The following is a 72089-nucleotide window of genomic DNA, read 5'->3' as shown; positions in this document are numbered from 1 at the left end:
GGAAATGTTGGAAAGAAGGCTCCTACATTAGAGTGGGAAAAAGCACAAAGTAAAGAATCAAAACATATAAGTAGATGTTTAATAAGTATAATAAATATAATAAGTTTAATAAGTATAGTACATTTTTCTCCTCCTTCTAAATGTTCTAAATTATGTTTGAAAGTTGAGCCAAAATTATAATACTGTTGTTTGTGGTCCTAAATGTGTGTAAAGGATGTATGTAAATCAATTATACTACAAATCTGGGAAGGTAAAAGAACTTAAAAGGAGAAGGTTTCTATACTCAAACTGGTAAAGTGTGGACAACTGTAGGTTGTGATTAGTTATGTATATATAACTTAATACATAGAGATACCACAAAAATATCTATCCAAAATATGTGCTTAAAATACTATAGATGTAGAAAAGGGAACCTTCATGCATTGTTGGTAGGAATACAAGTTGGTACAGCCCCTATGGAAAACAGTATGAGGACTCCTCAAAAAGTTAAAAATGGAACTAAACATATGATTTGGTACTTCCACTACTATTTTCCCAAAGAAAATGAAAATGTTAATTCAAAAAGATATGTGCACTCCTATGTTTATTGCAGCATTATCTACAATAGCCAAGATATGAAAGCAACCCACATGCCCATCAATAAGTGAACAGGTAAAAAAGAAGTGATACACACACACACACATACACACACACACACACACACACACACACACAGTGGAATACTACTCAGACATTAAAAAAGAATGAAATCTTGCTATTTGTGACAGCATGGATGGACCTCGAGAACATTATGCTCAGTGAAATAAGTCAGACATGTGATTTCATATCATATAAAAAAACAAAACAAATAAACAAACAAAAACAAACAGACTCTTAAATACTGAGAACAAACTGAGTTGCCAGAGGAAAGGTGGGTGGGGGGATGGATGGGTGAAATAAGAGAAGGAGATTAAGAGGTACAAACTTCTATTTAAAAAATAAATAAATCATGGAAATGAAAAGTACAGCACAGGGAATATAGTCAATAATATTGTAATAACATTGTATGGTGACTACACATACTTACCGTGGTGAGCATTGAGTAGTGTGTAGAATTGTTGAATCAGTAATATAACATTGTATGTCTATTATAATTCAGTAATATATAATAAAAACACTATAGATAAATTAAAATTCTAAAAAAATGTTTAAATATCCCACAAGGAAAAAAATTTTAAAAAACTGACATGAAAAATAGAACAAACAGAAAACAAAAATTAAAACAATAGACTTAAACCCTAACATGTCAAAATTACATTAAATGTATATATTCTAAATTCTGCAATTAGAAGTCAGAGATTGACATAGAGGATAAAAAATAACCCAAATTTATGCTCTCAACAAGTAATTCACTTCATTATAATGGTATAGGGAGGTTGGTGTTAAAAGGATATAAAAAGATATACCATGCAGACATTAATCAAAAGAAAGAATGAGTGACTATATGGATCAGATAAAATAAACTTCAGAGTTTACTCTGGGTAAAATTAGCAGAGACAGAGAGGAACATACATAATGATAAGAGGGTTAATCCACCAAGAAGACAGACATGAATCCTAAATGTGTCCTTATCAAACAACAGAGCTGCAAAAACAGTGGGCAAAAACTGATGGAACTGAAAAAAGAAATAGACAAATCCTTAGTTTTGAAGTTGGGACTTCAACACCCATCTCTCAACAATGGATAGAACAAAAGACAAAAACAGAAAGGAATAGAACTCAATAAAACCATCAACCAAGAGAATCTAATAAAAATTTACAGAAACCTCCACCCAACAAAAACAGAATACACATTCTTTTCAAGCACCCATGCAACATACACCAAGCTAAACCATATCCTGGGCCATAAAACAAATCCCAATAAATTCCAAAGATTAAACTTCTATATTATGTGTTCTCTGACTACAATAGTACAAAAAAAAAAAAAACCAGAAATAAAAGAACATAAAGATAACAGAAAAGTCCCCAAACACTTGGAAACTAAGCAACACCTTCTAAATAAGTTATAGGTAAAATAGAAATCCTAATGGAAATTTTAAAAACACACTGAACTTAAACTAAAAATACAACATATCTAATTCGTGGGATGGAGCTAAAGAAATATATATATGGAAGTCTGCTTGGGCCACCATAACAAAAAGCCACAGACTAGGTGGCTTAAAGAACAGAAATTTATTTCTTACTGTTTTGGAGGCTAGGTCTAAGATCAAGGTGCCAGCTGATTCAGTTTCTGGTGAGAGCTTTCTTTCTGGTTTGTAGATGGCTGCCTTCTCACTGTGTGCTCACATAGCAATGGGAGGGGAGGAAGCTCTGATAACTCTTCTTAGCAGGACACTAATCCTGTCAAATCAGGGCCCCAGCCTTATGACCTCTGTAATCTTAATTACCTGTTTATAGGTACTGTCTCCAAGATAGTCACATTGAAGCCTGTATCTTCCACACATCTATTTGGTGGAGGAACACAATTCAGTTCATAGAACAGTGTTCAGAGGGAAATTATAGCACTAAGAAAAGAGAAAATGTCTCAAATCAATTATCCAAGTTCTCCACTCAAGAACTTTGAAAAGGAAGCACAATAAACACAAAGGAAGCAGAAGGAAGGAAACAATAAGGAAAGATAAGAACAAAGGTCAGTGAAGTTGAAAACATAAAACCAACCGAGGAACAAAAAGCTGGTATTATGAAAAGTTCAATAAAATTGACAAACCTCTAGCAAGAAAAAAGAAGACACAAATTACCCATATCAGGAATGGTAGGAGACATCACCAAAGACCTGGGAGACATCAAAGAGTAATAAGAGAATATTACAAATATAGAGAATATACAAATATAGAGAATATTACAACTCTCTATATATGAATTTGACAACTTGATGAAATGAGTCAATTCTTTAAAAAAAAAACTCTATGGTACAAACTACCATAACTCATGCAATATGAAATAGAGAATTGGAGAGGCTAATAACTAGTAAGGAAATTGAACTCATTGTTAAGGACTACCCCTGAAAAATCCCTAGGCCAATATAGTTTCGTTGGATAATTCTACTAAATGTTTAAAGAACACTAATTCTATACAATATTTTCTGAAAATAGGAGAGGAAACACTTCCCAATTAATTTTATGAGGTTAGTGTTACCTCAATATTAAAAGTAAAAATAAAAAAGCATAGTACAATAAAGGAAAACCACAGACTGATACATTTCCTGAATATGGACAAAAAAACTTAAAGAAGTATTAGTGAATAGAATTCAGAAATGTATGAAATAGTATATACAAGTGAAGTATATTCCAGGAATGCAAGGGTGGTTCAAATATTGAAAATCAACACCAACCATCCTATTAATAAGGTAAAGAAGAAAAATTACATTAGCATTTTAATTGGTGCAGAAAAGTCATTTGACAAAATTCAACCTCAATTCATGACAATAATTCTCAGACATCTAGGAATAGAGTAGAACTTCCTCAACTTGCTGAAGATCACCTACCAAAAAACTTACAGGGACCATTGTACTTGATTCTGAAGGACTGAGGCTTTCCCCTGAAGACTGGAAACAAAGCAAGTACAGCCCCTGTCACCACTCTTACTCAACATGGTGCTAGAAGTCCTACCCACTGAATATGCTTAGAAAGAAAAGGAACACAGGAAAAATAGGAAGGACTAAAACTGTCACTATGTATGTGTGACATTATGATCTCTGTAGAAATTCCTGAGGAATCTGCAAAACCAAAATCCTATAACTAATAAATGAGCTTAGTAAGGTCACAAGAATGAACATCAGCATATGAAAATCAGTTATATTTCTATAGTCTAACAATGAACACTTGAACAACAAAATTTTAAAATATAATACTATTTAAAATGACTCAAAAATGAAATGCTTAAGTATAAATCTAACAGAACATGTACAGATGTATTCTGAAAACTACAAAATGCTGATGAAAAAAATCATAGAAGATCTAAATAAATGGGAAGATATGCCATTTTCATATACTACAAATCTTAATACAGTGAAGATGTCAATACTCCCCCAGATTTCCATACATGTTTGTTACAATTCCTATCAAAATCCCAGCATGGTTTTTATAGATTTTTATGGTAAATTTGTATGAAAATGGAATGGAACAAGAAGAGTTAAACATTAAAAAAGAGAGAGAGAAAGAATAAAGTTAGGAGCTTTCAGTCTATCTGATTCAAACCACGCAGTAATCAAGACTGCATGGTACTGGTGGAGGAACAGACCCATAATAATGGAACAGAATAGAGAACACAGTAACAGACTGTAGTAAATGTACCCAATTGATTTTTGTGCAAAGGTGCAGAAGCAATGTAATCAAGGAACCTTTCAGTAAACAATTAGACATACATAAGCAAAACCAAGCCAAAACAAAACAAAACAACTTGACCTAAGCCTCATGCCGTGTGCAATAATTAACACAAACTGGAACAGGGATTTTAGCATGTAAATGTAAAATTATAAAACTCCCACCCAGCCCCCCCCCCAAAAAAAAGAAAATCTTTGGGATGTAGGGCTAAGCAAAGAGGTCTTAGACTTGACACCAAAAAGGAAGAAAATTAAAATTAAAAACTTTTGTTCTGAGAAAGATCCTTTTAAGGGAATAAAAAGACAAGTTATTGACTAGTACAACATATCTGCAACCAACATACCTGATAAGAACTAGTACCTAGAATAACAGTAAAAAATGAAAAAATCCATTTAGAGTATGGGCAAGGACCTGAACAGACATTTTACAAAAGAGGACATAGAGATAGCAAAGAAGCACATGAGAAGACATTCAGTGTCACCAGCCACTGGGGAAATGCAAAACAAAACCACAATGAGCTATCACTACACATCTATCAAAATGCAAAATTAAAACTAGTAACTACACCAAAAGCTCATGAGAATGTATAAAAACTGGACCAAAACATATATTATGGTAGGAAATTAATGGGATGGCAGCTCTAGAAAACAGTTTGACAATTTCTTTCAAAACTAAACATACAGTGACCAAACAAACCAACCATTGCACACTTGGACATTTATCCCAGAGAAATGAAAACTCAGGATTACATAAAAGCCTTGCATGAATGTTTTTATCAGCTTTATCCATAACAGACAAAACTTGGAAACAACCCAGGTGTTCTTCAATGGATAACCAGTTGATCAAACTGGCACATCCATACCATGGGATACTACCAAGCAGTAAATGGAAACAAACTTACTGATATGTGTACCAACTTGGATATATACACCAATCTAGAGACTTATGCTGGGTGAAAATACTCAATCCCAAAATATTACACACTGTATGAGTCTGCTGATTTAACATTCTTGAAATAACAAAACTATAGAAATGGATAGCACGGGTAGTAAGGGGTTAAGGATGGGGTTGGGGGGGTCTCAGGAGTCTCACTAGGGAAGCAGTTCTGCCCTGATCTGCACCTTCTTTCCCTGCACTGTCCCCTTCAGCATCATGGTGGGCATAGGACAGACAAGGGCTACTTTCAATACAACCAGAGCTTTCTCTGGTCAAAGAGAATCTCCAAAAATGTGTCTATAGAAGTAGAATGAAGAGAAATTTGATTCAAGCACATAAGCATTTCAATAAATTACTCATTGAAAGTGATAAATGTTAGGATTTTTTTCAAATCACCAAGTGTGTCCTGAAATGTAGATTGGTTTCAGTAGACCATGTCCACTAGGAAATTGCTAAAGTCAGATTCTTAAAAATGCATAGGTCCCTGCAAGGAACACTGAGGGAGGGGACTGCAGTGCCAGACATTGAGACAGGTACCGACTCTTTTTTGACAGGAATAGCAGTCCTATTGTGCCAGATCTATTTATCAAAAACAATGCTTAAGTTTTCTGTAAGACATATTTCTTAACTTGTGTGAGGGTTTTAAATTCTAGGACTGCTTTTGCACTCAGTTGAGCTCCTCTGGAAATCAGAAAAGCAAATCCTACCCCCTGAAAAGGAATCCATAGTCATGCCTGGAGGTGGGGTGTAGGAGCTCATCCCTGGATGGCTGTTCAGACCATGGAGCCTTAGAAATATAGGTTAGGGCAGCTTTTGAGGTCTCATAGTCCATCTTATCCACTCAGTTGATTGATGTGGAAATAGCTGTCCACCATTAAGCTGGATAGCTCCAGTCCCAAATGATGCACAAGGTTGGGACTTGGCCAGGCCCTGTAGGAGACAGAGAGGAGGAAGCAAGCCTGAGATGCTCACAGACATGGCCTCTGAGATGGAGAGCGGTTCCAAATGTGACAGAAAAAACCTATAAAGTTATCCACCTGCAGTGGAACAACCTAGAGTTGACCTCTGACTGCAGGGGCTCAGAAGAAGCAATCCAAAGGAACCTACAGTGATAGCTGCACAGGTGTGGGCAGGGTCAGCACCAGCCTTCAGCATGGGGAGGGTCAACTGACCCTTTGTGGTAAGACTGAATCCCAGCACTATTTAACAGCTAGTGATGCTGGCTATATATCACCCTCTCTTTGCCTCAGTTTCCTCATCTGTAAAATAGGGCTTATTGTGGTAAGACTCAACATGACATGACATTAACCATATCAGAACCATACAATGAGTAGAAAAGTAGACAGAGACAGAAGACCTGCCTGCCCCATGGTACCCACTCCCAGCCCCTCACAAGGCTGGCAGTTCTTAGCTTCATTCCCTAAGGGCCCTCTGGAGCCACAGGCATTTTAATTCCAATAATTGGTATCCCTTGGGAGGAGAAACAAATGTTCCAGTCATTCCCACATTTGATGAAGCCCAGAACTCCCCGAAGGCACTTCCGAAATCGAGGGTCCCTGGATAAGCCCAGCTCAGAACGTGCGGGGTTTGGTGGCCTTGCCTTCAGCAAGAGGTGAAGCATTCGTTTGCTCATTTCACCTCTCCAGCAAACACTTACTGAGAATGGGATGCAGTACCATGGAAAATTCCAGTTTTCATTGCAGTCTATGGGCTTTGAAGCAGGGGAAGCTTACCTATATTCTCATTGTTATTCTGCCACTCACTAGTTGTATGATCATTTTTCTCAATCTCTGCAAGGCTCAGTTTTTTCATCTTTAAAATGAGAAGAGAAGTCCTCACCTCCTCTCAGGTGTTGAAAGGGTTAAATGGTAGGCTTTTTGGAGTAAGGGGTCCAGCACAGGCTTCATATAGAACAGAGGCTTAGTGTTTCTTGGATATAGAATGAAGGAGAAGAAGGACAAACTGCATCCCTCCTGGCCCCAAGCCACCCCATCCTCCTTGCCATGACCTTCCTGGACCTTTGGCCCATCCAGCTCACTCCTGGGTTCCCAGTCTGGACCTTCTAAACCTCTCTTGCACATGGCTGCCTGATCTAGCCATAGCTAGCCTATGCTCAAGCTCCTTCAGTGGCTTCCAAGTGCCAGGAGACAGCACCCAGATAACTTATGCTGAACTATCAGGCCTCTGGCAGTCAGAGCCTACCAGACTAACCAGGCTTACTCTGTACCCTACTGACCTGACCTTCTACATCACTCACTCCCCAAATCTTGGGCACTCTGTGTTTCCCCAAAGACTCTCCCTTTCAGTCCACTGGAGACAGGCTCAGCTCATAGTGCCTTCTAAGGCACTTTGGCCCTTCTCACTTTGGGCTTCCACAGCAACCAGGCAAATACCTGCCTTCCTCATAACACTTAGAGTTTCTCATCCTAAGTGCACCTTTTCATGTATGTGACCCATGCAGGTGGTAAAGTTTCAGATTGAGCCATATGGCCTTAATTATGTGTATCTGTGACCTCAGCCAGAGCAGGGCTCAGCATGAAAGTGTTCAGTGCATGTTTGTAGAAGGAAGGAAGGAAGGAACAAAGGAAGGAACGAAGGAAGGAAGGAACGAAGGAAGGAACGAAGGAAGGAACGAAGGAACGAAGGAAGGAAGCAAGGAAGGAAGGAAGCAAGGGAGGAAGGAAGGAAGGAAGGAAGGAACGAAGGAAGGAACGAAGGAACGAAGGAAGGAAGGAAGAAGGGTGGGAGGGAGGGAACAGAAGGGGAAGGAGAGGAGGGAAGGGAACCAAGTGGGAGGGAGGGAGTTAGCCAGTTAGTTACTTCGTTACTTAGTTAGTTGCAAAAATGAGAAAAGAGCTATTTGACCCAGAGGAGTAGAATCAAACTTGACTTTGTGAGCCTACACTTGAGCAAATTAATCAGAGCCTGAGAAGCAAGTTCATGTTCCGGCCATGATGCCAAGAAATGAAATGGCTCCCATCCATCTTGTGCCTCTCTTTTGTTATCCAAATTATACTGTGGAAGGCAGAAGCAGCATAATGAGGCCCTATGCATTCTTGGAGGGGGAAGGGGAGCAGGGAACAAAGGCCTCCAACCTTCCAGGAAGGAGGTGCCCTCATTTTCTTGGGCAGCCCAGCTTCCTTTGAAAGCAAGAAAGTAGCACAAATCTACTGTCATGGCAACCACTCCTAAGCCATGCTGGGAAGTGGTAACTTACTGTAAGTGCTCCAGAGGCCAGGTCCCCCCAATTTCCAGGCTGCCAAGGAATAGGAGCCCTTTAAAACAAGTGGCAGATCACACCTTTCAAGCCCTGGTCCATCCACAGTGATGGATGGGGAACGCTTCCATCATCACCCACCACCTGCTCCATCACAGGGTGTAATTTCCCTGTCCTGGACTCCAGTTTGAAAGCAGCCTGTAACTATAAACCCAAAGAGCTGTAAACAAAGACTCATGCGTAAATAGACAAAAGGAGACATCACCTCCCGGCTCACATTGAACACTGAACTTGTAACTATCAGAGGGAGACACCAGAAGCAGGCACACCTGGGTTCTCCCCCCTGGAGCTGATGTTCACCTGACATTCCTGGAGCCCACCAGGGCCAGATCCAGTGTAAACATTGGGCATATGACCTTGGTTGAGGGTTCCTTGGGACCAGGCAGTGTAGTATGAACCTTATGCACATCCTCCTTTACTCATCATCGTGAGTTCCTAAATAAGCACTTGCAGCAGAACTGTCTGCAGGCCTGGAACTCAGACAGTTGTGGGAGACAAAACTGACCTCTGTCTTACCAGTGCCTTTAGCTCCTGGGGTCTACTTGCAGCAGGTGTTACAACTAGCAAGCAGCAGAGTCCAAACTTAACCACAATCCTGCCTGACTTCAAAGCCCACGGTGTATAGTGGTTATAATACCACCCAGCATCCAGTCAGATGCACAGAGCAGGAATGTAATATGGAGTGCCAGTCACAAAAGTGTTGAAAAGCTGCAGAATTAGGAGGAGAAGCTGAGGTTACCCAGACGCTAATAACCATGGGGGGTTGTTAATAGCTCTGGAGCTGGAGAAGCAAGAGAAGAAACAGTGTAGCTGTAGCCATGATCACCACACCTCTGAGGCTCAGAGCACATGCTGCCCCTGCTGTTGCTTATTGGAGCCACCATCCCCACCACTTAGCAGTGAATGAGATGCCCTCACTCTTGTGGACAGTGCATGAGCCAGAGCCCATGAGTAATGTGTGACCAAGCCTGCAGGAGCACTCGACACTCCTGCTCCTGCTGCTGGAGTTGATGGGCAGGTCAGTGGGGAGAGCAGAGGTAGACCAGGAACCTGTTACAGTTACCAGAGGCAGCATCACATAAAGGGGGGAAAAAGATGGTTTCTCTCTTCCTATGCCCTCCTGTTTCCTGCCAGGGCCTCCCATTGGGCAGGACTAACTGGAAAGCAGCCAAGAAGTCATCTAGGGAATGTAGTCGCAGGCTTCCAGCCCTGTGGCGCCGAGGAGAACATGAAGGGAAAGAGAGGGATCTGGGGGCCTACTGAAGGTCTAGTACTGAGCTGACAAATGTCCCAGGTTCCAGACCTCAGGTCTGCTTGACAGACAGTGGCTTTCGAGGATGCTGCAGGGAGAAGGTTTTTGTCCAGACCTGAGCTCAGTAGGAAACCAGGCATTAAGAGGTTAACAACATCTGGGAGGTGAGAGGGAGAGTGGTGGTGTGTGCATCTTGTATTTAGCATCTGCACTCCAGTGAGAAAGCTCCCAGTGCATGGGCCAACCCTCCAAGATGAAATCTGATAAAGACCCAGGTTTAATCAATGTCATGACACAAGCCACCACCTGAATGCCAGGCACTGCAGTGCACCCTTTAAATACACTTTCTTCATTCAGTCCTCACAACAGTCCCAGCAAGTAGACATTTGTGTCTCATTTTACAATCGAGGACACTGACATTTAGGAGGTTATGTAAGTTAGCTCATGAATGAAGAGGCAGCAGAGGTGACATTGGGCCCCAAATGTGGCTCTGTGCTCATACATGTTTCCTCGGAACACCCCATCACCAACTCCCATGGCAGCACCCCTGTCCAGGCCTTGTGTATGCTCAGGTAGACTGAGCCCTGATTTCTCTTCCTGTCTCTGAGCACGTGGCTCCCTAGGTTAGGCTCACACTTGTCCAGATGATCCTTCCGAAGTCCATCTCCTCAGGTCGCCCCTCTCTTAACACAGGTGCACACACCACCACTCAAGGCCTTCCCAGGCCCTTCATGGTTCTCCAGAGATTCCCACTCAGCTGGTCTTGGAAGCAACCTATAAATTTGTCATTCTGAAAGTTCCCAGGAGATTCTGGTTCTCTGTCCACTCTAGAAATCCCAGACATCCAAAGCCCTCAGGTCCTGCCTCAACCCACAGTCTCCTGACTCAGCCTTTCCAGGCTAGAACGTGGGACCCAGTGATCCTTGACAGCCTGTGATTCCCCCCAGGACATGCTGCTTCTCTCTGGGGTCTTTACCCTCCTCACTACTTTCCCTGCTATGGCCACCTCCTCCTCATTCTGCTGGACTCATGTCTTGTTCCTCCAGGTCCTATGCAGGACCACACTGCTCTGTGCTCCCAGAGTTCCATGCCATTGCTTCTTGCAGCAATTTCCTGATTGGGTCTCTTCACCCCACCATGCTGCAAGCTCCTCAGACGGGGATCAGTAACTGCTGGTGTGTGTCCCCAGCACCAAGCATAGCATCTGCCACCAAGAGAAGCTTTTAAAAATGTAGGAGGAGCTTAGTTTCCTTCCCACTGCACAGACTCTGCTGTTCACACCTCAAATTGGCACAGGCTTTTCAAAGCTGCCTGGAGAGGACTTGCACTTCAAGTAAACCCCACCTGGATGGTATAGGACAGAGAGGTCATGAGCATGAGTCTGAGACTCAGATAAGCCTGGGCTTGAATTCCCAGCTTTGCCATTCACTTGCTATGTGTCCTAGGGTAAATGTCTGCCATTATCCGAGCCTCACTAGGAATGAAGTAGTGTGCTCTAGGGCATAGGAAGGTGGTAAGAATTGAACGTGGTAGCCTATGTAAAGCACCAGGTACTCAGGAGCCTTACATAACTGGGAGACTTTTCACAAGCTGTGACTCTGACCCGAAAAATGGCCTAATTCCCTTCCTAGATTCTCCCCCTTCCTCTTCTGACTCCTTGCCATTTTCCCAAAGTTACACAAGACCCATAGTGGTTCTGTGCCTGAGATGGGGCAGCCCCTGTGGGCTGTGCACAGATGGGAAAGACATGGAAGAGTAGTTACCTGGCCCAGGGCCACCTCCTGATGTGACAGCTCAAGCAGGGAGAGGCCCCATTTCTCCTGACTCTGTGCCCCGTGCCACACTCCATTCACCAGGGACTTTGCAAGCTTAGCTGTGACTCACTTTTAGCCTTTACAAACCTGAGTAAACCCCATAAAGCAGAAAGACAGAGGGAGACAGACAGACAAAAGAGAGACTTTCTCTGTCCCCAGAATGTCTTGAAAAAATGTCACCACAGGCACACAGGCACTAGTGCTTTCCACATAGCTGGACACACGGCAAGGTGTGGACCAGCCTCGAGCTTCCTGTCACCATGGGCATTTAGATCCTGTGTAGTAGCAGACTCTGTGTGATGACACAAGTGTATGTATTCACCACAACAGTGACATTCTGTCCAGGCCATCCATTGTCCAGTGGGGGTCCTCCTGGCTCTGACATGGAACTGGATGAGGGAAGCTCTACTCCAGGCCCAGCCTCTTGTCCCAGTCTGCACAGGGAGTCTGTCAGTCCCTGGCCAGTATTGCAGGTGACCTGTCCACCTAGCTGGCATGGGGAATAGCTTTGCCTGTGACACAGATTCTGTCCTTGGTCAAATGGCCCAGCCCCCTCTGACCTTTCCAACTAGGCCTACTTCCTTGTTCCTCTGTGCATTGTCCAGTTTTAGCAAGAATTCTGCTAGGCCATCTAACCAGAACCCCCACCCTCAGTATCAGACCACCCTGCATAACTAATTATGTCCCTCATGCACCACAGTCTCCCAGGCTTGCCTTCAGCTAGAGTCCTGTTCGATTGGTTTAGCCAGAGCCCCTCCTCAACTCCTGAAGCTTCTTCTTATTAATTTTCCATCCACTGCCTGCCACCCCCATTCCTTGGCTGTACATTCCCACTTGCCCAGGTAAGCTGAGTCCAATCCCTGTTCCCACTACAAGACTCCATTATAGTGGTCCCTACTCTTATCAACTTCCCACACCCCTCCTTTAATAGTCTGCTTTGCCGTCTTTAGTAAATCTCAGGAATTTCCTTTTTCCTTTAACACTTGCACAGAGCAGAAGAACATGGCCATGGTATTAGGCATCTCAGCATTAGGGTCTCTGGGTCACAGAGACTCAGACCCCAAACTCTCCACCAGCTGCCTTACATTCTGCCAGAGATTTGTGAGGAACTGTGTACAGGGGTTATGGGAAAAGGGACAGGTAGCTGAGTGTGACCCATTGGCCAAATCCAATGCCAGCTGACCTGGTCCTCGGGTCTTGGGTCCCCAACCCCTAATGTTAAGCTATAATTGTAACAGCTATCCTTCAAGATCTCTGGGAAGATTACATTAGACTCCACACAATTACTGCTCTTGCTGTATGATCCAGGCCTTGACAAAACATTCCAGATGCAGTACACCATGTAAATGTCTGCACAGACCACAGGAGGAAGGGGCTACCATTACCAGCTCCTGAGAGGCTTGTGACTTGTCCAAGGTGTCCCACAAGGACAAAGGAGATCTGGCTTCTGAGCATTGTCTGAAATGTGGTGCAGGGTCTGAGGTATTGGACAAGAAGACAAAGGAACATCCTTCTCTGAGACCCTACCATCTAATTCTAAATTGTAAAGCTGCATTCCAGGGACCCTGTTATGAGCTGCCAGGCCTGGCTCATGAACTATCCATCATCCTATACACAAGAACCAATACATGGCTTTTGTTATTGTGTTATTTGCTCAACCATTTGCAAAGCTTAGCAATAGAGCACTTTGAATTGCCTCAAATCTACCATGATATGGCTGTCTTCCTCAGACCTCCCTGCTTGGGCCATGGTCCTTGTTTCTTGTCAAATTACTATTACTGATGTGTACTTGCCCAACCATCTGGAAATGCCTATCACAGCTGTGGGTTTTGAAGGAGTTGCTATTTTCCCATTATAACCAAAATTCTCACTACATAGGAAATGAAATTGTATTCATTTCTTATTGCATTTGTAACAAATTACCATAAATTTGGTGGCTTAAAACAACACAGATTTATCATCCTATAGTTGTGGAGGCCAGAAACCGGAAATGAGTCTCACTGGGCTGAAATCCAGTGTTGCCGAGACTGTGTTCCTTTCTGGAGGCTGTAGGATAAGGTCTGTGTCTTTGCCCTGTTGACTTCACAAGGTGCCTGCATTCCCTGGTCCACCATCCCCCCCTCTGTCTACAAAGCCAGCAAAGGTGGGTGGACTCTTCCTCACAGTCTGTCTAACTCTCACCTTCTGTCTCCCTCTCCCACTGTGAGGATCCCATGACTCCTTGAGCCCACCCAGGTAATCCAGGATAATATCCCTACCTTAAAGACAGCTCATTAGCAGCCTTAACTCCCCTTTTCCATTAACATATGCATTCACAGGTTGGGGGATTAAGATGTGAACCTCTTGAGGGGCTACTATTAAGCCTACCATAGAAATGAATAAATATGTTTGGTCTGGAAAGGCTTTTAGGGTTACTGGATTTAGTCAACTCAAAAACCCAAAACTCCCTCCCCAGCATTCCTAGTGAGTTCTCATGAAACTTCTGCTTAAGCACATCCATGAACAGCATACTCACTACCAGAGATCAATGATACAGTCCTCTGGATGCTCCTGAACCCAAGCCAGCCTCCTGCAACTGGATCCAACCTCTGAGCTTTTCAAGAACACAGGTATATCTGCATGTGTCACCCCTCACCTCCACTCTGCACCTGCACACAGAGAGCCTGGCCTCTTCACCTGCCACAATTCCAGTGCAACCCCAGGTACTACACCCATGGTCAATGTCCTTTCTTTAACACAGCAGCCAAAGGAAATAAAATAGTACAGATGTTCTTGATCTCTCACTATGCCCTACATGAAATCTTCAGGTGGACATTATTTTACCCCTGCTTCAGATGGGGAGACTGAGATGTAGAAAGGTGAAGTCACTCACCCACAGTCACTCAACTAGGTGACTGAGCTGGGGCTGCATGGAGATTTGCTGCCCAAGGAGGCTGTATCTATCCACTCTGCCACATTGCCCTGTCTCTAGCCCCTGCTCGCTGCTAGAAAGAACACTGAACAAGGAGGCTAGAGACCTGGGTTTCTTTCCCAGTGAACTAATTTGTAGCTGTGTGATGTAAACGCCAATTTCTTTACTTTGAATGGGACTGCCTATAAGTGCCAGGGCTGGCGGAAGATCAGATAGACCAACAGTGAGAGAGCTTAGGAACCTGTAAGGGGCCCCAGGAAGAAGACAGGTCTTCCTGGTCACATTTTTGCTGCATCCTGTGCTCCATTTGGATGAGTCCTTTGCAACCCATCTTGCTTCTAACCTCTAATGAGCTAGCTGTCCCTGAAAACTCCAAAGCTGTCAAGCTAGTGCTCGTCCATCCAGCACTTGGGAGGTCCAGAATACTTGTCACAGGAAGGTGTTCAGTGTCTAGAAATCCAGACCGACCAAGTCTCCAACCTGTCTGGCCCTTTAATGTCCTGTGTCCATCCAGTGAACATGACATGTCTGCATCACTGTGGAGGCATCAGAAACCCTGAGATGATGGAGGCCAGTACTTCTTCCAAGGAGAGAGACAGATGTGTGAGCAGATGTGTGAGCAGATGTGGAGCAGTACTCCAACAGAGTACTGATCAAGGTCCAGAGGAGAAGTTTCTGAGTCCAGCCAATAAGGATCAGAAGGCAGTCTTCCACCTGGAAGAATGACAGCAGACATGCATACCCAGCAGCAGAAAGTCTGAAGATGAGCCCTACCTGTCTGAGACCCACCAGAGGAAGCAATGTAAAGCAAAAAGTTGAACACGGGCATGAGAAGAAGGTTTTGCCTTTGATGAAGACACTTTGCCAATCAAGAAGCCTTCTTCTCGGGGTCACCATTTATTTAAGTGTCTTGTCCATTATTCATTCCTGCAGATGCTGGATTTTATTGGACATCATCTCAGAAAACCTTTGTCTCCACAATAAACTCACCTAAAAAATCAGTCTAAAACAGAATTTCCTTTTATCCCAAACCAGTTCAGTCAACAACTCAATGTACTCCTTCTCCCTAGTGTCTTTAGAAAGCTCTCCAGGTTTAGGCTTGAGTTCATGGTCAGCTGATGCTATCACTGTGGATGTTTGTCCTTCCCTCCAACACTCTGCAGCACTGCAATAGAGTCTGGGATGTGAAGCTATGACCCCACCAGGGTGGGGAGGAGCTGGAAGAGGACAGGGAAACACTGGGGTGGCAGGGGCTCTGCCTTTCCTTCACATCTAGCCACTGTGAGCAAGTCCTCATCAAAGTCTTCAAAAGAGAAGTTTGAAAGAAAAAAAGAAAAGATAGCTAACATACACCAATACCAGAAGAGTGCTCTAATTGCTGCCCCCTCCCCCACAAAGAATCAGAACTGGGTCTCAGGTCCACTGTAAAGAACTAGGGAGAGTCTGCCCTGAGAGGGGAAGAGAGTGGAAGTTGAGGAGAAAATCAACTGTACTTCTACAGACTAGCAGAAAACAACTGGAAATTAAAATATGTATTTAAAAAATCATTTATTGTGCCATTCAAAATGTCATATACTTAGGGATAAATCTAACAGAATATGTGAAAAATTTGTATGCTAAAAATTCTCAAACTGATGAGAGAAATTAAATAAGACCTAAAACAATGGAGAAATGTAATGTGTGGATTGGAAGACTCAACATTGTTCAAATGGCATTTAACCCCAGATTGATCCAAATTCAAGGCAAACTCATTAAGAACCTCTAGAATTAGCAAGCCGATTCTAAAAATTTTATTGAAAAGCAGATCTTAGAATAACCACGAACACTTTTTGAAAAAAAGAGGGCCAGAGAGAGAAGAAATTTGGAGGAATCTCACACTTGACCTAAATACTTACTCTATAGTAATCAATACCATGTGGTCTTGGCATAAGGATAGGCAACAGAGAGCAATAGATAGGATTGGGAGTGCATAAAAAGGCCCACACGTATATGATCAATTGATCTGCAACCAGCATGCCAAATAATTCAACAGGGAAAGGATAGTCTCTCCAGCAAATGATCCTGGAACAACTGGATGTCTGCGTTTTAAAATGCATCATGACTCCTGCATCATATGCACACAACAAATAACTGAAATGAAGCATAAAACAAAATGTAAAACCAAAAGCTAAAACCCAAAAGAGAAAACATAGGAGAAAAATCTCTGGGTCCTTGGATTAGTCAATAATGTTTTAAATGAGACTTAAAAATCATACACCACAAATGAAAAAAAATGATTTATTAGACTTCGTCAAAATTAAAATCTGTTTTTGAAAGATACCATTTAAAAAAAATTAAAAGTCAGGCCACAGACTGGAATACATACAGATATATATCTATATCTATACCTGTATCTATCTATCTAATCTGATAAAGAACCTTTCAGAATAAATAAAGGATATTTATAAGTCTGTAATAAGAAAACTCAATTTTTAAAGATGGGCAAACTATTTTAACAGGCACTTCACCAAAAAAAGATATATGAATGGCACACAAAAATGCACAATAGCATTCTTCATTAGGGAAATGTATTGGTTTTCTCAGACTGCCATCACAAATAACACAGACCAGGTGGCTTGAACAACAGCAATTTACATCTCACAGTTCTGGAGGATCCAAGGCCAGGATCAAGGTGCCAGCAGGGTCAGTTTTTCTGAGGCTTCTCTCTCTGGCTTGCAGACAGCCTTCTTGCATGTCCTCACCTGGCCTTTCCTCTATATGTGTGCATCCCTGGTGTCTCTTAATATGTTCAAATTTCCCCCTCTTACAGGGACACAAGTCAGATTGGATTAGGGCCACACTAACAGCCTCATTTTAACTTAATCACCCCTTTAAAGGTCCTATCACCCAACGCAGTTACACTCTGAGATACTGGAGGTTAGGACTTCAACATAAGGATTTGGTGGGGAGACACAATTCAGTCAATACAGGAAATTACGTTAAAACTACCATGAAATACCATTCATTATTAGAATGGCTACTAGAATAGCTAAAATTATAAAGAATAATCATAACAAATATCAGCAAGAACGTGGAACAACTAGAATTCTCATATCTTGCTGGTGGGAATGAAAATAGTACATCCCCTTTGGAAAACAGTTTGGCAGATACTTGTAAAGTTAAACATATACTTACAACCTAGCAATTCAACGCTGTACATTTGCTCAGAAGAAGGGAAAGCATTTGTCCTCATAAAGATCAGCTTCACTCATAACAGCCAAAAAGTGAAAGCAATCCAAATGTCCATCTACTAATGAATCCATAAATATCTATGACATATGCAAACAACAGAATATTATTTAGCAATTCAGCAATACAAAGAAATGAACTATTGATATATGCAATGGCATGGATGAATCACACAAATATTGTTGAGTGCATGAAAGGAATCAAACACAAAATGGTAATATTGTGAGTTAACATTTATCTGACATTCTGGAAAAGGCAAAATAAAGAAAAAGAAATGAGATCAGTCATTGCTAAGAGCTAGGATGGGAGGAGGGCATTGATTGCAAAACGTTGTAAAGGAACTTTTTGGGGTGATAGAAATGTTCTATACCTTGGTGATAGTAGTTACAGGACTGTATACTCATCAAAATTCAATAAAATATATACTTTAAATGAATAAATGTTACTGTTGGCAAATTCGACATCAGCAACTCAGAATTCTAAAAATCAGCAAGTTGAAGAAGGATACAGTAGGTATGTTACATTTGCATTAATAATAATCATAAAAGCTATAAATTTAATGAGTCAAATGTCCAACCAAAGAGGTTAGAAAAATAATCGCAAAATATACCCAAAAAGGAAGAAAGGAAACAAGAGCAATAACTACAGAAATAGTGCAACAGAAAATAGTGTTTTTAAAAAATCCAAAGTTGTTTCATTGAAAGAGCTAATAAAATAGACAAATTTCTGACAAGCATAATCAAAAATTAATAAAAGGAGGCATTAAAAACCTCAGGATTGATAATGGGACATAACTACAGATAACAGCAAAAGTCTAAAAATAGTAAAGCAAATAACTTACAAATTTCTAGTAAAATAATACTTAACCAAATAGGCTCAAAAAGAATAAAAAGCTTTAAAAAACCTGTATCACTAAAAGAATTAAAACATTAGATTAAAATCTTCTCTTAGATCATCAGACCCAGATGGTGAGAAAGAATCCCTAACACCAAGCCCTTGTGAAGCCCCTGTGTGGAGAGGCAAGGACACACGGTGGGGGAGCCCTCTGGACAGTGGGGGCCAGAGGTGGTGTGTGAGAGGACAGGGTTGTGTCCTCCAATGCTCCTCAAGCCTCTAAGGATTCTGGTCTTATCCCTGAGAACAACAAGACATTGGATGGTTTTAAGAATGGGGATGAGGTGCTCAGACTTGTACTTTCAAATGATGGCTCCAGTGACTTGTAGAGAACAGCTGAGCCAGACAAGAGCAAGGAGAAGGGGGAGGCCAAACAGGGGCTGCAGATCAGGTCAGAGAGAGCAGGACTTGTACTGGGGAGGTGGCCATTCAGTGGACAGAGAAGCCAATGCCCCATCCCTTTCCTGAAGTGTCTATCAGTAGTGATGCCAGTGGGTGCAGACTCATGCCACATGGAAGTCTCCAGGGCATCACTATTAGAAATGACACCTAGAAAAAGTAGGAACAAGGGATTCCCTTCTGCTTTCTGAGGATGAGGCCAATGAATTAGCTAGTTGTTCACCTGCAGAGTAGAGAACAAAGTTTAAAAGAGCTGGAACACAGGGTCAAAAGACAGGTGAAATATGAGGAAAAGTGGGCATGGCTGATGGAAAACTGGACACTGGATCTCCCAGGGGTATCTCCCAATAGAGGCATGAGGCACCAGAGGTGTTCCCTGCCTGGAGCGCACCCCCAGTAAGGGTCTGCAGCTGCCACTGCCGTGGCAGAGATGGAGGGAGATCTGTGTCCTCCCTAGTGGCAGAGCTAGGTTTAATCAATCCTGATGCTTAACACAGGACTAGAAAAAGAGAAAGCAATCTACTTTCCTTTATGCCTGCTGTGTGCTAGTCATGTATCATCATTAGCATGTTCCACTAGTGCTCATCTGAGTACCCAGTTCCTAAAACAACCCTATAAGATAGATTCCCTATTTACAGGTGAGAAAAATGCAAGCTCAGAGAGCTTAATTGACCTACCTAAGGGTCCCAAGTGCTGAATAGAGGAGCTGAAGGTCTAACTCAATCCCAAGCTGTTTCCATAATATCACACAGTGTATCAGCCAAGATTCTCCAGAGAAACAGAACCAACAGGAGAGACATTTACAATAAGGAGCTGGCTCATGTGACTATGGAGTCTACAAATCCAAAATCTGTAGAGTAGAAAATGCTGTAGAACCAAGAGCTGATGTCCCAGTTCCATGGCTATCTGGCATGAAGAATTCTGTCTTACTGGGGAGGGGATGGTCAGGCTTTTGTTCTGTTTCAAGACTTAAACTGATTGTACGAGGCCTACCCACACTATGAAGGGCAACTGCTTTCATCTCATCAAAAAACACCTCACAGAAACACCCAGAATACTGTCTGACCAAATATCTGAATGCTGTGTCCCAGCAAAACTGACACACACATATGCATTTCACCATCACATACAACCTCTCATAAACATTTTTAAGTGAATACATGAAGAATTGCTTATTTGGAAAAAGCTGCATTGCTGCTCAGATAATAGCCACATATTTCCATTGAAACTTTACTATGCAGGTTCCAAAAAATTCAGAAATCAAATAATAGTCCAGCAAAACCTAGACAGCAGCGTCCAATTGCTCAATCCATGAAGAGAGCCTCTACTCAAGAGGGAAATAATAAGACAGTTTCCAAGCCTTTTGGCAGCAGCAACAAAGAATTGCTAATTACAAACTATTCACACAGTCTTCAAATGAAGGCAGCAGGACTGTGGGTAATTGTTAGCTTTACCCACCCTGCCTGTGACCCCCCTGGGAGACAGGGTACAGGTCTCCATGGGCTGAACCTGGCACTTGCTCTGAACATCCCAGAAAACACTCTCTCCTTCAGGCTCCACACTAAACAAGGCTTACTCTCCTTCTGGGTCATCCTGTGAGCTGTGCAAGGGTCCCTGTGGTAGCTCACAAATGCTGCAAAAGAAAGAGCATGAATCCTAGAAGGGAAGAGACCTGTGTCTGTCCATGACAGTTGTAAAGATTCCTCCAGGGAGGGGAAGTGCAAAGGGGAGGCTTAGATCGTGGCCACCAAGTTGTGAAGAAGGCAAAGGGGAAGGAAGGAACCCTCAGAAAAGCTGGCAGCCCGTGGGAGGGAGGAGGGCAGAAACTGTCAGCAAGCAGAAGGCCTATCATTAGGATAATTATTATTATTTATTAAACATTTAGGAAGTGCCAGCCATGTGCTAGCTATTGTCACAATCCAATCATAGAATTAGATCCAATCCCTCTAGAAAAGTCTATCTAATGAGGTGGGATGAACAAAGACAAAGGGGCTGTGCTAAAGATGTATTGTAGGTGAGGAAAGGACACTCCATCCAGGCGGAGCTAGCCTCACGCCTCCAGAAAACCCCTCTCTTCTTCCCAGGGACTCAGAGACCCGTGTAGAGAAGTTGGTCATGTGCCTGCCTACTTCTCAGCTTTAGCCAACATCCCACCATGCCTTGGCCACACACACCAGAACCACTTTGTAATTCTTGTCTTCAGGCCACTCACATACTGATGCTTCAGCTCTGCAGCCAGCAGTACCCAGCAAGCCATGAAGCTTCCTTCAGCATGGTCAATGGGCCATTCTACTTGGCCAGACTCTTGCCAGGGGCCAGAGTTTGGGAAACAAAGGTGAATTTCTGCCTGCCAAGCCCTCACTGCTTGTGGAGAATCTTTTAGCTTGTCCCTAGGAGAGTCTATCCTTGGTCTATAGGCAAACAGACCCAAGAGTTTAAGACATGACAATCCTCCCTGAGGGAAGACCTCCAGAGAGTACGGCCATGCTGGCCTCATGCATTCAACTGGCATCACTCCTTCACACATCTAAGGACTGGCAAACCCAACACGCTCTAAAGAGATGTTCAGGATGACACCCGTCTCTGCAAAGCAGGCTTAGCTTAACATATATTTGCAAATCTGTAGCTCTGAGGTGACATTAGTTCATTTCCAGAGTTTAGCTATAAAAAACAGACTGAGTTATGGTGTGTTAGGTCTCAAGCAAATTCACACTGGCCTCTATTAAACTGTATGAGGTTAAGAAATATATTGGATTCTGGGGGCATATATTCTGCTAGCCAAAATTACACACTAGCCATTTGTCATATCTGTGTGGGCGTTCTTAAATCAAGGCTCTAAAGGTGAATGCATTGGTTGGAATTATATCACCAATGTCTGTCATGACACAATTCATGGTGGCAGGAAGAGGGGGTCTTGATGGGAGTCCCTTCCAATCATCTCTGCAGAACAGCACAGACTCAGGTGTCTATCACAGGGAAGCCAAGTAGCAAACAATCCCCATCACAGTAAATCATTTTGTTAAATGAACCAAGTAAATCCCCAGCAACGCAATATTAAAGTTGCAAATGTATTCACTGGAAAAGCAGAAGGTGAGCAGGTTCCCACAGAAAAGGGAAACTGCCCAGACGCTACTGAGCAGAAGGGAGTATGCTTCTCTCAGCCTTCCATCAACACTCAGAGCTACATGCATACTCTTGATTCTGAAGCCTATTTTCCCAACACATGCAGATCTTCCAGCACCCACACAACAGCCACCGCAGACCATATGCTCAGAATGTCAGAACTGGGAGGGATCAGAGTCCAGCCCCCTGATTTTTCAGACTGACACACTAAGGCATTACAATGGGGGGGGGGGGCAGGCCCTTAGGCTTCCTCTCATGGAGAAGTCACATCATGTACCCCCTCCCTGCATCCCTGTTTGCCCATGGAATCAGTTGGAATGGATGGCCAGGGCTGCTTTAGAAGAAGACAGCAGTGATCCTCAGGAAGACATTCTTTTCTACCCAGGAGTGAACGAACTGCCACCACCTCTCCTCCCCCTGCTCCTCCTCCATCTTGCTGGGAGCTCAGAGAAAGTCATCAGAGCCAGGACCCCCACGTCAGACCTGTGAATCCACTTACACAGACAGCTCAGCCACTGCTTCCAAGTTACCCAGCTTATTATGGGCACCGTCTGTATGAACAGCTATAACACAAACACACATGCACACATGTATGCACACACGCAAGCACTCTTCCAGGAACACTTGTCAGAACCTGAAGGTAAGACTGGAGCCATCCATTTCCTCCTCATATTTTATATTGACTATAACATACTTTAAAACACTTAAGAAGAGTGTACCAGAAGTCAACTTTAGTCTATACCCTTGGGTGCTTAGGTAGCATTAAAGGGACCCTAATCAGAAACAGAAACAATTACAAAGATATCACTAAGTCTGAACCAGGTGACACTTAGTTAGCAAAGTGTATGTTAGAAGTAGACTTTTATTGGTGGGATAAAAGCTTAATATATGGGATTGGCTACAAAAACAGGTCACACCACCTTTGCACATAGAGTTGTGAAAGGCCTGTAGGTGAGGGAAGAAATGTAGCAGTGTCCTCCAGTCAGGGGACATGACTGGGCAGCAAGAGGCCAGCATTTCTGAAACAGTGAATGAGGAGGGGCACTCTCAAAGCTCAAAACAGGAGCAGGTGCCTGCTCACCTGTCCTCTCACAGCCTGGGAAAATGACCCACAGTCAGCAGAGTTGAACCAGACTCCTGGAGAGGACCTGGCCCTCAGGTTTCAGGATCTTAAGCTGCTTGGTTAGAGATACACCCATCCCTTCCTTGGCAAGATCAGGGGACTGCCAAAGTGTTGCTTACAACAGCTTCACTCCATGGCCCCTTGACCTGTAGGGTCTTCTGCTACACAACGTTCATTTTTAGGTGGTCCCAGACCCTTCCCTGGGATGATAGCCTGAATTCCAGATCCAATGGAGACAACTTTATGAGGAGGAAGATGGTCCTCTGAAGTTGTCTTCCCCTTTTGCCAGAAGGAGGCCTTAATGCAGCCCTCATTCTGACCTCTTTTCAGGAGGGCAGCCTGCAGGTAACTTGCCTACAGAGGTTCTGCTTACCTCTCAAGTTGGTGAAAAGGGAAGATAAGTCCTTCCCATAGGAAAGGATGAAGAGATACTGCATGATGGCCAGGCCACTTCCAGGATTTGCCAACTGAATGTGAGACCAGCCAGGGTGCTCATATGCTTCCTTCAGTACTTTTAGCTGTTCAAATGGAGACACAAAGTGGAGAATAAGGTTTAATCACAGCTGTGGATTTTTTGAGCTGTGGAAAGGAAATATTGACTCCAGGTGGGCCAGAAAGAAGGCCATCCTGAGCAGAGGGATGGAGCAATGCTGTCCACTGAGTATATCTTCCAATCATACCACAGCATGCTCCCCACCCCACCTGCTCTTTTACATAGTTTACTGGATGCTCCTCCCATTTAGAGCCTTGAGTTCTTTAGGGAGTGGGGCTGGGACTCACCTGTAATCAATAAAATGCAGTGGACATGATTTCCCAGGATTGGTCAAAAAAGGGCCTGTTGGGCTGGACCCAGGCCATGAGAGCCCTTAGTGCAGCCACATGAAACACCTGCCATCTTCTATGGCTCCTCCTGGAGGCCTCCAGATGATTCCAGCCTTAGCCTACCCCTTCTCACAGCAGGGATGCAGGACCAGATTGCCCAGGAATCTAAGGAAGATAAGTAATGCCGCTGGCCAGAGGGCTTCTCTGCCCTCATTTGGGCTTAGGAGCAGAGGCACAGCTGGCGCTCACCTGGCATGAAGGCTGGGTCTCCCAATGGCACCTCCCCATCTGGTCCCATGTGAGAACTGGCGAGCTGGGACAGAAGGCAGTAATTCAAACAGATCATGAAAAGGGCTTTGCTGTTGTCACCCTGAATTTCTCCCTTTGGGGGTGTCTCCACATGTCTTATTTCTATGAGGTCTCAAATGTCTTATTTCTGTGGGTGGGTGACATGTCTGCAGAGTGGCTTGTGCCCAGGCTTCAGGTCCAAGCCAGATCTCAGAGACACACTCCTAAGTCAGAGAAGCATCACCTGCACCCACCTGCTCCTTCTCTTTTCCTTCTGTTAAAAGAGAAAAAGAAGCAACAGGCTCCAAATTGAGTAACTTGTGCTAAGCCCATGTCACCACACCAAGACTTAATGTCTAACCTAATTGCAGTTTCAGCCTCTCCAGGAATATAATTGTAACCAGTCAGTCTGGAATCTTCTGGTCGGCACTAGTGAGGTAATCCACCTGATAGAACCCTGCTGTCCCCAAAGGCAGTTGACCTTGCCTGAAAGAATTCTTTTTTTTCTAATAATTTCCTTATCCCACCTCCTTCTGCCTGAAAAGGCTTCCATTTTGTACAGTTCCTCCAGGCTCCTTCTGATGTGAGATTGTTGAGCCCAACAGTCATGGAAGAATTCTTGAGACATTTTACAGTGTAAAAAGGTGATTTTATTAAAGCACAGGGACAGAACCCATGGGCAGAAAGGGCTGCATTACAAGTGTGAAGAGTGATTATATAGGGTTTTCTATCCTATGGAGGGGAAGGTGACATTAGGGTTCCAAGAAACTGAGTCTATAGGTTTGTGAAGGTTAGAGTTCTAATTATTCTCAAGATTGTGCTTTTCTTTTTTTTATATTTATTTATTTTTCAGAGAAAGAGAGACAGAGCACGAGCAGTGGAGGGGCAGAGAGGGAGGGAGACACAGAATCTGAAGTAGGCTCAAGGCTCTGAGCTGTCAGCACAGAGCCCGATACAGGGTCTGAACCCACAAACCCCAAGATCATGACCTGAGCCAAAGTAGGATGCTTAACCGACTGAGCCACCTAGACACCTCTTATTTGTTTTCCTTAAGTTTATTTATTGGCAGGGGGCGGGTGCAGGGAGGGCAGCAGAGAGAGAGGGAAAAAGAATCTAAAGCAAGGTCTGGCTATTAGCACAGAGCCCAATGCTAAGCTTGATCTCACAAACTGTAAGATCAAAACCTGAGCTGAAATTAAGAGTCAGACCCTCAGTCAGTTCACTGAGCCACCCACTCGCCCCAAGATTGTGCTTTTCTTGTAAATCAGTAAGACCCTGACAAACTGAGTTTCACATCCTTCATGACTGTGATCTTTATCAGCCGACCATTTGTTTTTCCTTTCTTTCTTCTTGGGCAGTCATGAGTGCCTAGAGAATGTCACACACATCCCACCTTGGGGTGGGGGGCAGTTTGTGGAGTATTAGTTTGCCTTTATCCCTCAGCTTGCCTTTTGTTATCTCATCATTTCCCCCACTGAACAATTTTGACCTTTAAATTTTTAAGGTTGTTGAAGACAGAAAGTCCCATCTTGTGTAGCTTCTTCCTGCTGAATAAGGGCATAGAGATGTCCCTACTTATGGGTCAACATTGGAAGTCAGGGGACATATAGGGGAGTTAATAAGGTGGAGGCAGCTGAGTCCAATGTGGACAGCAAAGAAGTATCTCTGTGGGTGGTAAGACCCATCTGTTGATGTGAAGTTAACATAGTGAAGTAGTCTCAGTACCAAGTGGAAAAACATTGAAAAAGGCAACATATTAGGACCAGTATGGCTATAAGAATGAGAAGCCCAGCAAAGAGACCCTTAATAGTTGACAGCAGTCCTCCCCTAAACCAGGAACTTGACCAGTCATTGAAAGAGAGGGAAGGATTCTATAGAGCCTCAATTTGAGTATTCACATCAGTTAGTAATCATGTCACATTTCTGTGATAATCTGGAGTATATTCATATTACTCTGTTTTCATGAAGCGTAGGTTCCTGCTTGAGCTGCAGCCAGGATATCAAGGTTTTGGAGGACCACATTTTGAATTTGTGGGTGACTACGAGTTGGATCTGGTTAAAGGTGGCCAATGTATGGTTGGCTAAAGCCTCTATTTGCAATTTTATATCAATAGAGGTGGATCCTGGGACAAATATGGCTAAGGGATAAACCATCAAGAAGCCCTCTTTGTTTGATGTCTAACTTTAACAATATCCTAATTACGAGGAATCGTTGGCAAGTGGGAGAAGATTTGCCTGGGAATGTGGGCATCCTCAAGTGCATCATCCAATCCAATCATATGGAAATGGGGCCATCCATTATCTCCACAGGTCCACAGTTAGCCCCATGGAGTGGGGTATGCTCCAGCTTTTAAGGAGCAGTTTTGTCATCCAGCCACACAGAATTGGTCAAGGTGATAGCTGAGTTATACGTTACCGGGAAATCCATCCCATTTTCCAGCTGTTCAAATAATCATATGCCCATGGGGTCCTGTTATTATCCCCACAGAATAACAAGCAAGACATTTGTCTACACATGAGCTATTGTGGCAGTTTCTCTGAAGTTTATCTCAAGTTGTCTAGCTTAGGCAAACAGCAAACATTTCAAGACCATCAGATCTAGAATTTGGCATCTGCAAAGATGTATTATTGAAACATAATTTTTCTCTCCAAAATCACCCTTATTTCCAAAGATAGCCAAATCAAGACTAATTTGTTGGAAAAATAAGTTCAATTTTATCAAATGCCTAAGTATTTTCATTAGCTCATCAAGAATGGTAATTGATCACATAGAACTTTTAGAATTGGCTTTGTTGGAGCTTTTTATAAGGAATCTTGATTGAACTTTTAGTAGCTTCTCTGGATCAAAAGCCAAGCCAAATATTTGCCAGCAATCCCTGTGGATTTGGGTGAATTCCTCTTCTCAAGACCCCCCAAATATCCTAAAGTTCCTGCACCTGCCAAGAAGTGACATTCTTTACTCACCTGGTAAGGCTGCTGGGACTCTGTAAGCAAGGTGTCAGGCCAACATTTCCAAGAGCCTCCATGTTTCATAAAAGTCAACCTTAGTTTCTTAAAACTGCATGGTCATATCTGAGTCTATGTATATTTCTCAAACATGACATTCCAGTCAGAAGCCTTGGTAATATAACAGATGTTTCCAGTGGTGTCCTGTTACAAGGAGAACAGATTCTCATTGAACTTATGCAAACAGCTGTAATTGCCATGAAAGAAAGAATATTCACTGAGCACTTCTGACTTTCAGAGTATTCAGATAGAGAGAAAAGGTAAATACTTCAATTTGTTCACAAAGCAATGTTTTATCCTATCATAATCTGGAAGAGCAAACACAGAAACAGCAATGTTTCAAACAAGAGTCACAAAACTAGAATCATCTTCCTCAGTTCATTATAATATAGCTGACAAGGAAATCCAGTTATTTCTGTGACACTTCAATAATCAGAAAGTTCAGTGACGACCTATTGCCAAAACATTATCATTATTTGTTCGACTGCTTTCCAAACAACTTAACATACCACATAAACAAGACTAATTGGTCAAAGAATTCATTTACAATTCACATCTTGGGAAAGTTTGTTAAAACACTCAGAAAGTTATAAAGCACATGCCTACATAGGATTATGGATCATTATAAAACTTAAAATTTAATTATTTATTTAACCAAAGTGGCAATAAGAGATTCCAAAGGCATATATGAAGGGTATATAGTTGTTAGCAAAGCTTAGCTCCTTTAACATTGAGAAGTTTTAACTATCTTAAGTAACCAAAGACCTGATAAAGACAAAACATAGAAACTTTGGTTTTCCAGGCAAAGAAAAGAGAAAAAACTTTGTTTACATTTTTTTATCAAGTGCAAACCAACAATCCAAGAAAACTTTGTCTTTTTAATAGAAAGTAAAGCAGAATTTCAATCTTATACCAGTGTACTTTTAAAATATTTTCATTTCAACTTTAGTCCATCCTAACTGCATATAAAACTCCTTTCCAAAGATTTCCCTTCACAAATCTTCTACAACTTTCTTTTTTATTCAGATTTTGTCTCAAGCCTTTTCTTTCCAAACAGCTAGTCTCATTTTAGGACAGAATTACTTCATTTTACCTTGACAAAAATGTATTCCCATTTCTTACATCTTTATCTACACATCACCTATTCTTTTACATACTGAGTTGCTTTCCTTATTTCCGTTGGTCTTAATTACATTTAGCAGAAATTTAACTCTTAGAAACCTTAGTCTCCAGTGAAAACTAACTAGATGTGGAGGGGATCACATTAGACCAATGAGGGGGAAACCTCACATGGGAGTCTTAAGATTGGTACCTGCCCTGGGGACTTAGGTGGCTGTCCTGTGCCCAAGACAACTTTGAATAAGTACAGAAACAAAGAGAGAGCATCTAGTTTCTGGGTCTTATTACCATTCTGGTCAGGGTACCACCTTCCAGCCGAAAAACAGGCTTTCTCCTCCCCCTAGAGCAGCCATGAGCTAGAGGATTGCAGCCTGAGCAATCGACAGGAAAGTGTTTCAATAAGACCGTACTCCTCAAAAAGACCCTTGGAATGAAAGTAAGGAAGAGGAAGTAGTCACTAAGTTTGCATCAAAGCTCGAAGCCCAGATGAAGGAAGATGTAGAATCCCTGTATCAGGGCCACCAAAATATGATGTGGGAGCATTGGGCCCAATGGTCAAGAAAGAATTCTTGGGACATTTTATAGTGCAAAAAGGTGATTTTATCAAAGCACAGGGACAGAACCTGTACACACTCCTCAAAGTGTGAGGAGTGACTGATTATGTAAGGTTTTCTATCCTATGGAGGGGAAGGTGACATTAGGGCTCCAGCACACTGAGTCTATAGGTTTCTGCAGTTCTGACTATTCTCAAGATTGTGCTTCTGTTGTAAATCATTAAGACCTAACAAGCTGATAGAGCTTCATGTCCTTCATGACTGTGATCTATATCAGTTGACCAGTGGCTTTTTCCTTTCTTTGTTCTTGGGCAGTCATGAGTGTCTGAGAAATGTCACACACACCCCACTCCCACCTGGAGGGGACAGTATGTGGAGTGTCAGTTTGCCCTTTGCCCTCAATCTCATCCCTTCCTTTCTGCTAGATGGAATGTTGCTTGATTCATGAGTCCTTGAATAAAGTCAATCAGATCTTTTCATTCACTCAAATGAATTTTGCTTTTTAACCCCTCCCTTCCATATAATTAACAAAGGCTTCCTCTGTCACCAGTGCTCCACAGAGCAACCTCAAACCTGAACACACAGGGTGGGTGCCTGATGACCTGGCCATGTTCATTCTGCTCAGGAGAAGCTGGACTCAAATCACCAGGCCCAAGTACCAGTAACATGAGTAACACACTGTTTTCCCAAGATAAAACCAAACTCCCTAATGAAAGGAGGCCCCTGTAGGATGCACTCCTTGTTTTCTGGTACAAAAAAACCAGGGGATGACCTCAGGGCCACTTGGGACTCCAGCTCTTTCTCACCAAAGAGCATGAGGACAGAAGAGGAGATCCTATCTGAAATGCATTGATCCTTCTCTGCTTTTGTCCCAAGAAATCCCTGTAGGGGTGATCCTTACAATGAACATTTGGATCTAAAAGCAAACTGCCATTTCAAAAGTTACCAGCACATTCTGCATTTGTAGAGGAGACAGGAATTAACCTCGAGGTGCAACTGCCCCCTTTGTTCCAGGGAAACCCTGGGTGGCTCTTTTAGTTATGCAAATATGAGGCTGAGGTGGTGAATGCCCACCCACTGCCCTGGGGGAGACTCAATACAGCAACTGATTCTGAATGCAGAATGTGAGCTGGGTTTAGAGACAGAGTACTCTTCAGTTAGAGAAGTGAGTGTGTGTGTGTGTGTGTGTGTGTGTGTGTGTGTGTGTTTCTAAAAGCCTGCCAGCATCCCACCCAGCTGGGCTCAGTGAGGCCCCATGATGTATTCCTATTTATGACGGAATGAGATACAGACAAAGAAGCAGAAACTCTGCAAGTATGTGACTGCTTCCTTGAGGTCCTGGACTTTTACTAACAGAATACAAGGCCCCTCCCCCACCTCCTCATCAATCTGGAGAGGAGCCTGGGCCAGGGGTTAGTATTTGGAGAGGTAAGTCCAAGGGAAGAACTGCCCCTCTCTAGGAGAAGGGTCAGTTTGCTCTGGATTGACATGTGCAGAGATGTCTGAGACAGGATGAATGAGCTCTGCCTTGCAGTAGGGAGGTCAAGGTCTCAGCCAGAGAGAGGCTTTAGACCTGGAGGTTAGACCTAGCGAAAAACAACAGAAGAGACTGGATTTCAACCCCTGCTTGGCCAGCGCCTGTGCAGTGAAAAACCTGCCCACCAGGACAGGACTGCCTTGATGGTGAGGAGATGGGGACATGGAGTTAAGAAGCCCCTTTAGAATCAAACCATAATAGCTTTTGAAAGCCAGGTCTCAGTCTTGTGTCTTCTCTAAATTTTTTGTGGAAAAGGAAAGAGAGAAAGCCCAGACAGAGCAATTCTCATGTTCACCTCCACAAAACCATTTATCTCCATTGTGTAATTTTCCCTGGCGACTGAATCTGACCCCAACTAATTAGCACTTTTGCAGTAAGCCAACTAGTTCTTGGAAAGAACAAATAAATTGTATGCATGCTCACGTGTGTGTGTGTGTGTGTGTGTGCGCGTGTGACCCTCCTCATAGCAGGACAGGGAGGGGTAGATGCGGAAGGGGGCAGGGGAGGGGAGAGGAGGAGCCTGGTGGGGTGATAGCAGGCACAGCACAGAGAAGCATGGAGTTGTCCAATCCTCATTCAGAGGCAGTGAAAATCCAAGAAGGAAAATGAAACAAAGAACAGATTTCCCAGTTGGGCATGCAAGCACAGGAGTCCCACAATGATTAATGATGCGAACAGACCACAGAGACTTCTCAGGTTTCTGTGCAAATGAAAAGAAAAATTTGAAAATGTGGCTGAAACCCAAACCCCAAATGTCAGTGTAATCTGAGGAGACTCTGCTCAGAGCAGGGAGAAAATCAGTCTCTGGGGGGCATAACGTGGACATCCTGAGAGTTGCTGCCTGAGCTCAGACTGAACTAAGGGGTTTGTGGAATAGGATTCCCCACCATGGGTGGGGCTCAGGGCAGCAACAGCAGAGAAGCTTCTGGAACATTTACTGAGCACTGGCAACACAGTGCCTCCCCGACCAGGGAACACAGGGAAACCTCAGGAAACCTGAACTTGGGGCATCTAAGGATAGAATTTCAGGAGACCCCTGAATGTGGGAACAGGGGAACAAAAACATTTTATCTTTTTTTTCACCAAGCTCTAAGTGAAATCAGCACTTCCTTTCATCATGAATATGAGCAACAAACTAGAGTAAGGTTATCAGTACCGTGACTGCCACCTGAAGAAGTCACTGGTATTTTCCTCTCACGCAGCAGGTGCCACAGACATCTCAAAATATCCTTCACCTACCTCATCATTACTTTGAAACTATGGTAATCATTAGACCCGTGCTAATCTTCTATACAACATGTTAATTGAGAAACACAGATGCTGCTGGAACTCAAACGTGCCTTTTAAATGTTTTGATAACTGTATTTCAATATAACTGGCTTCCTTTATAACCCTATGAATTTTATCTGATGCCTTTAAAACCATTATTTGAGAAGGGAACCATAAGCTTCACCACACTGCTAAAGGTAGTTACAACTGCACAGAGTGGTTACAAGGCCAGGCTAACTCTTGCATATTGCTTTGTCTAATCCTCATGACATGTTTTGAACAAGATGTGAGCAAGCTCAGGCTGCCCACCTGTGGTGGGGCAGAGTCACAGAGTTGGCTCACTCCAGTGCCGAGGCCAGTCCACCGGTACCCACGGCATCTTCCGGAGTGCACTGCTCCATTGCTGCTTCCTCTTCTCCCCTCCTGTGGGATCACCCACCCTCCCACTTTGCCAAGGCCAGCTCTGCTTCCCTCCAGAACTCCCATGGACCAGAGCTGGGAAGTATTTGAGATGAGTAAGGGGCTTAAATGGTCTGTGAATCTTGCTAAGGACTCAACCTGTGAGTTAAAAGACTTTTGGAACTAGGAGATTTTTAACAATGCCCAATAAGGGGGGAAGGCTGGTCCACACAAGCACTGAACTCTGGTCTGTTTTCTCAGCCTCCACCACTAGACTGCTTGCTCCAAGGTTACTAGGACTGTGTCTGTGGCGTTTGCCATTGTTCTTCAGGTGGCTAGTAGGCAGCGGCATACAGGAGGAGCTGTGACACTGTGGCTGAGTAAACGAATGAATGGATGACTGATGAACTCATTTCATCCGTGGGTAATGTGTATTTTTTAAATGGCACCACAATCTCTTTCAAAACACATCTTTTTCTTCCAATGTGTTTTTGGTTCTTTTACATCAAGAAAGTGGGGGCTGTGTTTCCATTGCCTTGCATCTGGAAATGTCTGTGACTACAGGGAAGTGACACAAGGCAATTTCCAAAGCTAGGTCATAAAACGCAATACCACTTCCACCTGGTCCCAGACGGAACCCACTACCATGCTGTGAGGAAGCCCAGACAAGCCACATGAGAGGCCACATGCACATGGTGCATCCACAGCCCTAGCCGAGGCCCAAGCCCACAGCAGTATCACCTGCCGAGCATGTGAGCAACCGGCCTTCAGTGACTTCAGCCTCCATCTTTAAGCCTCCTGGGCCAGCCCCCAGACATCATGGAACAGAGACAGGCCATCCCCACCATGTGCTGCCTGAACTCCTGACCCACAGAGTCATGGGCATGACTAAAGGGGGTCGTATGCCGCTAAGTTTGGGGGACTACTTATGCAGCATGGATAACTGGCAGAGGTTCCAAGGTGAGTGAGCCAGGGGCCCAGGCCTGGAAGGACTACACCTGAGAAGGAATGTAGGGGGACCGGAGGGGGGCATTGAGGGTGGCACGCTGGGGTTCCTGCCTGGGAGACACCTGGATAGTTGTCTGGAGACCATGGCTGGGTGAACGAGAGAGGCAGTTCTGGGGAAGGGAGGAGAAGGTGGTAGGAGGGCAGCAGGGGCTAGACCAGGACCCTCCAGGGCAGGGGCAGTGCCAAGAACCTGAGCCTGGAGAGCCCTGTGGCCACAGATCTAGTGCTCCAGAGTAAGACAGGAAGCTCTGCTCACGGGCCCAGGGGCACATGGCACTGCCAGGTATGAGGGCTGCTCAGAACCAAAGAAGCCCCAGAAGAGACCACTGGGGATGGAGGGCAGAGAAGTGTGCAGCCTCCACCTTCCCCAGGCAGCTCTTTCCCTCCACGGACACATCTGTATAGCAGCCTGAGTGCCTTGGCTCCCAGGACCCAGAGGGAGCCGAGGCAGGGGCCTCTTAGGCACCAAGACATTCAAGAGGGCACTTGGGAGCTGACAAACCCAAGCCTGTCCTGGCTGGGTTGCCCTGGCCATCTCTGAGCCTCAGCAGATTATCAGTAAAGGGTGATGTCACCATCTTGCCAAGATCAGAAAAGACTTTTGTGCCAAGTCACCCTTGCAGGGCCTGACTGGCGCTCAGTGCTTGCTTATTTCCTTCTCTTCCTGAGAACCAAAGAAGTCAGGGTAGGGAAGAGGAAAACAGCAGCCCAGGAGATCCTGCCGTAGGGGCAGGAATGTGCCAGGACCTCAGGGTCAGTGTAGCCCCTTGGGGCAGGCCACCCAGCTGGAAGGAGTTTATTTAGCAGAGCTGAGGGTCCACTGAAGAGAGTACGTGGCGTGGTGGTGCGGGCTATCCCTCTATCTCCACAGAGAGCAGCTGAGTGTGTGGTCAGCCAGGCTGTGTGTTCCTAATGAGCAGCATATTTCCACAGGCTGGATCCTTGACCCTCCTGCCTGGGGAAGTGCTGCCACGTCCCCCTCCCCACTCCCTCCTCACACATTCCTGAGCCCTCAGCACAACTTCTGGGAAGGGCTATGGATGAGGCACTCTCTCCATGAGCTATCCCACATGGCCACCTTCTCGAACTCCATTGTCCTACCTAGCATCCCTTTGCTATGTACCCTTTGCCATCTGCAAAGTGCCATCCCATTACTTCATGTCTCATGACCCCATGACTCTGGCGTGTTCACTTTGACTTAATCGTTTTAACACCCAGGCTGCATACTGTGTTGGCAAACCTGAGAGTCTCTGCAGTTGGGAATGAGTCAGAGCTATGGTCCCCAGCACAGCAGAGCTCATGGGCCTGCACAAGCCAACTAGAAGAAGAAGGGAGAGAAAAGTCACGGAGAGCAAAAGGGCCAGATGCTACAATAGGCAGGTGACTGAGCAGCAGCAGGGAAGCTGCTCTGTGTAGTCTCCCCAGTGGCAGCCTCCGCTGCTCTCGAGCCAGTAGCAAGGAAACATCTCAGCTCACATGCAGCTCACCCACCAGGACCGACAGAACCGGCAGGAGACTGATGTTGCCACAGCTCCTGGGAACAGCTAAGAGGCAGTGGGGATTAATACTGCAGACACTGACTCTCTTCCCAAGCATCCTGATGCTGGCACGACAGCCATCACCTCACTTCAAGTTTCCTTGGGAGAAGGGAGAACCTGGTCCTTCTCACAGAGTTGGATTCAGATTCCTTTAAGAACATTTTTCCTTCTAAGAAAAACATACAACAGGAAGCTAGCTGTTCCTAGGAGGAGGGATAGTGTCTTCCACCAGGAAGGAGACCCCTACCCACTCTGCCAAGTGTGCTGAACCCCTTCACAGCACTGTTAACTCGTGCCAGCAAAAGCCTGGACCCACACGCACATGCAGAGGTCTCTGGGGAAGGTAACATTTTCACTAATGAAGTATTGTCCCCACTGCCCCTTGATTTGCTTCACAGCCCTGCTTTGTTTCCAATGTGCATTAGTTTTCTACTGCTACTAGTATTGGGGGGTCCCCAGGACCTCTCTCAGTTGATAAGTCACTACAAGGACTCACAAAACTCAAAAAAGCTGTTGATGCCCACATTTAGGGGGTGTTGCCATGATAGGATATGCGTCAAAATCAACACAGGGTAAAGGCAACAAGGTGGCTCCAGGAGAGACTGGGCATAAGTGTCCAGTGTCCACTCCCAGTGGGGTCACGTGGACAGTACTTAATTCTTCCAGTGAGGACATGTGACTATGTGTGTGTAGTGTGGCCATCCAGGGTGTCTTCTGGGGCCAGTCACACAGGCATGGCAAGCCCATGTGAATGACCTTAGTGACTCAGTCTCTAGCCCTGCAGCAGCCAAACTGTGCACAGTGTGGCCCAGGGCCTAGGCAAAGAAAAATGAGCACTCATCATTATGGGCTGAATTGCATCCCCCCTAAATGTTTTATGTTGAAACCCTGATCCCCAGCACCTTGGAATATGACTCTATTTGGGGATGGGGACTTTAAGGGTGTGATTAAGTTAGATGAGGCTGTTAGGGTGGCCCTTATCCAACGTGACCAGTGTCCTTATAAGAAAATCGGGACACACAGAGACACCACGGGAAGTGTAAGTACCAAAGAAAGACTGTGTGAGGGCACAGCAAGACAGTGTCCATAGGCAGGCCAAGGAGAGAGGCCTCAGGAGAAACCACACCTGCCAACACCTTCATCTTGCCCTTCCAGCCTCCAGAATGTGAGATAACTTTCTGTGGTTGAAGCCACCCAGCCTGTGACTCTTTGTTATGGCAGCCCGATCAGACTGAGACAGCCCCAAATCACATTGTTAGTGTATACAGTCTGGCCTGGCCAATGCCTCAGATATACAAAGATATACAAAGACCCTCTTATCAGGCAGGCTATTCCAAGGGCTCAGAAGTTAGGCCCCAGGAGCTGAGAAGGGACAGTGTTGCAGGTCTTTGGAAAGTATAGGGTTTGGACAACAGAGGCCTGCAGAGCTAATCCTTTACTGTACACAGCTGGAACCAATCACCACCACTTCAGTGGCCCAAGACAACACAAATTCATTACCTTCTAGTTCTGAAAGTCCGAAGTCCACTGCACAGGCATCAAGGTGTCAGCAAGGAGGGTTTCTTACGTTCCAGGGGATCTCAGTGTTCTTGTGGTTGTAGGACTGAGGTCCCCACTTTCTTGCTGGCTGCAAACTACTAGAGGCTGCGTGCAGCCCTTGGCTCATGGCCCTCTTCCTGTAACTTCAATCCAACAAGGGCAATCCCACTCCTAATGTTGCATTAAAGGACTTAGACTTGACCCATATGGATAATCCAGGATAACCTCCCCATCTTGAGATCCTTAACCAAATCACATCTGCAAAGTCCCTTTGCCATGTGATAACATATTTCCAGATCCTTGGAACTAGGGACAGGGTGTTTGCTGCGGGTGGGGCACGGCTGCCACATCAGCTCAGGTCTCCCTGCTGCTTGTCTATGGAAGACAGGCTCCACTGAAGATCTAAAGCCCTCCTCAATATTCCTGGGAAACTCTAGGTGGTTTTCAGACTCCTGCCCCCAGTAGCTCTAGCAGCCTCCTCCCACTGAACTCTTTTCTCTGGTTTCTAAGTCATGTTGCTGTCCATAATCATCATGTGGCAGTGACTGAAACACAGGGATGTCAGGAAGATCCCCGTGACTACACACAAACCTCTTGCCATGGCACGGTCCACATTCCTGGACTGAAACATCTGGTTGGGCCATGCCATGCTGACACTCCTTTCCCTCCTGTCACCTCTGCCTCCTTCCCTTCCAGTCAGAAGACAAATAAAAACAATCTTCCCATTTGCTTTTGCAAATCAACTCCACTCTGCCCATTTCCCACCTATACCCATAGGGCTTCCTTTGCATGGCTCAGGACCTATGCCCCCTTCTTCCTCCCAGCTCTGCCTCTGGCATGGGGCCAAGGGAAAGTATAATCAGGGTGTTAGGTCCCAACAGCTCCCGCAATTAGAAATTGATCCACTGATTTCAATTAGGATCATTTCCATTATAAGGAATCACCAGAGTCAGTTGTAGCAGGTGCCACACACCTCACTGCTGATGGAGGTAGGGAATGAGCACTCAGTGGTATATTTGGGTTGAGTGCTGTCTGGGCCAAGAACAGCAAGTGCAAAGGCCCTGAGGGGACATGCTCCTGGCTAGTTTGAGGAACAGTGTGATGAGTAAGGTCAGGGGAGAGAAGGACAGGGGTGTGCTCAGAGGCTCTGAACAGGATGGGGCACATGAAGCTCTGGAAAGAGCTCCAGAGACATGCTTCAGAGTCATTAGCACGTACTTATTTCTGGAATGAGACCCTGAAGAGTGTGAGTTAAGATGGAGGAGAGAAGAGAACTGGGATGAAGTCCCAGGGCCTCCAACACTTGTGGGTCAGGAAGATGAAGAGAGGCCAGGACAGCAGACAGCAGAGGGTGGCCATGGAGGTGGGCAGACAGCCCAGAAGACAGTGACCTGGGAGTGGCCAGCTGTGTTGCATGCTGCTGGGAATGAAGGCAGTCGGCACCCCACGACAGCCATCATGTCTCCAACATGTCCCCAAATAATGGCCAACATCATCTAAAGGGGTTCCTGACCATGGCCTTGCAGCTCCCCAAACCCTGAGCTTCCAGGCAGCCTGTGTGCCTTGCTGTCAAACATGAGTGGTCCCAGGACTACCACCCAAGAAGAAAGCCTGGAAGAGCATGGCCAGCACAAAGAGGAAGGGCAATCTGAAACAAAGCACCTATCACTCAGTAAGCAGATCTCCACAAATAACTGTAGGAAGAGACATCCAATTAGTGTTCTGGGACAACAGGATGTGATAAGGAAGGCATCCACAGAATAGACTGTCATAAAAATAAAAAGCCAGGGAACAAGAAAATACTCTTGAATACTAGACACACGTTGCCAAAGTGAACAATTTAATAGAAAGATAAAAACAAAAATATTCCCCAGACTGTAGAAGGAAACATTAGCAAAATAACGATAAACCATATAAGAGATCAATCTAGAAGCTCTAACAACTTACCAGTAAAAGTTCCAAAAAAGCAGAACAAACAAAATGAAGGGGAAAAGGTAATCTAAAAATTAAGAGGGAAATTTGCTGAAGTCAAAGGAAGATATGAGTCTTTCAAACAAAAGAACACATCACCTATAAACATTCAACTGTCCTAGTAATGTCAAACATCAGAAAAAGGACTTCCAGAAGACAGAGGAGAGTTCCTGCAAGGCTCTGAGCAGAAATGTTTTGTACAGGCATACAATTGTTTACCTAGCCAAATTATCAGAAAAATGTGAGACCAAAATAAATATCTTTTTAGAAATGCAATGACTGAAAACTTGAGGTCTATATAAAACCCCAATAAACCTGTGTTTGTAGGAAGTTATTCCTAATAGAGTCCAGTAAAGTAAGAGTGAAAACCAAAATATATGAAGACAAAGGACCAAAAAGGTGGAGGTGACCCAGGAGGACCACTGAGCTTCAGGAGGGGACAGGCTCCCAGGACTGCAGGGGCAAGAGGAGAAAGGCTCTAGAGAGGAGGTCTCAGAGCAGATGAGGGGTCTTTAGAGAGCCTTGGGGTAAAACAAAGACACATAAGAAGTAAAAAATGACAGCAACAATAACAATAAAAACACAACTTGAAGCTTCAAGGGAAAACCCTTAGAAGAAAGGCAGGATGCAAATTTAAGATAAACCAAAGCCCAGAGTGATCTGAACAGTCCGGGGTGAGGCAGGGTCTCCACGTGACCTCAATGTTGTAGAGGGTCCAGACTGGCCACAGAGCTAGAGGACACCCTCCCACATGTCAGAGGCATAGTCAAAGTGGGTATTTGTTCTCAGTGTAGAACTCACTTCTGGACCAAAAGCACAGAGCTTCAGCCCTGGGTCCAGGATGGAACTTAACACTGTCTTGACAGTATGAGTGAAGGTTAACACACCATGGGTCTTGACAGTATGAGTGAAGGTGGAGCTGACCAAGGCTGGGGGCTCCCCAGGGTGGGGAGGAAGTCTGTGGCCCAGCTCCCCTGAGCACAGCATGGGGGCCCTGCTTATAGGCAGAGGCAACACCACCACAGCTCCCAGCTGCATAGGGCCCAGACAGAGGAAGTGAGGACAGTGATGGGACGCCCAGCGATCCAGGTCTCAGAGCTGTGAGCATCCCGCCCCCTTAACAAGTGAGGCTCAGAGCTGCTCAGCAAAAAGGCCCTGGGTAGCTGGGCCACCACACAAGGGACCTGAAAACGGGTGGCTCCACACAGCCCTGAGGGCAAGCATGTCCTTTCTCCCCGTGGCCCTGGAGACTCTGGCAGGCCCCAGGCGTGACTCACAGTGCCACCACCTTAACCACCATGGCAGCCCACCTGGACTGCCCAGGAATGCACATACCTACACCATCATACATTCCTGTCCTCTTCATCCACCTCCTCCCAGACCTGCCCCTCTGTCAGCCCACCTCCGACAAAGCCTGCCATCCGCTGTGGCTTCCACTGTCCTCTCCCACTCCTCATCCCCCAGCAACTGAGTCTTTAGCCTTCAAATGCCATAAACCTGGATCCAGCCACTTCCCTGCCTGCCCTGCTGCCATCCTGGTTCAAGCCCACCCTCCTCTCCTGCCTCCTAATGCACTGCTGTGCTTCTCCCCACCCCTGGCCCTGATAGTCTCCCTACAGCACAGCACCAGAGGGGTCTTGCCACAGTGCAGGTCAGGCAGGGCCCTCTTCTCTCCAAGCCCCAGCGCCACTGTCTCACTCACAGTGATGGCAAAATCCCCACAGTTGCCAGTAAGGCTCCATCTGGCCCATCCTATTCGGGCCTCCAAGCACATCCCCTACCCTCTCCCCGCTGTCCTCACCCTCTACCCTACTCTCCCTCCCACCTCATTCCACTCTGGATTCCTTGCTGCTCCTCAAACTAGCCGGGAGCATGTCCCCTCAGGGCCTTTGTACTTACTATTCTTGGCCTAGACAGCACTCAACCCAAATATATCACTGGGGGCTCATTCCCTACCTCCTTCAGCAGTGAGGTGTGTGGCACCTGCTACAGCTGACCCTGGTGATTCTTTGTGATAGAAACGATCCTTTGTGACAGAAATCAGTGGATCCGTTTCCAGGGCAAAATATGGACCTAGCCGCTCCTGACACCTTAAGGGGTCCATACCCACCAGGAAAGCCTGATCCCAGCTTATCTGAGGACCCACTGCCCACCATTCCTTCCAAGAGCTGTGGGGTATGTGCTTTTGGAGGGCCCAGCCGGCTCTCCAGAAGCATTACCACACTCCCAGAGGGCAGCAGGAATGTGAGAAGCACAGAGCCCTGGGTGGGGAGGGTGCTCTGCCTAACCTCCCTGAGCAGCTCTGCTCTGGTCAGGCTGGTCACAGCAGGCAGCAAGTGCCAGTGGGACTGGGACTCTGCGCCTCACCAAGATGTCCCCCAATGCCACCGCAACCGCCTTGGCTTTACCAGGACCTCCACACCGCACTGGCAGCAAAGACATCTCAGCTAGAAATATCCACAGCCAGCATGGGGAGGAAAAGACCCAAAAATGCAGGCTTCAGCGGTCTCTTCCACCCACTCCTCCCCCACCACCGCCTTTCCCACCCCCCATTCTGTCTGCCTTTGGAGTGTCCTCATTTTCTCCCAGCCCCTCCCTCCCTTGTGTTTCTCACCCTCTCCTCCTCCTGCTTAATTTCTTAAAATAGAAGAATTTTGAGAAACAAATTACAGACTAATGGCAGTGTCAGTTCCCAAGAGCTCAGGAAAATGTAGAATTTAATTTTAAGTCTGGGAGAGCATATTTACAGAGTGCGGTTTTTCCCTTCAGGTCCAACGTCATTAAGAAGCTTACAATGCCCAAGGAGCCACGCGGTGCAGGTGCTGATACTACCCAGCTTTGAAAAGTGCCATTTCTTCTTCCTCAGTGGGCAGCCACAGCCCACCTCCCCAGTCACTGAGGTCAACTCCAGGAGGGGTCACATGGCACAGTTCCCAGACAGCAGGAGGTTGAGGGTGCGGGAAGGCAGCCCCACGATTTGAGGTAGGAATCCCAAGCCAGAATTTTCTTTTCCATCTTGCTGATGTTAGATCTCATGTTTTGGGAGCTTTTCTTCAAGGCATCTGACATTCATTCATTCATTCATTCACTCGCTCACTCATTTGATGTTTACCAAGACTTGCAGCGTTTTAGGCACTGAGCAAAGTCCCAGGCCTCAACAGTTAATATTCTCCTGGGGTGGCAGAAGCAAAACAAACAACCAAATAAACCTATGCCAGCTGCTCCAAAGTGTTAGGAAGAAAAACAAAGCGAGTAAAACTGGGGGTGGGGCCAGTTACAAGAGGTGAGTCAGGGAGGATGCGTCCACCTTGTAAACTGAGCAGAGACTCGAAAGAAGTGTGGAAAGTCTGGGGATGGGTGTCTGGCAGAGGCAACAGCATTTGGGAAGACCCTGGGCAGAAGCATGCTTGGAACTCTCAGGAAACTACAAGTGGCCAGTGGGGAAAAAGCAGGCATGAGCCAGGGCTGGGGCTTGCAAAAGGGATGAGAGCCACTGGAGGATGGTCGCACAGAGGAACCAGGTCTGATTTCATGTCTGGTGTGGAGGAGGAAAAGGACGGAGTACAACCCAAAGCTCGCCCCAGACCACTGCCTCAAGGCATTGGCCTCTTCACTTCTCTGGCTCCCAAAGTGCCCCTGTCTACACAGTTGAGAAGGAGGATTTTGACAGTAATAATGGTTGAGTAATGACCCTCAAAGATGTCCCTGTCTTTATCTCCTCTACATCCAGATGTGATAAAAATTAAGAATCTTGAGATGGGAGGGGCGCCTGGATGGCTCAGTTGGTTGGGCATCTGACTTTGGCTCAGGTCATGATCTCATGGTTTGTGAGTTCGAGCCCCACTTTGGGCTCTGTGCTGACAGCTCAGAGCCTGGGGCTGCTTCAGATTCCCTCTCTCTCTGACCCTCCCCTGCTCGTGCTCTCTCTCTCTCCCTCTCTCTCTCTGCTCCTCCCCTGCTCAGTCTCTCTCTCTCTCTCTCTCTCTCTCTCTCTCTCTCTCTCTCTCTCCCTCAAAAATAAATAAACATTTAAAAAATTTTGAAAAGGAATCTTGTGATGGAAGATTATTTAGATAACAGATTAGCCTAATGTAAGCACAGGAAGAATCAGAGAGGAGACTTGATGACAGAGGCAGAGGTTGGAGGACAAGTAATGAGGATGGGAGAAGAGCCACAAGCCTAGGAGCATGGTGGCCTCTGGATCCTGGGAAATGTAAGGGAAGGGACTCTCCCCTGGAGGATCCACGAGAAGCCCAGCCCTAGTAACACCTTAGTACCCAGTGAAGCTGACGTCAGGCACCTGGCCTGCAGGACTATACACTATTCGGTCTGCGTTGTTTCCAGCTGTTCCAAGTGTGTGGGTATTTGTTATGGTAGACACAAGAAGCTCATACAGCTGTCTTGGGTTGGATCCCCTAGAAGCAGAGCCTGGGGTTTGCATGTGCAAGGATGTCGAGAAGTGTTGTATGAGCCTTCCCAGAAGCTCTGTGAGGGGCACAGGACAGCTTCCACCTGTAAAAGGGCCAGCATGGGCTGACCTCAGGTAAAGTCATTCTCACTCTGATGGAGGGCGTTGAGGCTCCAGGCACAGACTGCTTGGAGAAGTGGGACTCCCCTGGGGCAGGCAGCCCTTATGTGCCACTCCTGGGGCAAAGGTGTGGAACTCCAAGTTCCAAAGAGGGGGGCTGGGGGACACCAGCTCTTGGCACAGTCATACAAGCACCAATGTTCACATGGTGACCCTGGATCAATTTTAGCAGGGCAATGAATGCTCCAAAGACAGCCGATGAAGTAAGGACTGTTATTATTCACATTTCAGAGGAAGAAACTGAGGCACAGAGGCACAAAGCTGCCTAAGTGCCTTGCATGTCCCACGAGGCCACCGGGATCAAACTTTTCCCAAGCACAAGTGTGTGGGCATTCCCGTTCTCCACTAATGGGGAGCCTGCAGTCCTTATCCCAAAAGAGTGGTTCTTGAAAGAGTAAGAAGAAAGTTGTCAGGCTATAATAGGAGTTATCTCTGAGTGGGATAATTACAGATGATTTCTGTTTTTCCTTTATACCCAAATTTCCAATCAGAAATTAGGAATGCAGGGGCACCCGGGTGGCTCAGTCAATTGAGCATCCAACTCTTGATTTCTGTTCGGGTCATCATGCCAGGGCTGTGGGATGGAGCCCGTGTCGAGCTCCATGGTAAGCATACAGCCTGCTTAACATTCTCTCTATTTCCCTCTGCCCCTCTCCCTTGCTCACTCTCTTTCTCAAGAAAAAGAGAGAGAGGGAAGGAGGGGGGAAGGGAAGGAAGGAAGGAAGGAAGGAAGGAAGGAAGGAAGGAAGGAAGGAAGGAAGAAGTTAGGAATACAGACCAAAACAAGGCATATTTTTCAGGGCCCCATAACTGAACAGAGCTGAGGTAGGAGGAGTGGGAAGTCTCCCTTTAGAGAATCCTCCTGGCACCTGTCCTCTGGGACCCCAGCCCTCACTGGGCTTGTGGGGCAGTATGCCCTAGCAGGACCCACCCCTGGCCTCAGTCAACAGGCCTAGCTGGGCTCCAGGACCCCCTCTCGGGTTGGGGCCTTGAAGCTGGGCCAGCCTCTCTTTGGTGCCTGACCACAAGAGGAAGATCTCAGGGCTGCCCTCATGTGTCCCTTCAAAGGGGCCAGATGGAAAAGCCAGTGTGCAAGAAGAGAAGGGGAGAAAGAAGACAGCATGGTACTGTCCTCTCATTGAACGTGACATGCAGCCATAATCCTGTCCTTGGGCATTATGATACCCTCAAAACTCATTCCTGTTTGCTTTTATTCAGTTGGCCTGGTTTCCTGTTGCCTCCAGCCCAAGCCATCCCCCATCCAGGACAGAAAGGAGGTTTGTGTTGCCCACCACCATGTGCTGAGCACTGAGCTGGTCAATGAACATGTCCATGATGCCCTTCTCAGATGTCAGGTGTCTCAGGTTCCCCAGGGGCTGAGGGGGTTGGGGTGGGGGGTCGGGCTGTGACCTCTTCTAGGCCAGGACACTGAGGCTTAGAGAAGTGCCCACATACACCCCAGCTGGCAGTTCCTTCCTATTCCCTCCTATTGACCTGCTCTGTGGACCACCCCACATCCCCCAGAATCCCCAGTCAGCAGCCCTCCTAAAAGGCCACCTTGGAAATCCTCATGCTAGGCTTCACTCACAGGTTGACATGGAGCAGCCAGGTTTTCCTGAATCTTGGCAGAACTCCACCACTCAGGATCTCTGGTGCCATTGAGGGTTTGGTAGCCCAGGGAGCCTGGGATGTGCAGGCCAGCTGCTCTGTGCACCAGATGTGGACAAGAGGACAGGGGGTGGGGTGTGAGTGTGAGTCAGGCCAATATAATGGGCATGAGGCCTGTGTGACTACACAAGCTGTGTGTTCAGAAAGACCCCGGTGTTAATACTCTGATGTCACCATCACAGTTTTCCATTGTGTCCTGGACCCCAGAGATTTTGCAGCTGGCCTTGGGTGAGATGCTTGGACCTGGAGGACAGTCTGCTTCAGCCCCTCTGAGGCTCAGCTGGGTGAAGAACTCAGGCAGTTGATGTGTTGGGGCTGCTACTCTCACTGTTGTTTTCCTCTCTCGCAAAAATGGACGCATAGAGTCTGTTGGCTAAAGCCTGCCTTTAACCTCCCAGCCCTAAAGTTCACTGACAGGTGTGCTTCCTAAACTGCTCTGCACTCAGTCCCAGGAGGAAGAGTGGCTCCATGGAGAGGTCCAGGGTAGGCCCTGCTCTGAACCCTCCTCCATGGGGAGGCTCCTCCATGGGGAGGCTGACAGGTTGCACAACATCTCACCTGGGAAGGTGTAGGGGATTGTAGCACTGCTTCTGGCCAGTAACTGACACATAGCCTGCAAATCCTACAGTCTCCCCTCCAGTTAAGTAATAAGCAAAATATGCCTGGGATTCTCTCCTTCCAACACTCGTGTCTTGTTCCACTGGGGTGAGCTCCTTGGGAGAAATCCACCCAGTGCACTGCTGGATGGCTCGCTGGGCAACACAGTAGGAGACAGTCAGCCGGCAGCTGCACACACACAGGGCACTTCTGTCTGTGTCTGAACAGTGCACCCTTTCCCATCCCCGAATCTCATCTCACTCTCTGGAGGCCAGAGGCGGACCTGGAGAATAGGTGGACATGGAGTGACCCACCCCAGGGGACACTCAGCCCACATGAGACCGAAGGGTCCTCAGTGCATGTGGACAGGACCCTCATGCTCCTGTCTGGTCTTGCCTGAAGCCCTTCTCCACACCTGCATCAGCCCCTTTCTTCATTTCAGATTCTATTCAATTTCTTCACCAGCTGCTCAAGACAGAGACTCCTGGTTTTTCTAGCCGTTTTCCTCTTTCCCACCCACCCACCACTGTTCTGCTTCTGGCCCCAGGAGCCTCGTACACCGTCACATTCCACAGCCCTCCACTGCTGACAGACCCAGTCCTCACACATATCTGCCCTTGGCCCCAGACCTAAGCCTGGCACCCAAGACAAGGTCCAGTCTTTAAGACAGTGCATGGGCCCCCTAGTCTGTCCTGCCTGCCTCTGGCTTCCCCACCCCACTGTCCCAGGCAGCACCACCTCCTACATCTGCCGCTGCACTCCAGCTCCTTCCCCCGTGGTTCTCCCTGACCTGAGGACTCCTGCCCTGCAGCTGGGTCTGATGCCCTCAGGGCTCCTGCTGTGGGTGCTGGTGTGCCCTGCACTGCCCACCAGGTAGTCACTGCCTGCACTCATCTCCCATCAGAGTATGACCAGGCACTTTCTGGGGACCTGTCTTCTACCTCGGCATGCTTTCACCTGGCAAAGTACAGTTGCGTGTCCATAGCTGAAGCTCAAAACCTGGCCCCAAACCAGGCAGTGAGCAGAGTGCCTGCACCATGGAGGCAGAGGGTCTGCAGGTCAGGCTTGCTTGAGCCCCCAGCATTCCCTTGCACACTCACAGGCACGCACCACACATGCATGTTCAGAAACATTCGCCTATACTCACACCACAGAACTTCTAAAACTGCAGCCAGGACTGCCAAAGCGCATAGCGAGGAGCCCTGTGGAAAGGGGAGCAAGTGGAATTAGAACATCCATGCCTTCATCAAAGCACCTTCTTGGACCTCTCACCCACAGCCTGGCTCCCTAAGATGTGCATACCACCCACTCTTTCACAGCTCCCCTTTTAAATCCACCTGCCTGGATAAATTCTTAAATTTTAAATCCTCATTTTCCACACTTTTACAGCCTAGGGTAGAAGAATTGCTTTATGCAAGGTCAGCCCTGGGGTGGGCACTGAGAAGTCACCTTGCTTCCTGAGGCTTGGTTTCTCGGCTCCTGAGGAGCTTGGTAGCTTGGGAACTTCAGAACACTCTGAGCCCAGACAGGTGTCGGGTGTATCCTTCCAGCTGCTGGGAGTGCAGCGTAGTGGGCAGAGTGTGCCTTTGGATCTGGAGAGCAGAACCCCTTCCCCTGTACGAGTCCTCTCTAAGTTCTCTGCATGGCTGGGCCTTCTTGCCCTCTACTATGTTGGTCAACACAGTCCCAAGCCAGCCCTGAATGCAAGGGGAGGGATCACCCAACTCCTTCCTGGGGGACTAGGCTGCAGGGAGTTGCAGCATCTCAGCTTTCACATTCACAGGCACAATGCCCCCAGGGGAGTGAGCTTCAAAGAATACCTATTGAATGAATGAGCACACCACAAATGAGCACGCTTCTCAGTCACATTCCAGACAGCAGACATTGCCTCCATTCCAGACGGATAGGAAGATGCCTGTGGCATGCTGAGCCTAACATCTTCTCTCTGAGTCTTGAAGCCCAGCACCTGGCCCCTCAGAGCCATGAAGAATGTGACCAGAACACACTCTTCTGTCCACTGCAGACACAGCTACCATTTTATCCCACGTGTCTCTCAAGGCAAGGGCACTCAGTCTACCCCACATACATGATGGCCCATGTCTCAAGAGCTGTCTCAGAGCCTCACAGGACTATGGGATTGATGGTGCTCACCAAGATGGATAGTCATGGCTAAGAAGAGAGAAGCTGTCACTGCCAGTTGAGCCTCTGCTTGGTCCTGTGACAGTGTGGAGCTTCCCACAGGGATGTGCATGGGGTAGAAGGGTCTGGCCATGGCGAACACAGCTGACACAGACAGCAGAGGCTTGCACATGTCTTACTGGCCCTGGAATGCTCATCGCCTTTTGAGTGTTTCCTGGCTTGTTGGTGGGTTCTCTGGTCATCTTCAGCTATGTCCCCAGCTCCACTCTTTATCTGTGTGTGTGTGTATGTGTGTGTGTGTATGTGTGTGTGTATGTGTGTGCGTGCACATCAACACAAGCATGCATGCACATGTACTGTACATCTGTCTGTGCTAGGGTAATGACTTGATCCCAGGCACCCCCATGGAGCACAGGGCACATTCTCTGTTTGATTCAGAGCACCCAGACCTCATGCAGCTGAGGGATGGCCACCCACTGAAGCACCCTCCAGGAGCTTCCTACCTTGACACACAGATACTCTAATCACTACTTTGCAGACAAGGAGACTGAAGCACACAGACTCAGTGGCTGTCAAAGTTGTGGAGAGGGTACAGCTTTAACCTGCATATATCCAGTCACAGACAACCCACTTTCCACAGCATGGAGCAACCCTCAAGATACCCTGCAGGCCCCTCTTTCCCCCAAATACTTCTTAATGCTCCATTGCTTCCTTTTGTTCTCCTTTTTTAAACAAAAATAATAAAAGAAAAAGAAAATTGAAAGAGTACATTTACAAAATATTAACAAAAGGTTCATCTTCAGATGGTAAAGCTCTGACTTAGATTTTGAAAATAAATTTAGACCGTTTAATGAGGTGGATAAGAAAAAAGTCTCCCTTTTCTGCCTGTTTTCTCCTTTGCCAATAGCACAGTGGATAATTCATTTATGTCTGAGGTGACTCTACAGTGCATGAAATAAATTATGCAGTGGGCTGGAATAATTGCAAGGCCCTTCCCTCCTTCCTTCCACCATTAAAATGCATTCTATAGGGTGTACTTTATTAAAGTAATTAAAATGTATTCAAATTCCTTAGCCGTTTGCTCTCAAAATGTCAAAGACCAATTCTCAGATTCAAGCCATTTCTGCGAACCAACCCAAGCCTGGATATGGCTGCAAAGCACCCACCTCGACACCTGAGCAGAAGCCACCAGGCCTTTGGCTTCTCCCACCACCCCTGCAGTTGCTGACCAAGTTCCTTTCTCTCCACCTTTGTCCTTGGAAAGTGATACAGCAGCCACTGGTCAGTGACTCACTGGGAAGCAGGAGAGGGGGTCTCCAGGCCCCCTCCAGTGTGTCCCTCATGCAGGTGAACCACCTTCTTGTCCACCCCACAGCACGAAGACATCGTTCTTGGTGCTTGTCTCAAGAGCCACAATGCCCCGTGCTTCCCAGCACATTGCCTAGCATACAGCAGGATCCCCAAAATGTCTTTAGACTTTGTTTCTGCTTAACAGGGCTCAACCTGATTCATTCCAATCCTGGACCAGGCCATAGTACGGCCACTGTTCACCAAGTAAGACATATGCAGTAAGAAGTCCCATGTAATAAGACCTGCTTCACACCAGCAATGTGCAAACATCACTGTATTTATTGCTCATAGCAACACTCAATTCACAAGACGTTGGGTGCTGTGCTGTCAGGCAGAACCATTCTGCCACTTATTGACTCTGGTCAACTTGAGCCTAACTTATTATGCCTCAGTTTCTTCAACTGTTTAAGGAAACATATAAGACAATAGTCTATAATGATACTTTTGTTTTGAAAAATAGATCATATTATGTGTCGGTCACACAATAAGTGGTCAATAGGATGAAAATGACAATAATGATGATATTGATTAATGAACATCACAATGATGGTGGGGTCATGATGAGGATGGTGATAATGATCATGGTGACAATGATGGTGATAATAGTGATTGTTATGGTGATGACAGTGATGATGGTGATAATTATGGTGATGATGATGGTCATGGTTATGATGGTGATGGTAGTGATGATGGTGATGATGATGGTAATGACCATGATGATGATGATGATGGTGATGATGATGGTGGTGATGGTGATAATGGTAATGGTAATAATAATGATGATGATAGTTGTAGATTATATTATTTATACTTCACAGAGTCCAGAGACATTAAGACATTTTCTCAAGTTCTCAGAGATGGTAAAAACATGAAGGTCTAGCTTATTTCATAGTCAATGCCTTTCCAAACACCCTATTGCCTTTTTCCAATGTTCATTTCAATTCTTAACTGACTTCTCATATCTATTATTCTTTCAGCAGCTTGACACAAGTCCTCCCCCTGTCCATCACAATTTCATTCACTCTTCATTTTTTCAAGCATCTTTGCATCTGACCTTCCTCACACAGCCCCTGAATAATGAACTGCTGCCAGGCAGAGCATTGGAGTGTGAATAGCCGGACCTCCTCACGTCCTGAACATCTGGTCCCTCCACACTCAGAGGACTTGAAATATGCAGAGGCCGGGCACTACAAATTGGAATTCAGAGGCCCGCCCTCCCTTTCCTTTAAATTTCCTTTTTGAAAATTTAGTTCTCCAACATCAATTTCTGTTTGTAATAAATATTTAAGCACTTTGCCTGCCAAGCTTGCAGCATGGGAACGCTTCAAGCTGGCAGCCTGAGAGCCTCTGGCTGCCCCACTTGCCCTCCCAGGAAAACTCCCTCAGGAGGTCTCAGCTAAGGTGCTTCTGGTGTCCTCCATTCCCATAGCCCCTGCAAAGAACTCCTCCCTTTGGCTTGTCTTCCATATCAAGTCAAGGGCCACATCCCATCTGACTGAAATTGTGGCCACAGACTCCTTGGCTTCTGTGCCTCCAGCCGCCCTGCCCCTACCCTCATCCACACTTCTCCACTATGTGAAATCCAAATCTGATCTGTCACTGCCTGGCCTGAAATCCCACAATGGCCCCACTGCAACATAAAGTCCAAACTTGTTAACCCTCTGCTCCAGCCCCTGTGTGATGTCTCCCACCTCCCTAGCTCCAGCTCACACCTCCTCATTGTACAGTATTGCTGGCACACACACTGATTACCGTTCCAGGCTTTGCTCCTGTCCCTGGGCCCCCACACCGCTGCTGCCTGCTGCTCAGTGCTGACTAGCACATGCTCATGCTCCAGCTCATCCTCAGCTGTCACCTGCTGCCTCTCCTGGAACTCCCTGAGCCTGGCCTCAGTACCGTCCCATCCTGCATCCCTCCACTCCAGTTCTTTCTCACAACTCCATTACATTACACAGCACAGCACCTGCCTATCTGTTTTTTGTCTCTCTCACTGACTACAGACTTGTCCAGGGCCCAGAAGGAGATGCAGGACCAGAGTGGCCAGAAGCAGGACTATGAAAAGGTACCCTAGGAACTCAGCCCCGACAAAGCCTTGTCTGCAGCCCAGTTCCATACCCTCCCCATCTCCCTGCCCCCCTTGGCCACTCAAGGCTCCCTAGCCTTGACTTGCCCCTTTTAGCACCTCTCTAGTTCTTCTGAAACTTGTCTGTGATGTCCTGAGCCTTTGTAAGATGCTTTTGGGTGTCACAAGCTCTAAGGAGCAGAGCCCACTAGCCTGGGGGCCGGCAATGGGTGGACATTGAATGCAGTGATACGGGAAGTGTCTGCATCCGTGTTCCACATGGTAAATCTCCAGTCCCAGCTGCATTCCAGTCAAGAGCCTCTTGTTCTGGACAAAGGAACCAAAAGTCCCCCTATCACAGCTGCCTGATCCCAAAACAACCCATACAAAGCTCAAGAACCATCAAGTTCAGAGACCAGGACTGCACCTGTCCCACAGACAGAATGGATGTCTTTTTTTTTTTTAATGTTTATTCCTTTTTGAGAGAGAGGGTGAGACAGAGCATGAACAGGGGAGGAGCAGAGAGATAGGGAGACATAATCAGAAGCAGGATCCAGGCTCCAAGCTGTCAGCACAGAGCCTGATGTGGGGCTTGAACTCACAAGCCGCGAGATCACAACCTGAGCCGAAGTTGGACGCTTAACCTACTGAGCCACCCAGGTGCCCCTGGATGTCTTTTTTTTTTTAATTAAAGTGTAGTTGGCATACAATATTATATTAGTTTCAGGTGTACAACATAATGATTCAACATTTGTATATGTTCTGAAGTAATCACCAAGATAAGTCTAGTTACCATCTGTCACTGTACAAGGCTGTCACAATATTATTGATGATATTCCCTAAGAACAGGGGTCTCTTCCAACATGAGCAAAAGAGGTAGACAGCCTCTCTAGAGAATGTCACCCAGCCACTCAATTTGTCTGGGTGTGGAGCACCCCACTCCTTGTGTGAAAGGTAAAGGGTGGCATTTTCAACAGCAGGAGTGTCTGGCCTGTAAGGACAGCTATTTGTGGGCACTCCCATAGGCTGACAGAGGAACTCAGAGCCTCCTAGTCCTTCCCAGGAAGTTACCAATTCTGCAGACACCCTGGACCCATCCAGCTGAGCCTACTCAGCTGTAGCTCAGGTCTTAGAACTCTTCATTCTCACTCCCACCTCTCCAAGACAGGGCAGTCTGCAAATGTAGGTGTCGGATGGGAGGAAACAGGTTCTCAAAAGGTAAGATATCTACATGCTTCGGGGGTGGGGGATGGGTAACTCTTGTGAAAGATGCTGTGACTCTTCCCCCTCGCCCCCAGTGAGCAGGTCAAGAATGGCAGCCCACCGCTGGGAGAGCAATGGGGCCTGAATCCCACCCCCAGCAGCTAGAGGAGCAAGGAAGGAGTCCCTCAGCACTGGCTTGTCTCTGTAGGTCAGCTGGGAGGGCAAGTAGAAAAGCCAGCCAGGCTCACAGAGCATGTGATGGAGATGCTGGCCCCTCACTCTCACTTTGCTGCCAGCCATGGGCTGGGAAGGTGACGTAAAGTCAACAATGAACCTGTAGGAAATCAATTTTGCACCTTGCACCCCACCTCAGCTGAATTCATGAATGGTTATGTTCAGGGATACTTACAAAGCAGAGTGTTAAACATCCCAGGGCCCAGGACTCAGAAAAATCTTCACACAGAATCCATAAGTTCCATAAGGCAGTGGCACTGGGGACAAAGGAAGGAACTCCAGTCCCACTGGCCCATCCACTTTGAAGATCTGTTCATCAGCATTGTTATCACTGAGGGAGGTATGTTATTATCCCCCTTTTACAGATGAGAATACTAAGGCTAAGAAAACTTAAATAACTTGGTCAAGGAACTAGAGGCCAAGCTTGAATCAGGAAAGGTAGCCTCGCAGTGGTGAGATGCTAGGTCTCCCTTACTGGCCACCTGCCCATGGCCGCATGACTGGGCCTCCCTGTAGCCTGAGCTTTACATAAAGACTGCAAGTTGTAGGCTTGCAAGCCCCATGCAGACCAGCACGGGAAACCTGTACACTTGCCCGTAGGGAGAGCTCAGTGAGGTAGCACTGTTGTGGTAATGACCTGGAGCTCAGGGCCCAGTGCATGCTGGGGACATAGCACTGGGGGTACAGTAACTGACTGAACAGATGAGATCCTTGTCCACATGTTGTTGGTGTTCCAGTGTGGGGAGACTCAAAAATGCCAGTGAACAAATCAACATAAACCTGGTCACCTAATAACAAATCCAGTGGACAAAACCAAATAGGGAGGGCGGGGTGGGGACATGGTCCACAGCTCATATCAGGAGGACCTGAGGGAGTAGGGGTCAAGCATGTGGACATTCCCAGCAGAGGGGCACAGAGCAGAGGCTCCAGGGCAGGGTGAGCTGGGTGCCCATAGGGAAGAGGTGAGTCTGGCTGGGGCAGAGTGAGGGGGTGGCCTGTGGGAAAAGCCCAGAACGGCCATAAACACACATATGAAGACTTTGGCTTTCACTCAGTGGGATGGGAGCCACTGAGGGTTTGAGCAGAAGAGGGATCCAATATGACTCAGGTGTAACAGGGTCACTCTGGCCGCAGTGCCCATATAGATAGCAGGTGGAGTGAAAGCAGCAAGGCCAGGGGGCTGGATGCTTGAACCAAGGAAAATGGGTGAGGTGGCCAGGAGGCCCAATTCTGGATGTATTTGTTGATGTGGGAAATACCAGAGAAGAAGGAGGCAAGATGATTCCCAGATTCCCGATCTGAGCAACCAGAAAGATAGAGACGGCATTCTCAAGAAGGTTCCTGTGATCCGCTCAACACCTAAGAGATCTTGTTTTCTCCTCTCTGGAAACACAATTGTGGGAGTGATGTGAGGCATCGCATTGGGATGAGCCAGTTCACCTGAGTCTTCCAAAATGGGCTGCTGGCAAGGTGAGCTCTGGAAGAGCTGTCATGTCTCCTTTCTTTGGCCAGCCTCACACTGGGACCTCTCTGTCCTACATGAGATGATGCTTGGAGAGAGCAACTGCCAACCCAAGCTGCTGGGTGGCGCCTCACAAACACAGACCCAGGTTCTGCCTGGCAGGGACCATGGAGGGGCAGGGTCAGAGGGCCACAGCCATGACAACGCTGAGAAGATTCTGAGTTCACATCACAGGCAATCCCAGCAATCAGCTTAGCGCTTTGCAGCTGGGCTGGGAGACCAGCTGTGTGCCCAGAGGTGAAATGTAAAAGTTCCCCCCTGTGTCAGACATGTCTTGATAAAGCCATCTGCAGTCCAGGAAAAGTGTGAGACTTGACCAGCTGCTGCTTCAGTGCCCAATGAGTACTCAGAGATAGATCATTGCCTGCCACAGGGCAGCCCTGGGCTTCCTGGCCTCCTTTACCTCCTGTGGCTGCCCCAGGCCTGGATGCTGGGAGGTTCACAACGAGATGGTACTGTCCCCAAGCCACATGGCTGAGTGTGGTGGGAGGGGTGAGTGATGAGGCCTGAAAATAGGAGTTGTGCTTTACTGCATGGATTTCACCAGGTTCTGGTGATTTCACCAGTCTGCCTTATTTCCCAAATTTCCATGGGGCACAGAAACCACATCTTGTCCTTCCTGGAGCAGGAGAGGTGCAGGCACAGGCCAGAGAGCCAGTCAGGGTGGGCCATTATTGGGATCTGAATCAGGGATAGCTTTCCTCAAAACTTTTATCCAGTTCTCCATTCCAATCCCACCCCCAATACCCCACCCTCAATTCTAGAGCCTTCCCGGGGTTTTATACCAATAACATAATTTGTTTCCAGCTTTCTCCAGTGTGCAAAGTCACTTACTATTTATTCATCCACTCCCAGGCTTCCAAAGTGTTCTGAGCGTCTCTTGTCTGGTACAGGTGCATCTCATTTTGTTGCCCTTTACTTTATTGAGCTTTGTAGACACTGCATTTTTCACAAATTGAAGGTTTGTGATGAACCTGTATGGAGCACGTCTACCAACGCCATTTTCCCAACAGTATTTGCTCACTTCGTGTTTGTATCACATTTTGGTGATTCTCACAATATTTCAACGTTTTTCATTATTACTGCCTTTGTTATGGTGACCATGATCGGTGATCTTTAATGTGATAGTAATTGTTTTGGGGGCACTAAAAACCATGCCCATATAAGACAGTGAACTTAATTGATAAATCTTGTGTTTTCTGCCGGATTCACCAACCACTAGTTCCTATCTCTCTCCCTCTCAGGTCCCCTACTCCCTAAGATACAACAATACTAAAATGAGGCTAATTTAAAAGAACCCTACAACGGTCTCTAAGTGCTCAGGTGAGAGGAAGAGTCACAAATCTCTCACTTCAAATCAAAAGCTAGAAAGGATTCAGCTCAGTGAGGGAGGCATGTTGAACTCTGAGACAGGACAAAAGCTGGGCCTCTTGCACCAAACAGTTAGCCAGGTTGTGAGTGCAAAGGAAAAGTTCTTGAAGGAAATTAAAAGCGCTACTCCAGTGAACACACAAATGGTGAGAAAACAGAACAGTCTTATAGCTGATACAGAGAAAGTGTGAGTGATCTGGGTAGAAGATCAAATCAGCCACAACATTCCCCTAAGCCAAACCCTAATCCAGAGGAAGGTCCTGACTCTCTTCAATTCTGTGAATGCTAAGAGAGGGAAGAAGCTGCAGAAGAAAGTATGAGCTAACACACTAACAGAGGTTGGTTCATGATGTTCAAGAAAAGAAACCAGCTTTATAACATAAAAGGCAAGGTAAAGCAGCAAGAGCTGATGTAAAAGCTGCAACAAGTTACCCATAAGATGTAGCTAAGATCATTAATGAAGGTGGCTACACCTAACAAGAGATTTTCAGTGCAGATGAAACAGCCTTCTATTGGAAGAAGATGCTATCCAGGATTTTCATAGCTACAGATGAGAAGTCAATGCCTGGCTTCAAAGGACAAGCGGACTCCCTTGTTAGGGGCTAATGCAGCTGGTGACTTTAAGTTAAGGCCAATTCTCATTTGCCATTCCAAAAATCCTGGGGCTCTTAAAAATTATGCTTAAAACTACTCTGCATGTGCTCTACAAATGGAACAACAAAGCTTGGGTGATGACACATCTGTTTATAAACAGTTTACTAAATATTTTGAGCCCACCATTAACACTGGCATGCCTGGTAACACAGCATCCATTCTGCAGCCCATGGATCAAGGAGTAAATTTTGACCCTCAAGTCTTATTATTTGAGAAATACATCTCCTAAGGATTGAGCTGCCATAGGTAGTGATTCCTCTGATGGATCTGGAAAAAGCTAATTGGAAATCTTCTGGGAAGTGTTCATCATTCTAGGTGCCATTAAGAACATTTGTGATTCATGGGAAGAATTCAAAACATCAACATTAACAGTTTGGAGGAAGTTGATTCCAGCCCTCACGGATGACTTTGAGGGGTCAGGACTTCAGGGGAGGCAGTAACTGCAGATATGGTGGAAACAGCAAGAGAGCTAGAATCAGAAGTGGAGCCTGACAATGGGACTGAATGGCTGCCAGCTCATGATACAACTTTAATGGATGAGGAGTGGCCTCTCATGGATGAGTGAAGAGAGCAGTTCTTGAGATGGAATCTACTCCTGGTGAAGATGCTGTGAAGACTGTTGAAATGACAACAAAGGATTTGGAATATTACATAAATTTAGTGATACAGCAGTGTCAGGGTTTGAGAGGACTAACTCCAACTTTGAAAGATGTTCTTTTGTGGGTGAAATGCTATCAAACACCATCACATTCTACAGAGATGTGGTCATGGAAGGAAGATTCAATCAATTCCAAAGACTTCATTGTTGCCTTATATTAAGAAATTGCCACAGCCACCCCCACCTTCAGCAGCCACCACCCTGATCAGTCAGCAGCCACCAACATCTAGGCAAGACCCTCCACCAAGCAAAAAGATCACAACCTGTTGAAAGCTCAGACAGTGGCTAACATTTCTAGCAATAAACTATTTTTTAACTAAGGTATGTAATTGGGTTTTTTTTAGACGTAATGCTATTATTACACACTTAATAGCCTACAACATGGTGTAAAGATAACTCTTACATACACTGGGAAACCAAAAACTTCATTTGACTCACTGTTTGGACATTGGCTATATTGAGCTGGTCTGGAACTAAACCTGCACTGTCTTGGAGGCATGCCTGTATTATGTCTTCCCTGGTTCTCTTTGTTCTTGTAAGTTTTTGCTCCTTTTATTCCTTTACTGTCATTTAAAGGAAATTTTGATAGGACACCGAACACTGCATATGTTTCATTTTCCTTGTTTAAAAAGGAGCCCCTTCTTGCCTTTTGGAAAGTTTCCTCCGAGGTTTTTGTTGTTGCACTGATCCATTCCACAAACACGCAAGCGTGCCACAGGCCCTGTGCCAGGTGCAAAGGGGATTCAGAGGTACAGCAGACATGACTGAACTCTGAGTGGAGCAGGGAAGAGCATACAGATGGGGCCAGATGGCTCAATGCACAGCAGAGAGCACCTATGGGGGCTGCGAAGGATAGCCATCACTCCTTCTGAGTCAGGGGGTGCTGGGAGGGACTGGGCCAGGGAGGAGCAGCACAGGAGCCCACCATCTGGACATGCTTGTCCCTACCTGGCCCCATAATGTGGGTGAAGTCAGACCCCTGGGCCTGCCCACCCTGCCTTTGTTTGGAATGTGAGCCCCACCTTCCCTGCCAGCTCATCCATCCTCTGCCTGGGCCCTCCAGCCATGTGCAGTGGGTCCACACTATCTCACCTCCAGGCCTCTGCACCTGCTGATCCAGCACCTGGAACACCTTCAAGTGCTGTTCCCCCCATTCATCTCATGTCAACAAGAAGACGCCACAGCTCTGCCCTGCACACCTCGGCCCATCCTTTGTCTCCAAAGTCCCTGGACTTCATTCTGCCCAACCATTAGCCAGCAGTGCTGTCCTTGGCCATTCATGTCATCTTCACCAGCCTCCCCAGGGCACAGCCCAGCACTACATGAGGTCCGTGACTGGCCTGTGTGTCCAGAGAAGAGGCAAGGCTGGCTAGTGCTGAGCACAGGTGACCATTGGATTGTAGGAGACAGAGGCCGGGGCCAGCCAGGAAGATAAGAGGCTGAACCTCTTGCCTCTCCAGAGAGGCCAACACAGGCCATGGGGGGTTCCATTCCAGTCCCTTCACCTGCTGAAGGCCTCAGTGACAAGGGACTTAGAAGGTCTATCAGCACTGGATGCACAGTGACTCCCAGTCACTGGGGTGGCAGCTCTCTCTCTGGAAAGTTCACACTGTACTTGGCGCTGTTCTGAGCACTTAGTGGGCTATTTTTGTTAATCCTCCAAATGTGGGATATAGACAGTATTTTCCTCATTTCAGGTTCAAGGCCAAGCAAGAAATCACATCTGTTTTTGTTGTAGCAGTAAGTTTTCTGCATCATGCTTCCTAGGTCCAGGCCCTGTTGGTGAGCATGCAGGGAGGGCTCAGCCCGCTCTGGTCACCTTCACAAAGGAGAAGCCTTGGGCTGCCCACCCCCCCAGCAGAGAGAAAGAAACCCAGAGAGGACCCCTACTTGGGGTCAGTGCTCACCCAGAGCAGCTCCAGAGAGAACAGTGAGAACAGACACCATCCCAGATGGAGAATCTGGAGCTACAGAGGGTGACAGGGACAGTGCAGAGCCTCCCCAGATCTGCTGCCTGGACCACCCAAGCAAGGGAAAGAAGGGTCTCTTCCGGACGAGGAAACAGAATAGCAGTGGCTAGAGCAGGCCTGGGTTCCTGCTCTCTGTTCTGCAAGCTTCCCTGTTGCTATCTCTAACTACCTCTTCCTCATTCCTTACCCCCCACCCCCACCCCAAGTGCCTGACACCCTCTTCCTGTCTCTGCCTCTTCCTTTCTTCCCTGGTTTTCACACTGAACTTTCTTCTTGTCATCACAGTGACATCTGGGCCAGGGGCCTGTGCTGTGGGGCTACATCCCTGGGAGCTCCTGGGGTCCAAGACTCGCCACCCCAGTGGAGGACACAGGGCCCAGATGGTCGGTGCACAGTAGCTCGGCGTTCCTGACTAACTAAGGGCTTTATCCCAGCTTCCCCTGCCCACCTTACCCGGCCTCACCCTTCTAAATTCATCTACCGCACATCTCCCTCTTCTCTCCCACTTTCTTTTAAACCAGCAGAATGTTACCTCCTCTTCCTTTGGAAGGAAAAAAAGTAACTGTAGGCGAGGAAGCCAGTTCCTCCAGACAACCCAGGCAAAACGCCTAGGCTGCCTGTCAAATTTGATTTCGAAAGATAATTCTATTTTGAGCAAAAGAATAATGAAAAGACGTCCCCAGCTGTCCTAGAAATATCTCGATTCTCTTCTTCTGCCAACCCAGGTGCCCAGGCCCGGCTTTGTGCCTTTGTTCACCAGTGTCTGCCTCTCCTGTGTCCACAAGATGCCCTGCCTGCAATGGCTCTCTCCTCCTTCCCTATGTCCTCCTTGGCACCCTCCCAGAGCCCTCGCCCACTCTTCCCTCTTTGTAGGACTGATGAGGAATGATGACAGCCAGGCAGAACCCACGGGGCCTTCTCCATGCCTGGCAGCAGCGTTCAGCACAGGGTCACACCCACACAGAGCCTGGCACATCCCGTCAGCACCTACTGCATGACTCACACCAGGCCACGGCAGCTGGAGAGGAAGGCTCTTGTCTCACCGACAAGGCTTGGTGGGTTATTTGAGGACTGAAGTGACAGAGCTGGTGGCTAGGGAGCCTGGGACCATCTCTGCCTGTGCTGACAGCTTCCCTGATAACGCTGAGAGCACTACCTGCCAGCAACCCCGCAGGGACCCAGTCCCAGCTCACCCTCCGGGGCTGTACCCAGCAGGAGAGGAAGATTCACCCTCTTTTCATCCATGCAAAAGGAGTCCAGCCCCAGGAGTCTCCCTGATGGCCGAGGGGTGTGCCTGGGACAACCTCCAGAAGGTCTCATGAGGCAGCCCTGCTCTCACCCCCTCTCCTGCCCTTCCTTCCCAGCAGCACCTAACTGGAGCTGGTATACACCCTTCTTTTCAGTGCAGTGTAGGTCCATCACTTCCCCAACACTGCCAGGAGGCTCTGTGCACAGGGATCAGGAGCACAGGGAGCAGTGGGGAAGGCGTGATTCAGGAGAGGGAGCCAGTGGGGAGCCCAAGGAAGGGCAGGATCCAGGCCGGGCCCATCCCATATGCCCATCCTTTCCCTGTGCAACTGTCTCCATCACACTCACCACCTTCTGATGCCCTACCCCATCAACAGCATTGGTTTTGCTTATTGTCTGCCTCCTCCAATGACTTTCAGCTTCTTACAGGGATTCTCTTCCCTTTTGTTCATGTTCCCAGGGCCTAGAACAGTCATGGGCATGAGCAGAAGCAGACCATGGGTGTGGGCCTGTCAGGAGAACATGGATGCCACATGACCGAGGAGGAGCCAAGGCTGGTGAAGGCCAAGGCTTTGCTTAGCACAAGGACTCCCAGCTGTTTGTCAAACTTTACCCTGCGCACTTGCCACCGTGTTCCTCATGCAGCTCTGAGATGGAAGCATTATACTACTAGTCTCCTGACCAGAACACTAGGATCTCAATCACTGAGCCTCTCCCCCAGCCACACCACAGTCAGCAGTGGAGGAAGCATCTGGAGCTGTCCTGGACCCAGGGATCATCAAGAGACTGGGCACCCACCACTAGCTTCTCCCTGGGAACAGCCACCTCAGAGAGACCCCTAACCCATCTATGTAGCCCCTGAAACAAGAGCCCTTGGCACAGGCAGGGAGGGGGGGATGGGGGAAGGAAGCCACTGCCAATGTTTCCCTTATCCCAACACAAATGAACACATCCTCCAGGAAAGCCTGAGATTTCCAAAAGATGAGCAGCAGAAAGCATGGCCAGGGTCTCTCTAACTGACCTGTTGTTTTGGGCAAGCACATCTCATGCGATGCAGTCACAGGGCATGGTCATTTATGCCCTACTTTCTCCCAAATGTGTGTTATTGGCTGGTTATCCTACCCCTGGATTTCTGATTTTCCTGACTAGAGTCAGTGCAGCTCCAAAACCAGTCTCAGGTCAGTAGCAACCTTGCTGAAAGCCTATCATCCCTGGCATGTAAAAAAGTGATGCTTCAAGACATCAGCAGTAGGAAAGAGGAAAGGAAGATAGGAAGAAGCAAAGTGGTCATGTTTTTCCTCGTGTGTGATGCAGGAACCATAAGCTGCCCCAAGTGTGGATCGTGCCAGAAATAGAAGTATAAGTACATAATCCAAATTCATCAAAATAACAACTGTTTGTAATAGCATAAATATTAACAATTGAGAGGAGGAAAGAGTGAAAAGTACCAGATATCTTAAGTGAGCTAAATTCTTCAATTTAATATTGAGGACTGAATACATGGATCGTGGTTGATAAATCAAGAATAGAGTCATGCCTTGATTTCATGTTTATTATAAAGTCTTTATAAAAATAATTTTAGTAGCTGCATGATACCTATCTGGGCAATTTATTAGGTACCTGGGCAGTTGAACATAGACCTTTTGCTGTTACTGACTACAAGGACTAAAATTACTAGACAGGGGTTTAGAATGCTTGACAACTCTTAGTTACAGCTGGAGGGGCAATTTCCAGAAAAAAAAAATTACAAATGGTTAACAGAAAAATGGTGGGTTAGTAGGGGTGCTGAACATGGTGTGTGCTTTTTATTTTGCTTTGTACTTTCTGTTCTTTTGGACATTTGATTACTTTCTTTTGACATGTTTACAGTTATTTTGATATTTAAAATATGTTACCAATCATGCTACACCTTTCTCTAGTAATTTCGGCCCTAGAAGTTAGTTACAGGAAAAGTTATGAGTCCAGTTGTTAATATAGTACAACCACTAAAATTATTTTTATAAAGAATTTATGATAAATGTGGGGAAGATTTCTGTTATAATGTAGGATGAAAACTTAAGAACATGCAATTGTATATGGACTATGGTCACAACTATTTAAAAAACAGAAAGAAAAAAATCATCCTAGATTTTTTTTTTGGATGGGTAAAAGTATCACAAAATGTCAGTGGTGGTTGTCTTTGGTAGAAGGCACTATGGATATTTAAAAATTCTTCTTTCTAATTCTGACTTTCACATTTTTGTTAATAGAGAAAATGCATGATTTTTTTTTTTGATGAAGAGGAAAGGAAACATTGAACTGTAAATTAATGGCAGCAGGGACTGTGGGCATAATTTAACTTGGCAGTCCTTGTCTTATATATAAAAAGATAATGGACGCAATCAGGAGATTCTGTTTGTCCTCTTTGCTGCCAACAGAATTGCAATGACGCTGAAAGCATTTGTGTCCCCCACTAGTTGAGTCACAGTCCAGATGAACCCCAAATGATTCTAATTATCTGCTGCCAGTTGTGTGAAACACATTCTCCAAGAGAAAAAGAATTCTTCCCAGCATAAGAGCAATCCCAGCATCAGTAACCAAGAGATTCTAAATCCAGCTCTCCCACAGCCTGCCATGACTTCCATTCTAGTCACCTTCCTCTGTAGGTAACCTCTCCCTCTAGCAGACAGCCAGAGCTGCACCATTTCTCAATTCCCTCAAGATCTTGGCTCCCCTGAGGAGCTATGACTCCATAAATGTACTGGTGACTCAGATCTACCACTAAGGGAAAGCACGTCCCCTGAAGCAAAACAAATCCATATGGCAAAATGCTGCCCCAAAATTGACTACAAGACACTGTTAATCTACGCACCCAATATTCACCCCAAAAGGGATTTCAATGTATTTCAGAAATAACCCTGATCCCATTGTTCATGGTTATTTCATCCAAAAGAAATTACATAAAATGGGGGACCAGAGGTGGGTTCCAGTGAGGATGGGGAGAGGTGGGGTTATTGGGAGCTATTAACACTTACTGAGTGTTCTAGAACTTCACATACTGCATTTAATGTTTACAAAACAGGAATGGATAGGAAAGGGGAGCTTGGCTGACTGGGTTAAAAAAGTCATATGTGTCCTGTGCAAAATCCAATGCACTTTTCACTCTCTCTATAAACATCCCTAAGTATGTGTTGTGGTGTGTGTGTGTGTGTGTGTGTGTGTATACTAGAAGTGAGTGGTTAAATATATTTATGGTTTATAAATAAACCATTTACAAAAGTGATGATTTTTATTCATGTGTGGTGAAACTACCAGTTGAAATTTATAATGACTCATTGACAAATTATGCTCTGACTTTCAAGTAACAGAATTAGAGTTTAAACTCTTGTCAAAGTTTTTGACAAGCACATGTTTTTGATGGGATAGACTGAAGGGGACGCAAATTTGAACTCCATGTAGCTACTGCCAGTTGGTTTTAAGTAGAAGTGGTATGTATGCTTAAAACTGGGCCATAATATGAGTAAAATAGGGACTTCTGCTTATAACCAAGAGGAATCAGCAAGGACTGGATTTACCCTCCCATCTGAAACATAACAGTAGCAGAAACTGATAAACGAAGTGAAACAAAGATGTACAAGACACTGTGCTTAACGTGACAGAAGATAATAATCCTGAGAGAGAGATAAAAAGTAAGTTAATGACCCTTAATGTATACTTAAGGAACAGAAGATAATAATTCTGAGAGAGGGATAAAAAGTAAAGTGACCCTTAATGTTTCTCAAGTTTCTCATCCTGGGAACTTCCAAGGCGAAGTACAGGGGTTCAAATTAAGGAGGAGCCTTGCAGACTCCCTAAGTTGAAAAGATGGAATGGAGAACCCAGAAGACCAAGTCCTCTGGAGTCTACAGAAGAGTGCTGAGTACAAAAGAGCTGCTAAGAGAGAAAAGTCTTGGCAACCACAGAGGACCTCCCTCAACTCCTCAGCTGACAACTGATCAGTGCATGCTTGTAAGCAAACTACTCAAGGCCAGGAAAAGACTGACCCCAAGGATTGGAGGTAATAGTTCCTGGCATCAAAAGAATGCTGGGAATAGCATGTTCCCACTATTTCCCAGGAAATAGCCTGTTACCACCAACCATACTGAAAACATCAGAAGTCATGGAGATTCAGTAATAGTGAATATTAGACTTAGGATGCTAAGGATGCTTAAGATACAGTGCTCCTAAAAAAATCTGCAAAGACTCAAAAGCATCAAACTGTTTGTTTGAAGCAAAACTCAAGAATGTTTAAGGGGATACAACCAATATCCATCACCCAACAAGATAAAACTCATAATGTCTAGCATCAATAAAAACTTAGCAGGTATGTAAAGAAGCAAGAAAACAGAAGTCCCAATAAGAGATAAATCAATCAAATCTAACCTACAACCTCACACAGATGTTGGAGTTAGCAAATAAACACACAAAAACCAGAGCTAGGACTAGATTGAGACATAAGACACAAAGACATAAGGCACAAAATTTCAGAAGACACTGACTCTCAAGCTTGTGCAAATGCAGATCAGTTGAAGAGAAGTTAGAGAGGTAAAACTCTAAGCAACCATGAAAATAATAAAATAAAGACAACAAAGAAGATAGTATAAAATCATTTAAAAATATATAATAAATCCCAAGGAAGGCAGAGAAAGAGGAAAAGGAGATCAGAGAACAGATAGGACAAACAGAAAACAAAAAGCAAGATGATGGATTTAAACTTAATAATACCAATAATCACATTAAATATAAATGAATGAATAATCCTAAATTAAATGGCAGATATTGTCATATTGCATAAAAAAACCCAATACCTAGTTATATTCTGCCTACCAAAAATACACTTGAAACACAGACACAAATAAGTTAAAAGTAGAAACATAGAAAAAATATATATCATGCTAACACTGACCAAAAGAAAGCTGGAGGGACTGTATTAATATCAGATAAAGTATATTTCAGAACACAAAATATTACCATAGACCAAAATGATTATTTCATAATAATAAAATATTTATTTTGTTAGAAGGACATAAAAATCCTACCCACTCATGCCCCAAATAGCAGAGCATCAAATTACATGAATAAAAGCAAATAAAACTTCAAAGAGTAATAAATCTACAATTACAGTTAGATATTTCAATGTCCCTTTCTCAATAATTGCTAGAATAAGTAGACAGAAAATCAGTAAGAATAAATTTGAACCACACTATCAACCAACCTGATCCGAAAGATATTTATAGAACACTCCATCCAACAAAAGCAAAATACACATTCTTTTCAACTGTGTATAGACCATTTATTTGGATACACCATATTCTGGATCATAAAACAAAACTGCATACATTTTAAATCATTCAAAGAATACACAAGCTGTTCTCTGTCACAAAGGCATTATATTAGAAATAAATAGCAGTGGGCGCATGCGTGGTTCAGTCAGTTGAGCATCCAACTCCATTTCGGCTCAGGTCGTGATCCCAGGGTTGTAGGATTGATCCCTGTGTTGAGCTCCACTCTGATCATGGAGACTGCTTAAGATTATCTCCTTCTCTCTCCAGATCCTACAACCAGTTTACAATTGCATCAATAAGAATAAAACACTTAAGCATAAATTTAACCAAAGAGATGAAATATCTATACACTAAAAACTTTAAGATATTGATGAAAGAAATTGAAGAAGACACAAATAAATGCAAAGATATTCCATACTCATGGATTAGAAGAATTAATATTGTTAAAATGTCCATACTACCCAAAGCAATCTACAGATTCAGTGCAATTCCTATAAAAATTCCAATGGCATTTTCCACAAAAATAGAACAAATATCTTAAAATTTGTATGGGATCACCAAAGAACCCAAAGATAGCTAAAGCAATCTTGAGAGAGAACAAAGCTGGAGGTGTCACATTCCCTGATTTCAGTCTGTATTACAAAGCTATAATTATCAAGCTATAGTATGGAATAGGCATAAAAACAGACACATAGATCAATGGAACAGAATAGAAAGCCCAGAAATAAGCCCACAGCATATATGGTCAATTAATTTATGACAAATGAGGTAAGAATATACCATGTAAAAAGGACAGTCTCTTCAATAAATGGTGTTGGGAAAACTGGAGAGTTAGATGTAAAAGAATGAAACTGGACCACTATCTAACACCAATACATGAAAATTAACTCAAAATGGATTAAGGATTTGAGCCTAAAAGTTAAAACCATAAAACTCCTAGAAAAAAGTATAGATGGTAAGCTCTTTAACATCAGTCTTGGTGATGAGATTTTGGATGTGACACCAAAATCAAAGGCAACAAAAGCAAATATAACAAGTAAGACTACTTTAAACTAAAAAGCTTTTGCACAACAAATGAATAAACAAAATGAAAATACAACCTACCAAGTGGGTGAAAATATTTGCAAATCATGTATCTGATGAGGAATCAATCTCCAAAACATATAAAGAACTCATACAATTCAATGACAAATGAACAATCCGGTTCATTTGGATTGGCAGAAAATCCAAAAATTGGCAGAAAATCTGAATAAACACTTTTCCAAAGATGACATACAGATGGCCAACAGGTAAAGAATAAATAAATAAATAAATAAATAATAATAAAAAATAATTCAACATCATGAATTATCAGGGAAATTCAAATAAAAGCCACAATGAGATATTACCTCACACCTGATGGAATGACTATTATCAACAAGACAAAGAAATAAGTGTTGGTGAGGATGTGAAAAAGAGGAAACCTTTGTGCACTGTTGGTGGGAATGTAAATTGGTGCAGCCACTATGGAACACAGTATGGGGTTTGCTCAAAAAATTAAGAATAGAACTACCATATGAGCTAGCAATCCCACTTCTGGATATTTATCCAAAGAAAACAAAAATACAACTGGTAAAGACATATGCACTCCCATGTCCATTGCAGCATTGTTGCAGTGGCCAAGATAGGAAGCAATCTAAGTGTCCATTGATGGATGAATGGAAAAGAAAATATAACATATATTTCAAAAAAAAGAAATCTTGTCATTTGTGACAATACAGATGGACCCTGAGGGCATTATGCTAAGTAAAATAAGTCAGGCAGAGAAAAACAAATTCCATATGATCTCTTATATGTGAAGAGAAAGAAAGAAAGAGAAAGGGTGAGAGAAAGGACGAGGAAGGAAGAAAGAAAGGAAGGAACGACAGAGAAGTTCACAGATGCAAAGAATAGATTGGTGGTTACCAGAGGTGGGAGGTGGGGCAGTGGGTGAAGTGAGTGAATGGGGGAAAAAGGTAGAAACTTCCAATTATAAAATAAATAGTCATGGGGATATAATGTACAGCATGGTGACTATAGTTAATAATATTGGGTATTATGTATTTGGAAGTTGCTAAGAGTAGATATTAAAAGTTCTCACCACAAGAAAAAAAGTTGTAACTATGTATGGTGACAGATGTTAATGAGACTTATTGTGGTGGTTGTTTCATAATATAGACAACTATCAAATCATTATGTTGTATACCTGAAACTAATGTTGTATGTCAAACATAGTTAAATATAAATAAATAAATAAATAAATAAATAAATAAATAAATAAAACGGGATTTTTAACCCTAAAAAATATTTTTTAATGTTTATTTATTTTTGAGAGAGAGAGGGCAAGCAAGCCAGGGAGCGGCAGACAGAGAGGGAGAATCCCAAGCAGTCTCCACTGTCAGTACAGAGACTGATGTGGACCATGAATTCATGAACTGTGAGATCATGACCTGAGCAGAAATCAAGAGTTGGCCACTTAACTAACTGAGCCACCCAGGCGCCCCTATTTTTTAACTGAATGATAATGAAAGCACAACACATTGAAATTTGCAGGATGCCACTAAAGAAGTACTTAGAGAAAATAAAAGAACTAAACACCTATATTTAGGTCTCAAATCAATTATCTCAGCTTCTACCTTCAGAAACTAGAAAATAAGAGAAAATTAAACCTAAAGGAAGTAGAAGAAAGGAAACAATAGAAATAGAAAAACAGAAATCAGTGAAACAATAGAAATAAATTGGTGAAAGCAAAACCTGTTCCTTGAAAAGTTTACTAATTTTGTTAAACCTCTAACCAGACATCAGAAAAAAAGAGAGAGAGAAAGAGAAGTCACATATTATCAAAATCTTGAATGAGAGAATTGATATTTCTGTAGATTCTACAGATATTAAAAGAATAATGAAAAATTATTGTGCTAGTTGAATAGCGCTCCCCCAAAAATTCATGTCTATCTAAAACCTGTCAATGTGGCCTTTCTAGAAATAAGGTCTTTACATGTGATCATGTTAAGGTAAGGTCATACTAAATTGGGTTAGGCCCTAAATCCAATGACTGGTAACCTTATAGGAAGATGGAAATTTGACACAGAGGAACACACAGGGAGAGCATCATGTGGAGATGAAGGAAAAGATGGTAGTAAAGAACCTATAAGCCAAGAAACACCAAGAAATGCTAGCAATCACCAGAAGCTAGGAGAGAGGCATGGAACAGATTTTCCTTCAGAGACTCTAGAAGGAACCAAGCCTCCCAACACCTTGATCTTGGACATCTAGCCTCTAGAACTGTGAGACAATAAATTTCTGTTGTTTCAAGGAATGGTAACTTGTTACAGAAATCCTAAGGAAATGAATATAATTATAAAAATATTTATGTCAATAGATTTGAAAATTTAGGTTTCACCTAATGAAATGGACAAATTTCTTGAAAATGCAAACTACCAAAAACTCACTCACACAAAAAAGGTAATTTCTATTTATCCTTATATCTATAAAGAAACATAATTGTAATTAAAATTTTTCCACAGAGAAAACTCCAGACCTAGATGGACTCAATAATTAATTCTACCAAACATTTAAGAAAGAAATAATGACAATTGTACACAAACTATTCCAGAAAACTTAAAAGGAGGGAATACTTCCCCACTGATTGTATAAATCCAGCATTATTACAATACCAAAACCAGAAAAAGTTATTACAAGACAATAAAACTGTAGATTGATATCACCTGAGAATAAGGATGTAAAAATTCTTTGCAAAATTTCAGTAAATAGAATCCAGTAAAAAAAAGAATACATCATGACCAAGTGGGGTTTGTCCAAGGATTGCAAGATTGGTATAGCATTCAAAACACAACCAATGTAACCTCCATGTTAACAAACTAAAACAGAAAAATGTATGTTCATTTCAGTAGATGCAGAAAAGGCATTTGAAAAAAATTCACCATCCATTCCTGACGAAAAAGAAAAAAAAAAAATGCTCAGAAACATATGAAAACAAAGAGAGCTTCTTCCACCCATTAAAGGGCATCCACAAAATCCTACCAAAAATCATACTCAGTGGTGAACAACTGAAAACATTCCCTAGATGTCTACTCACCACTTCAATCAGCATTGCACTGGAGGTTCGAATCAGTGCAATAAGGCAAGAAAAAGAAAGAATACTTGGAAAGGAAAAAGTAAAACTATCTCTAGTCACAGATAAACATGGTCATCTATATGGAAAATCCAATGGAATTTTTTTAATTACTAGAACAAAAAAGTAGTTTAACAAGTTTGCAGTTCACAAGAGTGACGTGCCAAAAAAAGAAGAAAAAATCCAATTGTATTCCTATATACTAGGAATAAAAAATCATAAATTGAATTTTTAAGAAATGCCACTTACAGCATCAGAAAATGTGAAACACGGGGCGCCTGGGTGGCGCAGTCGGTTAAGCGGCCGACTTCAGCCAGGTCACGATCTTGCGGTCCGTGAGTTCGAGCCCCGCGTCAGGCTCTGGGCTGATGGCTCGGAGCCTGGAGCCTGTTTCCGACTCTGTGTGTCCCTCTCTCTCTGCCCCTCCCCCGTTCATGCTCTGTCTCTCTCTGTCCCAAAAATAAAAAAAAATTAAAAAAAAAAAAAAAACGTTGGGAAGAAAAAAAAAAGAAAATGTGAAACACTTAGGGATAAATCTGACAAGAAGATTTGGAAATTATGAAACACTGCTGAGAGAAATTAAAGGAGACATATGTCATGTCCATGGATCAGAAAGCCCAATATTGTCAAGATGTCAATTCTCTCCAAATTGATCTACAGATTTGACATAATCCCAATCAAAATCCCAACAGAATTTTTTTTATTTTTTATTTTATTATTTTTTTCAATATATGAAATTTATTGTCAAATTGGTTTCCATACAACACCCAGTGCTCATCCCAAAAGGTGTCCTCCTCAATACCCATCACCCACCCTCCCCTCCCTCCCACCCCCCATCAACCCTCAGTTTGTTCTCAGTTTTTAAGAGTCTCTTATGCTTTGGGAGAGAGAGGATGTGGAGAAACAGAATTTTTTTTACATATGAACAAACTGATTATAAAATTCAGATGTAGGGGGTGCCTGGGTGGCTCAGTTGGTTAAGCATCCAACTTCAGCTCAGGTCATGATCTTGTGATTTGCAAGTTTGACCCCACGTTGGGCTCTGTGCTGACAGCTCGGAGCCTGGAGCTTGTTTCAGATCCTGTGTCTCCTGCTCTCTCAGCCCCTTGCCTGCTCATGCTCTGTCTCTTTCTTTCTTTCAAAAAAAAAATAAGCATTAAAATCTTTTTAAAAATTCAGACATAAATATAAAATTCAGTCCTAGAACATCCAAAACAACTTTGAATAATATTAAGACAGTATGGTATTGTAATAAAGATAGGCAAATAAATCAGTGGAACAGAGCAGAGGTAAATCTCCATCTTGAGCAACCTTGAACTGTACTTTAGTGATGGATCATGAGACAATGAGAAGCACTATTCAGCCTTGCTCCAGTCAGCCTCCGATCCAGGTGCAGCTCAGAATTCTTCTCTACCACGATGAGCCCCTTCAACTCAGGGCATCCCCAGAGGCCAAGGACAAAAACTGAACTCCCCCCTGCCCCCCACCCCATCCCAGGGTCACAGGAACTTGACTACCCTGTGCCATTGACCAGCTGTCGATCCTAAAGTCCTCTATAATCATGTGGCCAAGGGAGCTCCCTGGGTCCCATGTGAGTAGTACTACTCCAAGTAGCCTGACCTGGCCTGAGGGACTGTGATCTAAGGCCCCACCCATGGTTATGTGTCTAGAAGTGGATCACTGATCTCACAGGGCCTGTGGTTTGGTAGGGGAGATAAACAACTCAACAAGTGATTGCGAGGTTGACATGCAAAATCTTACAGAAGGGTTGGTACGTAATGCTGACCCAGCTCACTGCCAGAGTGCCTAACCTGACTTAAGTAGGCCATGAAGGTAGCTCAGAGATGGTGGCATTCAACCACGACCGGAAGGACAAGTCTGAGCTCAAACTATACTTAAGTCCTTCGGGCTGTGTTGTTTTACGAGGTTACTAATAAGGATATAGCAGAAACAGAGGGAGTAGGCAGTAGAGAAAAGTGGTCTAGTTCCAAAGTAAAAGGCACCCCCACTCCCTTGCCAAGAGAGATGTGGCTATAAAGGCAGAGAACTGCCCAAAGGAAGAATCACAGAGGCCTACATTACTGTCCAAAGCCTCTCACTGGCAAGATTTATATAACCCACATCCTTATTGCCTCCCCACTACCCTTGGCAGCCATCACCCCTTGCAGCCCTGTGCCCCTGTGATTGGAACTGGCACCAAGGGTTGAGTTGAGACTTGAGTCGGGGTGCGTGGCCTCGGGCAGTGGTCTCCCAGCTCTGCCAAATCAAAGTCACTTGCAGATGATCTAGAAACCTTTGAAAGTTCCCATCCCCTTCATCTCCTGCTTGGACGTTGGGGAAGCCAAGCTGCAAAAAGAGCTCCATGTCTTAGATTCTGGGTGCAGTGCCCTCCTTGGGGAGTATAGGAATGCTTCCCTAGAAATAAGATGGAGCAGGCTGGAGCAGGATTCCTTGATTCGCTGTCTTCTCAACTCAGACATAAAATGGGCTTTAGTGCAAAGCCTCGGATCAAAGAGCAACAATGAGAATCCTGAAAAAATAAAAGCAGATGCCTTTGCCTTGAGACACTATCAACCCCAATTATTTATTTACCACCTTTTCCCTTGGAGTCATGCATGAATTCTCTGAAGCCTGAGAGTCCCAGTTCCCCAAATCCCCTTGATTTTCTGGAACTTGATTAATGGTGCTATTAGTGGCTTTATTTTATCTTGGCTTTATTTGATCTTGACTAAATTTGGGAATTGAGCTTACCAATTTGGTCAGAAATATATTATTTTTCATATTTCTAAAGTTCCTTATGATAATGGTCCAGGACTGGAGTCTGAGATTTTCTTGCCAACTGCTCCTCATATTGGATTTAGGTTTTGGGAGCATGAGTTTATTTGTTTGTCTGCCTTAGAGCATTGGACATTCTTCACTACTAAGTACAGAAGGTCCCCAAGTTACGATGGTTCAACTTACAATTTTTTTTTTACCTTAGGATGGTGCAAAAGCAATACAAATTC

At 45.2% G+C, this 72089-nt stretch overlaps 1 long non-coding RNA gene across 1 annotated transcript; it reads right to left on the bottom strand.

Moving 5' to 3' along the window:
• Positions 1 to 23674: 23674 nt before the first annotated feature.
• LOC131493129 (uncharacterized) lies at positions 23675 to 27567 on the bottom strand. Its single transcript, XR_009252479.1, has 4 exons — positions 27392 to 27567; positions 24389 to 24452; positions 24098 to 24304; positions 23675 to 23835 (listed from the first exon to the last, which is right to left on the bottom strand). It is a non-coding gene; the product is annotated as an uncharacterized LOC131493129 (long non-coding RNA).
• Positions 27568 to 72089: the final 44522 nt, after the last annotated feature.

Source organism: Neofelis nebulosa, chromosome 2 (assembly GCF_028018385.1).
Source record: "Neofelis nebulosa isolate mNeoNeb1 chromosome 2, mNeoNeb1.pri, whole genome shotgun sequence".
Classification (NCBI taxonomy): Eukaryota; Metazoa; Chordata; class Mammalia; order Carnivora; family Felidae; genus Neofelis; species Neofelis nebulosa.
The sequence above is the reverse complement of the archived record's forward strand: the minus strand, read 5'-3'. Positions and strand labels throughout refer to the sequence as shown.